The sequence below is a fragment of the Helianthus annuus genome, chromosome 15 (genome assembly GCF_002127325.2).
Source record: "Helianthus annuus cultivar XRQ/B chromosome 15, HanXRQr2.0-SUNRISE, whole genome shotgun sequence".
NCBI classification, from domain to species: domain Eukaryota; kingdom Viridiplantae; phylum Streptophyta; class Magnoliopsida; order Asterales; family Asteraceae; genus Helianthus; species Helianthus annuus.
The window spans coordinates 33,497,160-33,569,248 of NC_035447.2; the positions used below are offsets into that span (position 1 = coordinate 33,497,160).

A 72,089-nucleotide genomic window follows, 5' to 3' on the forward strand; every position below is an offset into this window, starting at 1 on the left:
CGACCAAACGAACCGACATCCGGCATGTTTTTGAGCATGTTTCATGTTCTCTATGTTTGGGTATCATTGTAGAGCCTTAAAAATGGTTTAACGGGCCTTAAACGTATCAGAAATGACATTTATCAAGTGCAGGGGCCAAAAGTGACAACAATCGAATGTTGCTGATATGACCTGGTCCTTACGGACCGTATGGCTGGACCCTTACAGTCCGTATGCCAATACCCAGCAACAGAAATTCAAAACCAGCTTTGGTTTTGCTTCATTGTCTCACACAATTGATTCTAGGGGCTGGTTTTAGTGTACCCATAGTTTTCTAAAACAGGGGGCACACTTGTAAGGCTGAGATCAAATCTCGTTTATCGAGGAACGATCCTAACGGTTCTCAAAAACCTATATATACCCCCTTGATCATGGCCCTCATTGCTCATCACTTCATTTCTTGCTCTCTAGACTCAAATCTAAGGATCCTAACCTTGGGGAACCTCCTTTTGAGTTATCTTCTGCCCTTGGACCTTTTGTAAGTGTCCTTCCTTGCTTTGTCCATTTTATTTGGCTCTTAAAGCCGAAAAGTCAAACGTTTCGATAAACACTTTTGACTATTAGTTAGACCTTGTATGGTCAAGCCATGGTTCGCAACGAACATGGCTACATGATCGTAATTAGGTAGGTGTTAAACCCTCAAAAGGGCACCTCCTAATTACCACGTTTACTTAGTTAATTGTCGGGTCAAAGTAATTAAAATAAAAGGCAAACAAGTCGTTTTAAACAAAATTCATAACTAACGTTGTAAAGGCAATAAAATCAGTTTTGTCACTTTAATAACTTGGTAATTATTAATTGAACATGTCTAGGCATGTTCAACCCGACGATTCTAAGTTAAAAATCGGTTCGGAACCGAAAGTCGCAAAAGTAGACTTTTGCTTTGACTTTCAGTTCTGACCCGAATTAGCTTAGTTTAATTATACCTTAGGGTTCCTTTGTGATCATAATATATGTTAGTATAACCCCCTGAAGTTATACTACATGATCCCTTAGAATTAAGTTCATATGCATGTTTCCGTTATATGCCTTAAAGTTGACTATTATGCCCTTTTGGCCTTAAAACGAGATTTTTGAAAATGTGAAAGGAAAATAACCTTTGTTACTGATTTATAAACTTTTCCTAAAAATTTGACATCAGTTTGAGGTCTAGAATAGGGGTTATGCGCAATAGCGTAAATTGAAAGCTTTTTATTAATTAAGCGGCATTTTCGGCATAAAGCCTATTTAAATCCAAATTTTAACATCAAACCTTTTACCTACTGATGTAATATAATATTTTGGGATTTTTGGAAATTTTTATTAAATTATAAGATGGTCATAACATAGGGTTCTCGCATAGGCTCGATAATTGACGATAACGCCCTTTTTGCTAATAAAATGAGTTTTACACATCCTTTACATACCAAACCTTTTTCTACTGATTTTATATATTAAATAAGTTATTTTAAACTGTAAAGGCTGGTCAAAATCTCAGATTTCCTTATTTAAACCGAATATCGTTAAATACCGACTTTTATGCGATTTAGGCGCATAGTATGGTTTAAAACCATATTAGGCACCTAAAGCTTGATACCTACTGATGTTATGAATAAGTTTTTATACTTTAACAGTAAATAAAAGTTTTGAACTCAGATTTCCAAAATTAACCCTTAAAGCATATGTAAAATGACCAAAATGCCCCTACGGTGCATAGTTTGGCCATAAATGATAAATTTCACTTATGTGAGATATTTTACTGATATAACTTATTAAAATAAATATTTTTATTGATCATTTTAGATCAGAACCTCAGATTGTCATTTAACCTCTTTTATAATCTTTAAAAATGACCAAAATGCCCTTTCGGGGCTTAAATTGATTTTAAATTCGTTTTGGGCATAATAGAAGGTATCTTACTGATATCACAATATATTTAAGGCATATCAACTTGTGAAACATGTTCATGACTCTTTTGGTTACCCGTTATGCATCTTTCGTGTTCGGTACGGTTTGTGTAACTAGTTTGCATAAATTAACCGAAACGGGTCAAACCTTATCATTTTCACTTCAAAATCCAGAATGTGTTTAGTTTACCCATATTATACAAGTCTTCTTACTTGTCGGGCCTAAATCACATTCTAATCCAGTCTGCGCTTAATCTTGCGTTTTGAACCATAAACCTTTCCTTAAAACTAACCGGTCTAAGTTTCAACTTAAATAAGACTCGTTAGGAATCTAATAGGTTAATAAAACCTTCGTTCCAGATTAAGAGCCCCAGTAGAGGTACTTGTGCTTGCTGATTAGGATATACGGCTGAGTATAAATTGCATTTTAAGCTCAGGTAAATACTCTTAACTTATTTTCCCTATACGGGCTTGGGATACGGTATTATAATAATACCGCTTGGTTGGGTATTGAATGTTTAATCATATTGTGATTAAATTATTGAGGTAACCCGTTTTAATCTGTATTGTTTGAAATAAAAGCCTTTAGGGGTTAATGATCATGTCCCGGATATCCTTGACATCATTATAATAAAATGGCCACGTCTTAAGCACGAGGTGTAGGCATACACCTGACAGTTGCATAACGGAAACGGTATCTCACTCTCTGGTGGCCCTATACTTGTGGCGTGTCTGTTAATCTTGACTCGGTTTCTACATCGGGCCCTGAATGTATAACGAACATGTAAATCTGTATACATGTTTTTTATATAATTGTCCCAAGTTATAAAAAGATATTTGTGCCTTGTGCATTCAAATCAATTTTCTAAAACATTTTCAAAATGAGTCAGTTAATTGTATTTACCAGTGTAAACTGACGTATTTTCCAAAAAGATTAAGTGACAGGTACTGTACGTAATTGGCTGGGAGCTCAGGGCGTTAATAGGGAATCTTGCAAGTTCTAGATGCCTAAAGTCTGTTGAACAGTGTTATCTTTCTATTTTAGATCCGCCTGTGGATCCATCTTATATTCCGTTGTAATATTTGATATTACTTTTGAATCAGTTTGTAATATATTTATCTTTTGCTTCCGCTGTGCATTAAATTGTGTTGTTTAACTATGACGATATCAACTACGTCACGATACTCCCCACCGGGCTCACCGTAATACGTGGAAATATCGGGGTGTGACAGCCGGTTACCCGATATCGCTTATATGCGTACGGTTAGGCTTACGTAACTAGTTTACATAAGTTTACCGAAACGGGTTTAACCTTATCGTTTTCACTTCAAAATCCAGAATGTGCTTTGTTTACCCATATAATACAAGTCCTAGTACTTGTTGGGTTTAAACTACATTCTATTCGGTATACGCTTAATCTAGCGAACCTATTCTTAAGTATCGGGTCATATCTAAAGGAACTACCTTTGGCCCGTATACATTCTAACAGATAATAAATCTATTCATTCCAGACTATAGTACCCCCCAGATAATCGAACTTGGGTCAATAATACTTAGACTTGCGGTTTTTGCCAAATATAGTCTTATGGATTGGAAGCTAGCAAAAAGGTAAATACTCTTGACTTATTTTAGTGTAAACTTGGGATGGAAAATAAGCCTCTTGGGACGGTTATTACATAAGTAAGTCGCCTATGATTGCGCAAAAGTGTAAGAATACGGTTTAATCCGTTTACTTGATAATTGATATAATTGGGGGTTAATGATACCATGTCCGGACAACCCAATGGGATAATCAAGTATATAATCTCGTAACAAGATTAATCCCAAGATATATTTAAAAGATCACCTACGGGTTATCTATATGTATAAAACTCTTTTCGAAAAACTATTTTTCCAAAGAGTCAGTTAATTGTATTTACCAGCTTTGGCTGTCGTATTTTTAAAAGATTGAACAACAGGTACCGCACCTTATAATAGGCTGGGAATACGGGTCGGCTAGAATGAAGGCTAAGGAATTTGCACTCCTGATGCTTAAGGCCTATGATGTCTAAAGCTCTGTTTATTTGGATCCTGTCTGTGGGCTTGTATCGAACGCTTGTAATACTTTTATACATTCAAGCTTTATTTTAATAATTTTAATCCAATACTTCCACTGCATATTATTATATTGTGATAACTGTTCTCCAACTGTATCCTTCCGGGCCCACCGGAACTCGGGGTGTGACAGTAATGCATGTAGACTCGTCCTTTACAACAAAGAAAGAGGAATGAAGTTCAAAGAAAACATTGTTACCAAGACAATTTTTTTGCAAAGATAGAATATTATTTTTAATTTCATGAACATGAAGAATGTCAGAAATATTAAAATATTTGTGTAAGGACTAAGGAGTGAAATTTTGAGAAACCAGTGTGAAGGATACGAAGACCAACATGAAGGAAGTCATTACCATGATATGCCTTAAAATTGTAACCATGTAGTCATGATCTGCGAGTAGACCAAATAACTCATTGAACGAGCAAGAACAATTGTTTTAAAACCATTACATTCTTCACACAAGCTAGATATCACATACAAGACTAGATCTCTGTCTTTTACCAGTTCACCAATGTTAGTAAGCGCATATCCATACTCTTGGTGTTGATTGTAGCAAGCTCATTGTTTGTATTGATTGTTGTGTGGGGTAGGGTTACATAAGGTGGTTTATATATACCACCAAATTATAAGATAAGTCCCTACACTATAACCTCATAACAGTCCGTCTAATAATGACAAGCCAAATGTCACAATGAATGACTAGCGGAGGTATAATACAAAGATTGGTAAATGGGAAATCACGTATATTTAAAGTGCTACAAGTGTTGCAATTTGACTATAGATTTGAGAGAAACACAAATGGAAAAAGATGAGAAAAGACATAATCAAGCGAATGGCCAATCTACATAGTATATGATGGAGGATCTGACCTGTCAGAGACTCAAAGTCTAAATAGAAAGACCACAATGTAAGGATACAACGACAATGGGACGACCAAGAGCTAATTGAGTGGTTAATAAGTGATTTTTGGTTAAACAGAGAGAACGAATACTTGTTTAAGTGTGAAATGATAAAGAAAGTAAATCATAACTTATATGTAAAATGTTATACGTCATACAATTGCCAATTACCACTCTTTCCAAACAAAAATACAACATCACATCATTAATGATACAAACATGCAAGACCATGTGAATGAGGGCCGATTTTAAAGAAGGGGCAAAGTGAATTACCACCCAGGGTTTACTCTCCCTTAAAGCCTAAAATATTAAAAATATTTTTTTATGGAAATCAATTGGAAACAACACTCCGACCTCTAATTATTATTATTATTGTTGTCGTTGTTGTCGTCGTCGTCGTCGTCGTCGTCGTCGTCGTCGTCGTCGTCGTCGTCGTCGTCGTCGTCGTCGTCGTCGTCGTCGTCGTCGTCGTCGTTGTTAGAAGAAGAAGAAAAAAAAAAGGATTTCAAGTGGAGGATAAAACATAGAATTTCTATTTTCCACAAAGTATTTTATTTATAGTAGAATACCATTTTAGACTTTAGTGCTTGAAATAATGCTATATCCTAATGTAGCATCTAGTCTTTCAAGAATTTTTAATACCTTATTATTCTTATAGAATTGGTTCCTTAGCATCTAGTCCTTCAAGAATTTTAACACCTTATTAGTCTTATAGAATTGTTCCTATTAAAAACAATTTTTTTATTAAATGATTAAAATGTAGAAATTGGTCAAAGCTCTCTCACTCAATGTTTTAAAAACCGGTTTTTAAATCAAACCGGATTAGGCTAAAAAATGGTTCAACCGGTTGAACCGGGTTGAACCGAGCGGTTCAACCGGGTTGACTAGCTACCTCAATAATTTCATAAATTACAACATCAACTCAAAAGTTAATCCAAAAATACATGATTACATATTAAAAGATGATCCAAAAGTAAGTCTATAATAAAAAATAATTCAAAAGAAAATCGAAAATCATTCAATTTTACAACAAGCTCTTTTAAATGAAAGTGTACGATATCTTTAAGCCATTTGAATGTTGAATACATCAACTATTTTCGTTTCATACAATATTAAATAAGAACTTTTAGTTACGAATAATCATAATATATAAAAATTACGTTAGATAAGTAACATATATAATAAAAATAAGTAACAACCCAAATTAAAATAACCCTGGGCCCATACCGGTATTACGTTTTAAACTGGTATACCGGATTTTACCGCCGGTACAAACCTTATGCCGTTTCACTTATTTACCGGGGTGTTTCGTACCGGATTTACATCTGGAAACGGTATTACCGGTATAACCGGCCGGTATTTACCGGTTTTTAAAACATTGCTCTCACTTATGACAGGAGAGACAAGTCTTTAAAATTAATTTTTATGGAATTTGACTTTTCAATCACATGTTGTTACGTAGTTATAACTACAATCAATTTAAAAACCTATTTTTTAAAACCTATTAGCTTTTGATTTAGTTTTGGTCCATTAAACAATTATACATACATACAATTAGCAACTTAAGTTGCCCTTAACTAAACCATTGCATCTCTTCACCATAGGTACCGTTTCATCAAGTTTATTTTCAAAGTTTATCATTGAAAATATTAACTAAACTAAATAATAACATTGCAAATCGTCCCATATTCCCTAATATCCCTTTCTTCAATGAGCCCTTTCCTTAATATCTCCATTCGCAAATCACCCTACTAAATAGCCAGAATTTTCTTTAACATCCCCACATCCCTTTCTTTGTTAACAGATTTATAAATCAAAACCAACCCACCAGTTAGTTATTATCTCATCTACGTCTTACGTGATAGTTTAACTTCTGTTCACTCGATTCAATATCTAAGGTAATAATTTAAATTCTATTCACTCGATTACAATCGATGCAAGAATCTATCTTTTCATGGTTACATCTTCAATCGCTCGCGATTATCATATCTATCATTATCATTGTTGTTATTACTTTGAATCTTCATATATTAGGGAATGATGATGATTACTAATACAATTTCAAATTTCGCCTTACCATGTGTTATCCTTATTTTTTTGATTTTGAATCTAATTATACAGAGGATGTTTATCATTATTTTTTATTTTGAATTTTCATATGTAGAGGGATATTGGTTTTAGTGATTGATTATAAATATAATTTCAAATTCTTTACACTAGGTACGCTTTATGATTCGGCCTTTAAGATAAAAATATTGATGCATGAATTAAAATAATATATGACACTTAGACATATGATCTTACATGTGAGATTCCAGCATGAGTAAATTTCTTCGAATAATGTCATGGAATCATTCCTCATAACACATTTTCAATGAAGTTGATTCGAAGAAAAAATTATCATTCAACATAATCCCTCCATACCCCAAAAATATAACACAGAATTTGATTATGATCAATTTGTGTCTTCACCATAAAAAGTATAGAAAGTAAGGAAAATAAAGAATTTGATTCATGTTATGTTATTATAACATGAGATAATTTGTTATTTACATAGTTTGCGTTGGAAGTTAGATATTTAAACCTTTATATTCTGAATAATGAACATAAACCAGTCTGAACATTGATTCTAAAGGATGCTATTATTAGTAATTGCTTAAAAATTGACGCTCATTATATTTAAGACCCAATTTAATGTCCGGGATTATATGCAATTACATTAAACGGATGATTTTGTTCACAATTGATTTCTCTTTTATGTGACATGACACACAAATGGATTATATGTGTGTAGTGGGCTCTTTATTGAATATTGCATGCTTTTGTTTTTCTTGAATTTGGAAGGAATTATATTATAGTTTGTGTATTTATGCTTCTACTTTTTTTATTTGCACTTTGATTTTCGCATTAATAATGGTTATTATTGTGTTTATTTTTGGTAGGCATACGTATATAATCACTCGAAAGCATAAAGGACTTGATCTACATTTTACTTACTATATTACTTAAAGTGAGTGTTTTATTAAGAGTTTCATTTTATGATTTATTAATGAATAGCATGCTAAAATAGTTATATTTTAGAACAATATCCTTTTCTTTTGAATTAACAATCATTTGTCGATTGATGAGAAGAACGACTCACCAGCCGATGTGATTGTTACAAAGGTGAGTTTATTTTCAATTTTGGTGTTAGATCATGATGTCAGTTTGATAATTTGTAGATTGATTGATTGAGTCACAAAAAGAATAAGATGAACCAAAAGATAATAACCTTGAAGAGTGAAGATTTGATCAAGACGAGTGGGGGTTTTAGATTTAGTTCTTTTGGTTTTTTTACTAGGAATTCAAGGTGGAGGTCGAAGCCGATCAAGACGAAAAAAGATTGGCCGAAGAAGTCTAAATACATGGAGTTTGGGTAAAAACGGGGTTCTAATGCAACAATGTCTATTACTTTAATGAAAATGTAATAACCAAGTAGAAGTCCCATGTCAAAGGTAACAACAAGATTTTAATTTTTTTGTTATGGCCATTTGTATGATTATCTACAGTAGTCTAATCCGAAATTGAAAGATTCATAGCAACTACATTGGTTATGAAACACCAGAACAATTGATAGCCCTAAAAAAAGTTTAGTATGTTCAATGTGCAACACGAGGAATGTAAATGTAACTTCATTGTAGATATGATAAACAAACCAACTTTGATGGAGTTGTGTGGATCTTGCTAATTTTTTTGATTTAGTGGCTGATTCATTTGTATGTAATGTTGGTTCATTTGGTTGTGCCCAAGTGTCTAAATTGCATTGGTTTTTGTAATCAGGTCATTTCTTTAAACACTTTTCATGTGTTGTTGTATAGTGAGGAAAAAGCAAAATGAAAAAAATAATGTTTTACAAAAAATAAAGATTTTTTGCATCTCAAGTAGTAAAACTAAAGACATTCATAATTAACATCCCGCCGCAACGCGCGGGTTGACGTCAACTTGTTAAATACATTTACCTAACTAAACTCGTTAGCCCAATATTAATGTTTAAGATCACACTTTTATACCCAATTAAATAAACGGGTGAATGACGGAAACAAAAAAAGAGAGTGACAACCGGGTTTATATTTTTTAGGGGTCTATTTCTCATACTCGCCCATTATTAGAATTTTGAATGATTATCAAAGACGGCCCTAATGTGATTCATGGTACTCGAATAAGGAAAGTGTGTGTCTACTATCATACGAGCATCTGAAAAGGAAGCAGATGCACCAGTCAATCTAAAAATATAAACCATTAAGTTTACCATTAAATCTAAAAATATAAACCATTAAGTTTACCGTTAAATGTTAGGCTTAAAATGTGAGGAACCAAGCCCAAAATAATCTTGGACTGTTGAAACCAGGGCCGAACGAACGTGTATAGCAGACCCAAAATCACTAGCTGGAAAGTGGGCTTAGCCGAAAACATAATCCAATGAACCTAAATCTTCTGATTCATACTAAAAAAATCTCTATGCAATTCCATCCTCTTGGTTTGAATGTCCATTTCAACACTAGAGGTTTTTAAATTATTTTATGCATATATAATAACGCATGCCAGAAAAACATATAAGCCACCCGGGCCACATACCAATCTGCAAGCGGGTAGCGACTACCCGCTCGGGTACACTGCCGCCGGTCCGATGGGTAGTGGCCGGTGGATGGTGATGGTGGTGGTGGTGGTGGTGGGGTGTGGGTGTGTGTGTTGGGGGGGGGGAGGTGTTAGAACCCGATGGCTGATGAATAAATGCTTTCAATTTAATTTATTTCTTAAAAAAAGAGGGGAGGGTAGTTTCCAAACTCAATCTCAAACACCCGCTAAATTGAATAGTTTAAAGTAGTGGATGGAGAGACTGACGATAGGGCCCTTCCCCCCTAACATAAATATAACATGATTTGACTTGAAGGGCAAATAATCACAAAAAAGTATTTGTCACCCTAATTCGGTTGCTAAAATCCTTTTGCAACCAGAACACACGGTCACAAAAATCTTTATTGCTAATCCGTTTTGCGACCAAAGTCATATTGTTGACATGAGTGGCACTTCCCGACACACATAAAACATAATCAGGTTTTCAAGTTAACTTGTTTAATAGGCAGGTTGTGTTTGGTTGACGCATTTAGAAAACAGGGTGACCATTAACTTGTTTAGGGTTTTTTTTTTTTTTTTTTTTCCAAAATAATTGTCTTTCCAAAGATGACTTCACTAACTTTTTGATTTACCATAGAGGAATTGTTTTATTACGAAAACTTTTCATTGGGCTGTCAAATCGTGTCTTATCGGGTTTAATAGGTCTCTGATGACTCGTATAACACAAGTATTAAATATGAGGGTATAAGGAGTGGTTAAACACTTTAAAGTGGCAAACCAAAAAACCGACCAATCAGAGCGCGCCATGTCAATTAGACAAAAGTGTTTAAACTTTGCTGAAAATTGTTGGCAGTGGTTTAAACACTTGCTGAGTGGCAAACTTTTTTTTTTATTTTATGTTTTTTTATATTTAAGATAAAATGGAAAAAACATAAACTTTTTAAAAATAAAAATAAAGCATTACATTTTAATTAAAAATAAAGCATTACATCTTAGATAAAAATAAAACATTACATTTTTAATAAAATCTAACTTAAAAAAAAAAACTAAAAATCACAAGGCCATCCATATTTTTTTGCGATCTCACGTTTTCTAGCGAGTGCGATTTCCAACATCTTCGGGTGAACATTGTCGGTAGGCCGATTATACGTCTCAAAGTCCTTGTCGAACATTGTTTGTCGCAACGCCTCTCGTTGCTCATCCGCCAAGGTCAAATATTTTTCTTCTCGTACACGTTTAATTTCCATTATCTCTTTTTTCATGGCCTTGTACTCTTCGAATTTGTGTGTTATATCTCTTGGATCTTCGTTTTTTGAAGACGGCCCTTTGTCCTTTTTCTCCTTTCTCGTTTGTCGTCTTGGTGGTGGTGGTGAAGGATCCTCGTTTATGTCGGGAATATCGAATCCGCTCGAGATTTCGACATTCGGTGATCCTCGAGTATAATTTCCCGAATCCGAAGACTTTCTTTTTAGACCCGAACCGGAGCTTTCTTCATTCAACAAAGGTACCGGCGACCACTTTTGATTTGTTCTAACAACCTCCCAAGCCGCAACATGAGCGAACTCAATTTTTTCTTTGCTTTTGTACTCCTTTAACGCTTGTTTCATTAATATGCGTCGTCACTCCCGCTAGGACGTAAACGATCCTATATTTCGTTAAAAAATAAACCGTATAAAAATATATTATCATCAACTAAATCCAAATATTTCGTTAAAAAATAAACCGTATAAAAAAATTACCGCTTGATGATATAGACCGTTGAATGTGTTAATTTTTGTTTGCATCGTCATCCATTTTGAGCGAACTTGGTGGTGGGTTCGATTACTTCCTCCGACCGTTTCGTTAAAGTGGTTTAGAACTTTCTTCCAAAAGTCATCCTTCTTTTGTTGATTGCCTTTCCTTTTATTCAAAGTGCAATGAACAAAAGCCTTTGCCGACGCCTCTTCTTGTCTTGGCGACCAACTTTCCCGTTTGGCTTTTCCTTTTCTTTCCGGTTCATCCGCAACATCTTCATCATCATCATCATCATCTAACTCTTGTTCTTGGGTTTCCGGCACGAACTCCTCATCGGCGTCATCTTGTTCGTCTCTCGATGATTGTGACATTGGGTTTTGAAAAGCGAACGGGTCAAAAGCATTTTGCGCTTCTTGGGAGTAATCATAATAACCGGCTTGAGTCATCCTCGGACCGTATTGCATCCAAGTTTGGGTGGGTTGGGTATCATAACCGAAAGGTTGATGCATGGGTTGGTTAAAATAAAATGGAGGTTGGGTTTGATTCGCAAACCCAAGTTGCGGATTAAACGGGACACTAGTACCACCCGAACCACGTTTATCTTGAGGCCTCGACTTTGAACCGGACCCTACCATTTTCTTCTTGCCTTCACCCTTCTTTGAGCCTTCCATATTTTTCAAAATGTTTAACAATATGTAGAGTAGATTGAGAGAGTATGGTGTATTTTTTTTAAAATGTGTGAGTAGTATTTATAGGGTAATATTTAAAAAACAATTTTTTTTTTACATTTAACGGTAATATTACCGTTGGAAAGGGGTGAAAAAAAGGCAACACGCGTGCATTTTCAATCGGCAAACCTTTACCGAATTTTTTGCTTTGCCGCGTACCGACATAGTCGGCGGCGGTGTTTGCCGATCGGCAAACAGGTTTGCCGACCTTCCCCGCATCCCACACCGTATACCCTGAATACAACTCGTTTAACTACTTGATATCTCATGTCTATAACACAGTCTTATTTTTATGTATCAAGAAAAAGAAATGATGGATCCTAACCTTATAATTTTATTTATTTTTAAAAAGTAAAAAATCACATTGTATATTTTTTTTTTTAAACAAGCCTAACCGTATCTTATACAAATATCTATTCTGAGCTCTACTTTTCAATTACTTTTTCGTCACAACTTTTGTTTTTTCCTTTTCAAAGTTTTCCATACATTTGTCTTTCGAAAAATGACTTCAGTAACTTTTTGATTTACTATAGAGGAATTGTTTTATTACCAAAACTTTTCAATTACTTTATCATCACAACTTTTATTTTTTTCCTTTTCAAAGTTTTCCATACATTTTTTTTGGGTTAAGATAAAAACATTATAACTCTGGTAATATATCAATTCATTTAAGCGTAAATATCTATTTGAGTAAATTACTATTTTGGCCCCTATAGTTCAGTCAACTTAATCTTTTTGGCCCAAAAAAAATCCTTTAACATATCAGGCCCGATGTTGCATTATATAACGATTTTGGCCCCTTACACTAACTTTGTTAGTTTTTGTGAAGTTAAATCTAAGGATAATTAGGTAATTATATACATTAGGGGCTGTTTCTGATAATTACAAAGTTCTTTTAATACTTAAGAGATTATTAATGTAATTACTCAAGTTTTTTTTTTATTTCGTTATTTTCACGATTATTATTCAACAAAATATATTTTATATATACAAATAAATATGTATTTTCATTAAACATTTGTTTTTCAACCTTTTTCTAAACCGTCTATCGTTTTTAAAATTATTAATTTTTAAACCGCTTGTTTATTAAAATCGTTCTTTCTAAAGCTGTTTGTCTTTTAAAGTTTTTTTTTTAAACAATTCATTCTATATGGTTCTATTTAAAATCATTTTTTAACATTTTTAAACAATTCATTTTTTTCAATCATTAATTTTAAAACGTTTCTTTTTAAACCGTTCATTTTAGAACCGTTTTTGAAATCGTTCATTTTTTAAACTTTATATTCAATTTACTTATAGCTGTTAGGGAAAAAACACTTCATAAAATGAATGATTTCAAAAACGAAGGAATTTAAAAACGATTGATTTTAAACGAACGAATAGTTTATAAAATGAAGATTAATGACAAACACCTGCTTACATGTGCTTGAGTTACAACTTAGAAAATGAGCTAAAGGACTGCTTTTAGACGAAAGGGGTTTGAAATAATATTGAGTATGTAATATGAATATATGATTATGTATACATATGATTGTTGAAGTTAAAATTGAGTTACAACATATCTAGATCTCCCGCTTATTGCCATGACCGACAGGAAAGGATGTGAGATAATTGATGAGAGTGTAGAGATTGAAAACATGGGTTGACTAATAATAACGATACCACTATAATGTTGTTTTTCATGGTATTGGAATGAGTATGTAGATCATTCGTTTGTATGTCGTAGCAAAAAAGATACAAGTTTCGCCCACTTCAAACATTTTTAACACCATGGTGTGTATTTTGCAGCTTGGTGTTCAGCAGTTAAAAGACTATCATCCGACCTTTTGGTTGGAGGGGACTCAATTTACCTAAGGAAAGCTTTTGGTAACTCAAGGATATGCAACTTTAAAGAGACTTGACTATCTTCAAATTTTATATCCATTGTCACTAATTTATATAATATGCCACTTTGTTTGTATTTTATTTTATTGATACACTTATTATTATGATTTATCTAAATAATTAGTACGGGAAGCAATCCCGGGTGATCACGGGCGGACCTAGCATATAAGAAGGGGCAACCTCCGCTACGGCTTGGCGCTCCAGCGGTAGTGTAAAATTAGTGTAAATTTTGGAAAAATTTGACGTTTTTACGATTTCGTTACGGCTTTTTTATAAAACGTTACGGCTTGGCGGATTTTCTAGATCCACCACTGCGGGTGATAACCTAGTATATTAATAAATGACATAATTTGTAATTTACTCTTTGAGCTTTTATACTTAAGTGTGATTTTAAGCAGATGTTTGTTATTTGTAGATACAAAAGTTGAACAAAATCATCGAGGAATTGGTGTAAGAAAAAGAAGATAAAGAAAGGTTGAATGGAGTCTTTAACGAGTTGGAGAAAGAAAAAGTAGATATGAAATAGTTGAAAGGAGTCATTCAAGATTTGGTGAAAAACGACCCTATGTTTGATACATGAGCTTTGAATCACTGTTAAAACTCGAGTCTTGGAACATCCAACCACCAAGTTAAAGCCATGAACACTTTTATATTCATGTTTAGATATTTATTAGAGTAAACTTCCGTTTTGCTCCCTATGGTTTGATCACTTTAATGGTTTTGCTCAAATACTTTAAAAATAACCAGTTTACTCCTTGATGTTTCGCCTTTGTCACCAGTTTACTCCACAACTCTAACTCAGTTAAAATTTTAAATTCAAAGTAAGGGTAGTTCGATCATATATATATATATATATATATATATATATATATATATATATATATATATATATATATATATATATATATATATATATATATATATATATATATATATATATTCAATTTTATTAAATCTTTAAACCTGTTTTTTCTTTTATTGATATTAAAAATAAAAATATATAACTTTAATTATAATACATATTACTTTTATTAATATACATACATATATTAGTACAAAAACCAACCATCACCATCCCTGACTTTCTCCATCTTCTAATCACACACCATCACCATCCTGCCGCGCCACCTGCCATCATCACCAGTTCACCACCATCCTCCATCACTGAACTTCCCAACCTATCTCTCTCTCCCTTCACCACCACCACCATCACCACCCATCAACCACCTCTGTCGCCATCACGACCCCACCACTAAACTTAATGTTAAACCCTTATCATCTACCAAAACTAACTCTAGAATCAAACCCCAACTTTTATAAACAAAATCCCCAAATTTAAAAAAAGAAAACATAAGAACAGGGAGAGAGAGACGAATTAGATGGCGTTAGGGTTCCAACGGCCGACCACCATCCATGGCAGAGCCTTGGTGGTCAGCGACGGCTGTCTTGGCTGGTGTTCGATTAGATGACGACGGCATTAGGGTTCCGGTTTTTAGGGTTCCGCTGTGACGATTCAGATCAATGTTGTAGTGGTGGTGGTTGGGTGGATTCGGTGGTCGTAGCAGGTGGTTGTGGTGGTAAGGGAAAGGGGAGGGGTGGTAGTTGTAGGATGTGGTTTCAGATTGTGGGTTGCCGACGACACAACTTGGGCTTCTGATTTCAGAATGTGGGTTGCAGAGGACGACGACCATGGTGGTTGGCTGGCGGCAGTGTCGAATTTAGTCATGAGAAGGTGGTGGTGAGGGGCTGATGGTGGCTGGGTAGGGTTGAGAGAGAAGAGAGTGCAGAGAGGGTAAAAAGAGATAGAAGGGATGAAGGTTTTGTTACTCATTTTATTGTTATATATAATATAATATTTTATTTGTAGTTTTACCAAAATACCCTTAGTTTTATATTTGAATTTACCAAAATACGCTTTCAGTTAACAAACAATTTGGATGGAGTTAGAGGCGTGGAGTGAAATCATGAAAGGCTTCATAGATCAAGGAGTAAACTGGCTATTTTTAAAGTATTGGGGCAAAACCATTAAAGTGACCAAACCACAGGAAGCAAAACAGAACTTTACTCTATTTATTATGCTCGGATAGTTTGGGTATTTGATGTTTCATTTTGTAACTTTAGTTAGAACGTTTTGCATGATTTAGAACTTTAGTTGAATGGTTTATGTAACTTTATTTCTATATTCTTTGACTTGGTGTGTTGGTTTGTTGTTCGTTTTCGAGCTGAGGGTCTTTCTGGAAGCAGCCTCTCTATCCCTATGGACAGAGGCAAGGTCTGTCTACATCCCACCCTCCCCAGACCCTATAAGTAGCTTGGCTATTTGTGGGATTTACTGGGTATGGTTGGGGTTTATGTAACTTCCAGTTAGGACGTTTTGTATGATTTAGAATTTTTTTTATTTACAGTGTTGTATTTGATTGATTATTTACTCGGTCTTCATGATATAATAACTTTGAATTTGATTATTTTTTGGAGTTGTATTAGACCCTGCGTAGTCGGAGGTGATATAACGCCGGAGGCCACCATAGCGTTGTATGACGCCTCCCCACACCGTCCCGATTGGCGCTATACCAGTTGAACCCGGATCCCTCGCGAAAATTATAACGGGATTAACACATTTGCCTCTCTCTCACACATATATATACATACATATATAACTCCATATCTACATAATCCCCCACTACACACACATGTTATATAACCCCCTATAACCTTTACATTTCAATTTTTTACCATTTCTTACATAACCCCCCATAAATAGAATTATATGGTGTGACCACTACACATGGCCTTAAAACGGTTGTCTAACCACTTTAAAAATATATGTATCTTTTATAACGTATACATACCTAGGTACTAAAAATGTAATTGTAATATCATAATAAAAGACAATAATTTTTTTGTTATAAAAACCTTGTATGATTATCAATGCTACATAAATTTTAGTGTTTTCATATTGTGCAGATAGTTTTACCTTAGAATTTAACAAAAGGTGTTAATTTTTTTTCCCAATATTTTGTAGATAGTTTTACTTTAAAATTTATCCATTATAATTTTGTTGGTTGGTTGCTATGTAGTTGATGAGGACACATTGCCAATCCACAAGAAAAGTATTGCCTCAAGGTGTTATATAAAACTGTGAGATTTATTTTATTTAACTAAAACAGGAAAAAAAAAAGAATTAATACGGTATGTAATATTAAAATATTGCATTAAATAAACCTTCAGAAATTGATTTAGTGGTTGAGAAGCTTACAAGCAGGACAATATTTGCGTGGTGGCTAGATTGCAGTGAGGTCGTAATCAAAAAAGGACGGAACAAAATAAATACAGATAGCACGTTTTTAAATTACAAAATTGTCTAGTTATAAAATGGTAAGAACTAATATTGATTAAGATAGTTTTTCTAGATTTGTGTAATTATTTTTTACAAATTATAATGATGTACTAGTAAGAACGAATTTTATTTTAAGAATTAATTTTATATATACCCTTTATTTTAAAGTTATTTAACACGATCCTTTATTTAAAAGTTCATTCTTTTTTCTTTTATTACACAACATGGACTATGCTTATCACAATTACACAAAGATGGTTGAAACACCCTATCAGAAATATTTGGATCATTGTTAGGAGATTTCTTCATCTAACCATGCCGCCAGTCTCCATCATTAAAGCATGTATTTGTATATGAGAGTGATAGACAGAGTAAGCCGAGAAGTTATAGTAGATTTTATATGATGAATATTTGTGCTCACGTCTAGTTTGGACCATTAAGCCACATGGTGTGTTGTAGGGGCATGCCATTGGCTTAGAGCCTCTCCACATGAATCAGGCGCACCACATATTTAGCGGTGCAACTATCGACAGCGAGACACCTTCTGTCCGCAACATTGCATTTTTGTCGTTTGGTATTCGTGAGACACTTGTGCTCCATAGAGTAGTTTGGTATTAGAATTGTGTCATTATGTATATAAGTGCTTATCAAGACTTGCAGCTCAATAAGTTTAGACTTTAGAGCATGAGCCCTGGAGGAATAGATCATTCAGAGCAGAAGCTCTAAAGAAAGTAAGTTTCTTGAGCGTTAGAAAGGGATAAGTCATCTAACATCGGAGCTCCGAAGAGAGATGTGCTGAATATGTTTTTTTTTTAGAGTAAAGACCTAACTTAAAGCATGAGCACCAGGGGTGAAAACATAGGTCATAGTCGGGGCATGACCCCTTCATAACATAAAAATATTATTTTATGGCAATCAAGTAGCTAAATTTCATAGGATAGAGGCCCCATGTGCCGCCCTTGATTTCCCGAGGGGCAACCATTCCCTCTTATAGACATGGGTCACTGGTTCGTTATGTCATGAACTCATAAGAAGATCGAGTGGCGACAACTCCCAACCGTTGGTACACTGGAAGTGCAAACACTTTCTTTGCACAACTTTCCGTAATCATTGAGGCTCTCACCAAATGGGAACGCAAGAGTAGATCGTAAACCCAAAGCATAACTAGACAAATGGAGTACATGTGATCCTCAAAATTTTGGCATTTCACATTCTACCACCACCAAAACAGAATTTTTTGCAATAATAGGTGGTTTGAACCACAAAAGAGTGGCATTAGGTGTTCTGGCATATTGTTTACACTTTTAGGTAAGTTGCAAGATCATACAGCGACCTTCTATGGCATTTTCTGCAAAAAACAGAAGTCCCTGCAAAAGCTGCAGCAAGTTCTGAATGATATTAAAGGTCGCTGTTTCATATATCAACTTTGATAAAGGTCGCTGTTTGATCTTGCAACCTTTGAAAAGTCGCTGTTTCATCTGACAAGCTTATTAAAGGTCGCTGTTTGATCTTGCAAGCTTGATAAAGGTCGCTGTTTCATCTGTTAACCTTGTTAAAAGTCGTTGTTTCATAGCACAAGCTTATTTAAGGTCGTTGTTTCATATTACAAGCTTGTTTAAAGTCGCTTTATGGTTCTGCTTTGTTGTTTAAGGTCGCCGATTGATAGTGCTTTCTTGCATAAAGTCGCAGAATGATATAGTGTTCTTAATAAAATAACTTTCATGTTTGCAGAATTTACATGCAACTTTCGTTTGCTAGTAATAGGTCACTGTTTCACCTTGTTGTCTTTTTGCAGCAAGAAATGTGAGTGGTGAATGTAAAGATGATATGACTAAACCCTAGGCTCTCACATGATATGGAATCAAACCTGCAAACTTTAATAGGTTTGTCTAAGAATTCAACTGTAGTGTAAGAAAAATATTGTCTTTCAATATGAATTCGAAAACTGATGCACAGAATGAAGTCTTTAGATATGAACATAAAGCAAAGCACTCGAGATACATTTTCAAGGTCTATACTTAGCACATTCCTCTTCAAGGTCTCCATTAACGTTCACTGGCTCGTCATTAACTAGGTTTGCGATTAACATACAAACTAAACCCCTGAATTAGCTCCCGGGTTTTCTTTAGCATGTTGGCAAACTTCAGTATGTGTGACCATTATTTTATCTACAAATGGCCGTCCCGAATGTTCCCAGTAAGAAATTTTGTCCAAAAACGATTTGAATAATGATTCAAATTTTACTAGGGTTGGGTAAACCCTAACTTGAATAAAATAGGTGCAAAATAAAATAGGTTTTTGTGTCCGTATTTATAGTGGTGGTATTAGGTGTTAACAATAAATGTCTTAAAACCAATTTGTGAATGGAGTGTGTATTGAATGGAGTTTGTACCAGATAGGGTCAGGATGTAAAAACTTTAAAATAACTCATAATAACACCATAAATATCCCCCATCACACCCATAGATTTGCATACCTTCACTTCACAAGTGTTTTTGCACATCATCTTATTCTCCAACATTGTGCTGATGGCAAACCGTGATAATGAACTCCACATTCACTTTCATGTGCACATACACGAATCGGAAGCAAACCCCGCTAATGTTAACCCACAACCTAACCGTAACTCTGTTGTACCACAACCCAACAATAACTCACTCCCCCCACAATCCCTCCGTTACTCCGGTGATCCTCTTCCCAATGACAATAGTGCTTTGCTCTTCGCTGGACACCAGGCGAACCGTCCTGGCGCTTCACCCCTCGACCAACATCCTCACCCACCACCATATGTTGAACATCAAAATCGAAATCCTACCTCCTTTATGCAACGACCTCAACGTCCTTGGATTGTGCAGAACCCTAACCCTGCATCGTCAAGTGTTTTACAACCATACCCCCCGATATGTAGGTTTGGATGCATCTACCATAGCTTGTGCTACCACCAATACGACAGTGATCGTGACTCTAATGCGTTATCAGATGATGCCGTCGTTAGTGATGATCCATGGGAACAATATCACAAGATTGACAGCGACTCTGATTATTCGTTTTGATTCCAGAGCATGACTCGAATGCGTTATCAGATGATGCCGTCGTTAGTGACTTAGGGGTTCCTGTATTGGTAGATGTATTTTGTGTTCGTGAATTCTTCTAAATTAAAATAAACCGCGTAATGTTCTTTGATGTTTATATTATTGTGATGGTCAATGTAAAAAAAACTCATTTTTTTGTCTTGTCAAAAAAGTCCAACGTGGCCTTTTCCGTGGCCGTTTCCTCACCCGTGTGGCTCCCACCACCGGGTTCGTTTGTTTCTAACTTATAAGGAGGGGTAAATTTGTCCGGGGACCAGGGGCTTCTGGTCGGCGGAATGCATTTCGGGTCATTCAGGGGGGCCCGAAAGTCGTAAAAACTCATTTTTTTTGTCTGGTTCATATCACAACCTTGTTTAAGGTCGCTGTTTCATGTTACAAGCTTGAAGAAAGTTGCTGTTTCATGTTACAAAGTTGCTGAAAGTTGCTGAATGGTGTCACAACCTTGTTTAAGGTCGCTGAATGGTGTCACAAAGTTGCTGAAAGTTGCAGAATGATATTACAAAGTTGCTGAAAGTCGCTATATTATCAAACAATGTTGTTTAAAGTCGCAATTTGATAGTGCTTTCTTGCATAAAGTTGCAGAATGATAGTTTTGTTAATAAAGGTTGCAAATTGATATAACTTTCATGTTTAATGGGGCATGGTAGTGTCACATGTGATAATGAGATTGTAGTAAGTGTTGAGTTGCATAGTGTCAGTACTTACAATGTTGATTACATAACAGATGCACACAACAATTCGTATGTTGTGAACAACAAACTACTACTGTCTTTGTTAAAAAAATATAATGTTGAAATTTCAATTGTGTCTGTATGATCTTCTTTATAAAAAATGTTCATTGGTTGATATTTCTGCCGATAGGAAAATTTGGTCAATGTATGATGATTCTCTTGGATCATTCGGGACCTCATTCATCATGATGTTTTTCTCAGTTTTAATTTTCGTATATCAAGTGGGAAGATCTTGTGTGGAGGAGAAAGATTATTCTCATCTACCATCTCATCCCGTAAGGTGTACGAAGATAATGAAATCTGCTGCTGTGGATGCGTCAACGTCTGCTATTGAGTCTTATGAAAGATCTAGCAGACGCTGAGGTATTTCTCATCTACCACCTCCTCCCGTAAATTATTCTGCAACTTTTGGTGGGGGAATCAGCCCCATGCAGGATTTTCAGCATCCTTAACCTTCGACCTCTCATTTCCTTCGCATAAAAAGTTGCATCAGGAAGCTCGATATACGAAGAAATGGGACGGGATTCACTGTATTTTACTTCTAATTGGAAGCCCGACAAACAGTCTTGCAATTAGAAATGATTTGTTAAAATAGTACGAAGTGAACATTGTATTTCTGCCTGTATGTAATTAAAATAGTACTACATTTATGTAATTTGCGAGTTTGATAGATCCTATTGTAATGTTGTAATATTGTTGAATTACCAAATAAATAACCTTTTTAAATTTTGTGTTGTATCATGCCTTGTCATAAACCTAATTTCAATGATGGTTCAAAAAAAAAAAAAATTAGAACCACTTCAAACGAATAATAAAATCCGACTAACTGATTAGTTGAAACAAATAACCATTTCAATGTATTTAAAGTTGTTTTAAGAGAACTACCAGTTTTACTTTTTAGAATATTAAAAAAATATTATTATATGTATATTCATCCATGAAGGGGTAAGGTCCCAAAAACCTTATAAAAAGTGCTTGGGACCATACCACAACTTTAATTTTCAAGCCTGGAACCTTGCGCGGCCGCGCACTGGTCTCATAAAAGAGAGGTTTAAAAGGCCCACAACAGCCAACACTTGCGCCCAAAGGGAACCATAAAACCTTGCGCCTTTCCTACACAAAACAAAGGATAAAAATCCGGAGTTAGATACTTCCACTTAATATTCAGACTTGGATATTATTTGCCCAGACTTGGGATTTATTCACCTGTTTCCACACGATAAGGTGTCACACCAGATTACAGCAGTAATCTTCTCGAATAATGCAATCGTGCACTACCAAGACGGTTACAACCGTCTGGACACGTGTCGCTATATCAGTCGTCCCCAAATTCACAACGAATGCATGCAAAAGAAGAATAACCTTCACTTAAGTCACTTTACACGTGGCAAACCCCTAGCCTTTGATCTAAACCACGATCCGTGTGCTATCACATCGGATCAAGGAGTATTAACGGAAGGAAACATAACCGCTTACGGAGTTAGCATCTTCCGTCTTCGTTTCACTAACGGGTTTTCCCGCCTTTTGAACGACTCCCGACTATAAATAAGAGAAAAATCAGGTATGAACACAAGTTACACACACTTCTCAAATACTTCTTCTTCTTCTTCATTACTAATACTTATTCTCACACCGGAGTCGGGTCAAGGAGAGAACCCTCTTCTCCCTTGGCGAGGCTAACGGTGCTCTTTTTTGCAGAATTACCGGAGAAGAAGGTCTGTTAGACCTAAATCGATCGAGTGGGAACTAACCTTTTTATGCGGATTCAAACCCTCTAGATATCTCGGTTCCGACCATTTATCTAGTGTTTCTTCATTGGCGCCCACCGATTCCTCTGTTTTTTCCAGTTTTCATCTCGTTTCGATTTAGTTCTTTTCAATCTCTGTTTTACACATGGCAGAAAATTCGTCATCTCACCGGCAACATGGTCCTCGACCAAACAATTTACAAGTAGAAGGAATTCCGGAGGATACCTCGGACGATAACGAGGTTCAATCCAATCGAGCAAATGATCCTATCACTACAGGGATGTTACCAGCAAACCCTGCTCAATCAATTTTACCACCAGAAGAAACTCCGATATCCTGGTATGTCCGGTCTCAAGGGGCATTAAACGCAGTATACACACAGCTGTGTGCTCAAACTGCTCCCCTGACTCAATCACGGAGACCGGGATCTCGTGCTCATGCCTCTCAGCGGGAAGAATCAACTTATGAAGGTACAGAAGTTTATGCCAGATCTACGTCACAAAACGTTCAGACAGGAAGTCACCAGAGAGAGAACCATGGCAGAACACACCGAAGACAATCAGTGCATGATAGGTTGGGTTCTCAGAGAGATACCTACACTGATGAATCCGATCCAACATACCGTTTAAGTGCAAATACCAGTGTGTTCAATCGGTTGCAACCAAACTATAACAAGTACAGGCCTCGAGCGGTTTATAACCCTGAGGCAGAACACAACTATGACTTGGTTTATCGCCCTACAGAAGTAGCGGAAAACTCAAAATTCATACTAGAAATAGCTTTAGCTCCTTTGGAAAAGGCTAAATTACCATCCAACATATGGAAATTTAATGGGTTAACAGACCCTGACAATCACCTAAGGGTATTTACCAGCGCAGATCTGGTTGGGGGTTGGACTCTTCCACTATGGTGTCATCTGTTCGTACAAACCCTGACCGACCCAACACAAATTTGGTTCGATAACCTACCAACCGGGCAGATCGAATCATGGAAAGATCTGCGAGAGAAGTTTTTGACACACTTTAGCCAGCAGCGGCGTTCCATCCGTGATACATCTGACGTCATGAACATCTGGCGTCGAGATGATGAAAATCTGGAAGATTTCATCACCAGACACAATAAAGAAGTGTTAGAAATTGGCGGTGTTCATGAACAATTGATCCGTGCTCAATTCAAATACGCGGTTCGATGTGACGACATGGTTAAAGTTTTATCTGGAACAGAAGGCCTTCCAACAAGTTGGGAAAAGATAATGGCGGCAGCCAAAGTTTATGCGCAAATTGAGAAAAACCTTACAACAAACAGGCCACCACCACCACACAATAGGCCCGCAGATTTAAGCCTAACCGGCGAAAGAAGGTTTAAAAAATCATGGCGTGAGTCTGGAACAGGAAGACGTTCGTCCGAAGACGCCCGCACAACAATCAACAAACTCTCCGCACAGCGGGAGAGCAAACAGGAAAATAGGGAGAGACAGTGGACTCCCCTAACAAAAACCCCGGCGGAGGTCTTAAGTACTGAAGACTATCAATTCAAGCCTCCGATTCCGATGAAAAGTAAACGTGGACAAGACCCGGCGCAGTACTGCGAGTATCACAAAGACAACTGGCATACCACTAACAACTGCATCTCTCTGCGTACAGAAATAGAGAAAGCTCTCAAGAGCGGCGAACTAACGCATTTACTCCAAAATTTACGAAAAGAGGTTAAGCAGATAACCCGAGGGGAGGAGGGCCCAAGTAAACGGGCGAAAACCTAAGTAACGGCTCTGTAAGTTCCCCGTGGAAAAACATGATCCATCAGATACGGTGGAAATACCAGAGAGTAAGTTAAGTTCCACATAATTATTACAGAAACTTTGTAAAGCCTCTTTGCTCTATCCATGAATAAAATTACAAAGTTTCTATTATTTTTGTGTTTACAAAGTGCATGCAATTTCTTGTAGTAAGCGCAAAAACATTATGGTAGTTACAAAACAAGCTCCATGCGCGGTCAGTGATCACGTCACAAACGACCATAAATCCACACATGAGCTTTATACCAACTTCATTCGCCTTACTCGATAAAAGCAATGGTACTCATGCAAAACATTGTAAAATCATTAAACAAAACAAATAGAAACATGTTGTTCTCAAACGTACGGATACGTCCTGAACATTCCCAAAACACGGCAGTGTTTAAGATACTTGCGCAACAACGCACCATCAAAACAGGGATTTACATCCCGCATATTACATGAAAAATTGTTCAAATACAATTTTAAAACTACTATAAATCTTCACCCTCATCCGGAAAGATTTCCTTTAATCGCGCTACATGGTCATCCGACTGCAGCGCTGCGTTTATCAAGTCCATAACCGGAAGTTGCAAATTATTAAACTGTGTCTTCATGGAAGCAAGCGCGGCACCAGTATTTACGCCAAAAGTTGCAGATTTGCTATCATCCCAGTTAACTTTTAATGCACTGTTCACATGTTGGGAACATTCAGCGTATCCTTGCGCATACCCATCACGTCGTGCAGCAACCATTAAGTTAGCAACGGTTTTATCCAACTCTTCAGAATTTAACACAGATTCCGCAACCTATGAAATCAAGCAAAAATAAGTATAAAAAAAGCGCTTTCCACAAACAAGAAAGAGAGAAAAAACTTACGCAAGCAATCCCGCGATCTTTCAACCAGGCCATATCATTCTTTAAAGGTTCAAGCTCTCTTTCCGCTGTAACCCGCGCCGTTTCTGAATTTTCCAATTTCTCCTCAACCTCGGTCAAACGGCGGGAGGTTTCAGTATTCTCGGAATGCGCAAGCTCCAGATCCTTCTTAAGTTGTTCCTGATCAGAAACCAAAGCAGTAAGTTCTTTCAACTCTTTATCTCTAAGGACAAGGGTGGCAAAAGCTTGTACCTCTCGTTGCTCACTACGCTCCCTATGAGAACGCGCCTCCGCCAGCGCAGCTTCTGCATCAGCTTTCTCCTTCTTCAATTTTTCTACCTCCGCATCCTGATTCTACAGTTTTTCAACCTCAGCCTTGAGGTTATTAATGATATTACGAAGGTTTGCTTTCTCAGCATTATCTTTTTCGCAAATCTTTCTCCAATTTTTACGTTCCTCGGAAAGGAGAGCAGCTTCAGCTTTCGCTTTTCTTTTCCAACCAGCAACAGACCATTCCTCAGTCTTACGCTCAGCCTCAAACTTGGCTTGATCATCTTTTAATTTAGCCATCAATTGAGCCAGACGTCTCTCATCTTTGGCAAATTTCTTCCGAGACACCATAAAGGATTCCTGCTCCTTATGCATACTATACCACTCACGTACTATGCGGTGAGTGGTAGAGACATGAGAAGCAGTTTTTGCACAATAAGACTGGTAGGTCTTCTCGTAAGATCGACTTTCCTGAAATTTAATCTCCCCAGGTGGAAGTATCCCCTGCAACCAATCTTGGCACGCATGCCAATCTGAGAAAGTATCACCTTTCTTTAAATTCCAAACGGGGACGTGAGGATCAGCAGCATCTTTATCCGTGTAAGTCCGATAATAGTAATCTCCCAAGGTTTCCTTTGGGCGGATTGGAGAATGTTTACTAATACCAGCAGACGAATCTTGCCCCTCAACTGTCACCTTCTTAACATGCTCCGGCATAGTATCAGAAGGTTTAGGGGAAGAAGTAGAAGTATTCTCAGTTGTCTCTTTCCCCAAATCTTGAACAGCAACCTCAGGGGTTGGGGGATTATCAGCATCATCCACCACACTTGGATCAACACTAACAGGCTTCTCAGCTTCAATAGTCTTATCTACACCATCGTCTGCAACCTCTGTAGGTTTCAGCTGGTCAGCTACAGAAGCATGTGGAGGGGTAGAGGGAAGTTCTTCATTTTCCACAGATTGCAGTTCTGTGGGAATAGAAGCAACAACAACTTCTGGAAAAAAATAAAAATCCGTAAGGAAAAAGTCCGCATAAAGAAAACAAGGAAAGATGCCACTTACCAGGAACAGATTCCGTAACAAAGGCATCAAGATTCCCCTTTCTAGTAATTTTCTTCCTCTGAACTTTTTTAGGAGGTTGACCCTCCGCGTCAGTATCAGCTTGTTTACTTTTGCTTGCCCCCCTTTGCACCAAATGCTCAGGACTGGATTCCAAATCAATTGGATCCTCTGGGTTGGATGGGGGAATGTCAGCAGAATCCTTTGGTTCTGGTTTCGGTCGCCTAATAGTAACTGCAGGCGCAAGACCCTCCAAAGTATCAGAAACCACCACATAATCACACCAGTTGTCAGAAGAATGGCGCATACCTTTCTTCTCCCCCAAATTTTTAGCTTTAGAAGATTGAGTCTTCTCAGCATCACTCTTTTTCGGCACAACATTACTAGTCGTCGCGCGTCTTTTCTTCTCAGGGCCTATGCCCAAATTTGACAACTCACCTATAAAGCGCAAAAGAACAATTCACTCAGACGCGCAATGGTGAGTAAACAACAAACAGTATGCGCAATCTTACCTATACCAGCAGCAGGCTGTGCAGACAAATCCGCATACCGCGGAAGAGCAAAATTCCTCACAATACGATGGTACCAAAGCTCTTCGTCAGGCTTTTTCTTAATGGTACCCATCCTTCCCCCTTCTCTCTTATATGCAACAACATACAACGAAACAACTGCAAAAGAAGGGAAACATGTTCAAAAAAAAAGGGGGGGGGAGAAAGGTAAGAAGGAGAAAACCTAATCATACCATGACCTTCCTCCGTATACACCGGCTTGTCGTCCCGGTCCATCTTCCAGTTTAAACTCATACTAGCTCCGACAAGGGCTTTCTCCGGCAGAACAATGTTAGGAATTTCCTTCAAATCTTGGTACCAATTCTCGTCAGAAGGGGTCCGAAGCGTTTCAACGGGAACATCTTCCTTTCCCCTTAAAACCATCCTCACCGGAATCACTCCGGCCTTAATAAAGAAAAATTTTTGCTTCCAATCGTGAAAAGACTTCGGAGGATGCTGCAAAATTTTCTTTGCAGATGCTCTCAGAACGAATGAGTAAAACCCCTGGGTACAATGCATTTGATGGAAAACCCTAAATCGGGGAACGGTCGGCTCAATATGCATGGTCCGACACACAAACTCAAAATAACGAACCCTAACCATGCCAATAGGATGCAGTTGAGAGAGATTAATGTTGTAAAAACCAAGAATTTCAAGAAAGAACTTTGTTACAGGCAAGCGAAAGTTGCCTTTGCAAAAGAAATCCCAAAACAGAGTAATATACCCAGCCGGAGCATCTGTTACCGTCTGACCCTCCTCAGGGTACCGGGCACCCCAGGTCTCCGGGAATCTAAAGTTCTGAACCAGGCCGTCAAAAGTTGCCCTAGGCCATTTCAGCGGTGGTAGTTCAGCAGACATTTCCTCCGATAAATCTTCGTGATATTCTCCAGTTGACATAAGAAGAAGAAAGATTGACAATCTCTTTCTCAAACAATTTAAAGAAGAAAGGAAGGGGAAAAGTTTTCAACAAAACAATGATTACACAAAAGAGGTTACCCAAACGTTATATACTTATCGCAATAAATAGCATCGGTAACCGTCACAACGACTTTTCCGGATGTCACAGTTCTCCAAACAGCAGGAAAAATACACACGCGTTTAAACGCGCGCGTGAAAAACACAGATAATAAAATATACCTAACAATGACAGCCTGTCACACAACCCTGACTGTACTATCCACTAAAGTCAAAGATTTTCAAAACCTTCAAAACAAAATTAAATCTTCTCATAGAAAATTCCTTATTTTTCGCGCCCAAAAGCATTTCCCTCTCATAAGTCCAGTGCTCCACTTATTTGCATAAGTACAACACTAGACTGGGGGGACTTGAAGGGGTAAGGTCCCAAAAACCTTATAAAAAGTGCTTGGGACCATACCACAACTTTAATTTTCAAGCCTGGCACCTCGCGCGACCGCGCTCTGGTCTCATAAAAGAGAGGTTTAAAAGGCCCACAACAGCCAACACTTGCGCCCAAAGGGAACCATAAAACCTTGCGCCTTTCCTACACAAAACAAAGGATAAAAATCCGGAGTTAGATACTTCCGCTTAATATTCAGACTTGGATATTATTTGCCCAGACTTGGGATTTATTCACCTATTTCCACACGATAAGGTGTCACACCAGATTACAGCAGTAATCTTCTAGAAATAATGCAATCGTGCACTACCAAGACGGTTACAACCGTCTGGACACGTGTCGCTATATCAGTCGTCCCCAAATTCACAACGAATGCATGCAAAGGAAGAATAACCTTCACTTAAGTCACTTTACATGTGGCAAACCCCTAGCCTTTGATCTAAACCACGATCCGTGTGCTATCACATCGGATCAAGGAGTATTAATGGAAGGAAACATAACCGCTTACGGAGTTAGCATCTTCCGTCTTCTTTTCACTAACGGGTTTTCCCGCCTTTTGAACGACTCCCGGCTATAAATAAGAGAAAAATCAGGTATGAACACAAGTTACACACACTTCTCAAATACTTCTTCTTCTTCTTCATTACCAATACTTATTCTCACACCGGAGTCGGGTCAAGGAGAGAACCCTCTTCTCCCCTTGGCGAGGCTAACGGTGCTCTTTTTTGCAGAATTACCGGAGAAGAAGGTCTGTTAGACCTAAATCGATCGAGTGGGAACTAACCTTTTTATGCGGATTCAAACCCTCTAGATATCTCGGTTCCGACCATTTATCTAGTGTTTCTTCAATCCAGAAGATGGTGGGCTCCACCAACTATCTTGTTACTCCAACACTATAAATACTAGTTGTATTAGGTTCTCAACCCACAATAACTTTCCTTAAAACAGATAGATACTAAACGAAATCCAGCTTACACAACCCACTCATCCTTAACATTTCTTAACATGTCACTTTCTTAGTTAATGGATTCTTTTCGGCCATACCTCGTAAGACTATATTGGGGCGGTGTGTTTTCCTTTGTTAACGGGGCTGTTCAGTTTGACCAATCCATGCTAACAACCTCTTTCCTTATGCGACATAAATCGTCGTATGACCAATTGGTGGATTCAATCTGTAATCATGTTCAACTACAGAAAGAATCGGTGCGCCTTTCATTGTTACTAGGGTACACGTTTCAGGGCATATCTTAGACAACAAAAATTTTCAACGATGATGGTATTGAAACAATGAACTATTTAGCCGAAGTATCGGATGGCAACTTCATTGCCGAGATCTATGTTCAGTGGGAGACAGTCAATCCTGTCCAACATATGAGCTTCACAAACCTTCTGCATGACATTACACAACGTAATGTTGTTGACACCCAAGATTCTGATGAAGATGACGAGGGATACGGGCAAACAACTCAAGAACACCACTTGATGCCTCCTGTTGATAACATAGTAGGTCCGTCCTCCCAGTTTCTGGTGGGTGACAACAATAATGACGGTTTTGATGATTCGGAAAGTTGCAGCACCGAAGAAAGTTCTGAAAGTGAAGAGGCACCACCATCCGACGATGGTACTTCTGACGACGAGGCTGCAGTCAACCAACACACTGAGTTGACCCTGGCTCAGCCGAGGCCTATCATTCCAGTGACACATGACGACCCAGACGAGGACGAGGAACTTAGGGATTACATGTGTCCGGATTATGAAGATAATCCAATGGACGTATGGAATCCAAAAGTAAAACAAATACGTCTCGGCATGTATTTCAAGTCAAAAAAGGAGGTGGACCTTGCTATCCGAGAATGGAACATTCGCCGTGGAAGGGAAATTTTTGTGATGGATAGCAAACCAACTTTATACAAAGTTAAATGCTACACTAGAAACAAAAATTTTAATAACCCTTTCCCTCATGCTCCTTTGTGTGAATGGCGTGCAACGACATCAAAACAGAAACACCAACACCTTTGGCAAATTACCAACTGGGCGCCTGCCCACAGTTGTTATTCCACGGTGGTACGCAACAACAACAGGTGCCTTAGATCTAAGGATATCGCTGCACACATCCTGCCACAAATTCGTACAGACATTGCGTTGAAGGTGAAACACATCAGGACGCATATAAAGCAAGCGATGTCTGTCGATGTTACGTATACGAAGGCGTGGCATGGATGAAGAAAGGCAATTGAGAGGATATATGGAACCTGGGAAAGCAACTTTCGGGAGTTGCCAAAGTACGTGTTACGGTTTCAGTCTCGAAACTGTGGTACGGTGGTTTCATGGTTTCATCACCCGCACTCGGCTCCAGGACATCCAACATTCAAATATGTTTTTTGGGCATTTGGTCCTTCTATTCGCGCGTTTCATCTTTGCCAGTCTGTCATCTCTGTGGACGGCACACACTTGAAAGGAGGGTACCGTGGTAAGTTGTTGGTTGCGGTAACCAAAAACGCCAACAACTACATAATGCCAGTGGCGTACGCTCTAGTTGACGAAGAGACGATTCATAGTTGGTGTTGGTTTTTCTAAAATTTGAGAGAATACGTCACCAAAGACTGTAACAGTAGAATTTGTGTTCTATCAGACCGTCATGCCGGGATAATTAATGCGATGGAGAACCTTCTGGATTCGAGGGAACCAAACGCCTACCACCGTTATTGTCTTCGGCATGTCAGAAGCAATTTTAGTGGTAGGTTCAAGACCAAATCTCTTAGGAAGCTGTGTTGGATGATCGGGAGCACAAGTCAACGAAGAAAGTATGTTTGGGCTGTGAGGGAAATGCAGATGTTAAATCGGGGTGCTTGGAACTACCTGAACGACATCGACAAAAGCAAGTGGACTATTGTTCGTGACCGCGGAAACCGTCGTTGGGGTAACCTTACGACGAACATATCTGAGTCTATGAATAATGTCTTACGGGAAGCAAGACTCCTGCCAGTAAAAGCCTTGATTCATTATACGTTCACCAAGGACGTATCAGAGTATGGTCGCCACGCGCAGATGGCCCAAAGCTGCAATACCCCTCTACCCCCTCGAATTTGGTCCAGGTTTAACAAGTTGCATTCCGTAGCCATGCAACATGAAGTGTCCGTCTACGATGTCAGAGAAGGTCATTACGCGGTAGTTTCAAGGGAAGAAACCAATGATGATGGTGGAAACGAGTACACCGTTGAATACAGACGCCACCGGTGCTCATGCGGGAAATGGCAAATGCTTAGATTCCCTTGTTCCCATGCTATCGTCGTTTGCGCTTGGAGGGGTGAGCAACCACATGACGTTACCAACTCCATATTCCACACCACCACCTATCAGGAACAGTAAAGCGGTCATTTTTTCACCCTGGGACACAAAGATGAGTGGGAAGAAGCGGACTGGACAATTCAAGGGGACCATTCGAGGGTCACAACACATCGAGGCAGGGTTCGTTCAAGAAGAATTCAAAACGAGATGGAAGTTAACTACCACGATGAACCCCAAGCACGTCGATGGAACAGATGCGGAGAAACCGGGCACAACAGGAAGACCTGTGGCCGACGTTAAGTTAGTATCTTTTTGTGGTTTTAATGTTAACTGTTAGGTGTATCCTCCTATGTTTTGTGTTTGGTATTTCTGTTTGAATTCTCAATTGGTGTAATTTAACAATTAAGACATGTGTTCCAAAATTCACTAAGAATCATTAAACACAACAACACACATATTATTGAATTGAAAATACATAAGACAGCAGCTAAGGTAGAATATGGTGGGGTTTAAAAAGATGAATCAGAATCGCTATCGTAAGTCTGATACTGCTCCCATGGATAGAAAACGAGCAACCCTATTTCCAATGGCAGTCACCTCTAGATGATAGTTCCGAGTCTGACACTCCTCCAGAATATGGGTTGTGCCAAACACAGGACCAATCTTCTTCTTCTTCCTCATAGTTCCAAACTTCCTTCAGGACTTCTGGGTCGTAATCCTCCTCCGGGTTAGGGTTGAAATCAAACTGTTGATTGTCATAGGTCCAAACTTTTTTAACAACGGGGATTTCTTCAACCTGTTTATTTCTTCCACAAACGTCCTTCTGTTTCGCCAGTTGCTGATTCACAACTGCACCGGAAGACGATCCTCCTTCCTCGACAGGTTCCGATTTTGTTGATTTCTTTCCTTCCTCCAGAACCGTAACCTTTGGGGGTAGTTCCCATTCTAAACAAGCTTTGATGTCTTCTTCAGTCATGCAATTGTTTTGAAAGTGGGAAAAAGGAGGTAACCGTTTCTTACCATTGCGCTTATCCATTACTACGAAATGGTATTGCAAAGAAGAGTGATGAGGTGGTACCAATGGAGGGGTGTTTTCCAAGGGCCTTTTTATAGATGAAAGAACGACCTACTAGAAGATCTCTGTATGAAACAACGACCTAGTATAACATCTCTGAATGAAACAGCGACCTAATATAACATCTCTGAATGAAACAGCGACCTAGTATAACATCTCTGAATGAAACAGCGACCTAGTATAACATCTCTGGATAAATAGTCACTCATACCCCCATCTCGAATTGCACCAATGACACACAACAAATGGGGGACCCGGAAGACTCGTTATTGGAGCTGGAGGAAGTTCCCGATACCCCCCCTGAAAAGATCCCCAGAAAGACACGCTGGTATTATTACCCAACAGAAGAGTCTAGATCGTGGTCAAAAAATGTAATGGCGTTCTATCATAACGGAGATTCTTCTTTCTGTTATAGCGGATTCCTTGGAAGGAGACAACTCGGGTCTGAGTTTTGGGGTGCCCTACTTGGATACGAGAACTACGGTTACTTGTCGCCACTGGTAAGGAGTATAAATTATTAAAACCCTCCGAAAATTTAGTTTTATTCTTATGTTATAAAACTTTCACCGTTGTAGCATGTGTGTGGGTGGGTGACGAGAATGATGAGGTTCAGATGGATTTTAATAAAAAAAATCCAAAAGACCAGAACAACTGTTTCCATGGACGATTCTCCCACCTCAATTTCTGGACCTTTTGGAAGAGAATCCTAACCATCGTGCGTTACCTTTTGCTATTGGATTAAAGGAACATTACCCCCCATTTTGGGACATCGATACGGTAACACTTACATCCCCCACTGTATATTTTAAACCAAATATGTTTAACTTATTTATTTTTGTCTCAGGTTTATATTCCAATCTGTGTTGACCTTCAAGACTGGTTCATGGTTCGTGTTGATATGCGGACACTTCACCTTACTTTGTATTTTACTGGCACGTGTACTTCAAGTGTTTCTGATGGGTCAAGCTTGATTCAAGTTAGGGTATACCCAACCCTAATAAAATTTGAATCGTTATTCAAAACATTTTTGGAACAAATTGCATACTGGGAACATTCTGGACGCCCACATGTGGAAAACACAATGGTGACACATACTGAAGTTTGCCAACATCAAAAGGAAAACCCAGGACCAGATTCAGGGGTGTTAGTTTGTATGTTGTTAAGTAAACTAGTTAATGACGAGGACGTCGGGATTGGGGGAGATCTTGTCGAGGCTTGCGCGAAATACAGACGAGAGGGCAGATGAGTTTTATGCAGCTCGTTTTTCACCCCCAAACATGTAATAAAACGTGCAATTGTTTATCGTACTTGTATTAAATTATTAAATATCAATTTCCACTTTTTTTGTCAAAAACCCAAAAATGGCTTTTAGGCCGTTTTGCCCCCCCCCCCCCCCCCAAAACGAGAGGAAAAGACCTCCGGCGAGACAACGCCAATGGCCCAAATCCTTATTCAGCCTAGCATACGACACGAAGAAACCCGGTGATGGCGAACTGCGACGCACCGGTGAGATAACAGACCCAGAAAACGCAAGGTTGGCCCTTTTTGACAAAAAGCCAAAAATGGCTTTTTGGCCATTTTGTCCCCCCCCCCAAAAAAAAAAACGAGAGGAAACGACCTCCGGCGAGACAACGCCAATGCCCCAAGTCCTTATTCACCCTTGCATACGACACGAAGAAACCCGGTGATGGCGAACTACGACGCACCGGTGAGATAACAGACCCAGAAAACGCAAGGTTGGCCCTTTTTGACAAAAAGCCAAAAATGGTTTTTTGTCCGTTTTGCCCCCCCCCCCAAAAAAAACGAGAGGAAACGACCTCCGGCGAGACAACGCCAATGCCCCAAGTCCTTATTCACCCTAGCATACGACACGAAGAAACCCGGTGATGGCAAACTGCGACGCACCGGTGAGATAACAGACCCAGAAAACGCAAGGTTGGCCCTTTTTGACAAAAAGCCAAAAATGGCTTTTTGGCCGTTTTGTCCCCCCCCCCCAAAACGAGAGGAAACGACCTCCGGCGAGACAACGCCAATGACCCAAGTCCTTATTCACCCTTGCGACACGAAGAAACCCGGTGATGGCGAACTGCGACGCACCGGTGAGATAACAGACCCAGAAAACGCAAGCTTGGCCCTTTTTGACAAAAAGCCAAAAATGGCTTTTTGGCTGTTTTGTCCCCCTCCCCCCCAAAACGAGAGGAAACGACCTCCGGCGAGACAACGCCAATGCCCCAAGTCCTTATTCACCCTAGCATACGACACGAAGAAACCCGGTGATGGCGAACTGCGACGCACCGGTGAGATAATAGACCCAGAAAACGCAAGGTTGGCCCTTTTTGACAAAAAGCCAAATATGTGGAAATATGAGGAAACATTAAATTTTTATTATAAAAAGTACGAAAGCACAATTCATAAACAAAAACAACATTCATCCTACATACAACGCCATCTATAAAGCTCGTTAGCCATGTGGCGACGGTAGTTGATACAAGTCTCTTCTACGTCAGTTTCATCAATGAGCGACTTGCCTCTTACAAGGTTCTCCATCATCATACAGACAAGCACCCCTGAATTAGCAATGTTACTATTGTCCTGAGGCACACCATCTTAAACAAAACCAAATGAAACTTTTTTCTTTGTGCAGTATCTCGAGTTTCGCCAATAGTGGATTTGGTCAAGAAAATGCTTGAAGAAAATTGGAAAAATGTCCATCACGTGTTCAACCAGCCATCTTTTTTCATTTCCCCATCTTTTATCAGTCGAATATTGTGTTATTTCCATGTTAAACATATCAACACGGAATAGTAACCAGTCCTCCTGCTTAATCCATATCGGAATATACAAATAATCAACCTCCCAAAATGGAGGGTACGGTTCCTTCCTTCCCGCCATGTCTACCGCTCTTAAACAATCCTTCGTATAACACACGTCTTCATAAAATTGCGGAGATAAAACCGTCCAACGCAATTTCCTTGACGGGTCTTTTAAAAGTTTAGACTGTCGAAGCCGCATCAGCCTTAACGTCCACGCTTAAACATGCTGCCATAAAAAATAATATATCTAATCAGTGATTTGTATAATCAAAATTAATACTGGTAGGATTGGGTTTACAATGTCATTTAGGCATGCACTAGATTCATAGCCTAGCAGGCTACCCCAAAAGCTTCTAGGTAGCTGTATTTCCCCTAAAAACGAGAATAACAAAAAGGGGAATCCCCGTTTAGGTAAAAATCAACAGCATCCCTTGACCAATTTTCAGAATTTTCGGTTGGAAATGCAAATTTTTTTCTTTCTGGAGGGCTGCCACCAGGTTTACTTGACTGAGCGGACGACCCAGGGTTATTTAGGACGACCTGGGTCGGCTTTGGAAAAGACGAAGTGCTAGAACGACCGGTTGGACGTCTTAACTTGTTTAGAATCGAAAATGAGTTTCTCTAGACCACATGCGAATTGTTTTGCTCATCAGCTACTTGATTGTCACCTTGGTTAGCCATAAAGGTGGTTGTGGTTTTTGTGGACTTCTCATTCCCTATGGTAGGGGTATTTATAGTGGGTGGAAATTGAATTAAAAATACTTTTTCTTTTTGAGAAAAATGCTTATTGGTTAAAAATTGTGAAATGTCCTTTATAGCCTTAATGATAAACAAATATAAATACCTCATGATTGTGGTGGTTTATGTGTATTTTTAGTTTAAGTTTTAGAAGTTCAGTATCAGTTTACTCTGAACCAGTTATTGATGTCTTTTTTTGGTTAATGTAATGAACTTTTTTATGTTATGAAATTTGTTCAGTATCAGTTTACTTTGAACAATAAAATAATAATAAAATATATTGCACAAATAACAACAACAAAAAACACAATATATTTATTTCACAATGTATTACACAATATATTTATTTCACGATGTATTACACTCTATGGGTCATTCGGTGGTGGAAACAGGTTCAAGTCGAGACGCCAGTCTAAGGGGTTTGGTTCAACATTTTCATAACGGTTTCGGTGATCTTCGTTGCTTTGGTTTGGGGCCCAGTACTGATAGTCTGTTTGGGTCTCTGGCATAAAGGTTATCATCTGTGATGCGGGGGTAACAAACCCTGCTAGACTTGTGTTGGGGTCCATCATATGTGACGAGGGGCTAAAAAACCCCGCCTGACTTATGTTTGGGTCTACAAACTGATTGTTGTTACCCATATCATTCTGTTGGGGGTCCAATAAGTCACCGACGTCAAAACCCTCGGAGCATGCCGTAGCCAACACTGACTGCCATGATCCACCCATATCAGTATTATCCTTATTTGGCGCTATATTAGCATCCGCAAACATAGTGCCAACGTTACGTGACCCACCAAAGTTTCCCGCAAAATTTTAATTTTCGTTAACATCGGATCCTGATCCCCCCTGTTTCGAAGTTTGTGCCCCAATTTGATGTCCCGGCCTCTTGAACGTTTCTACCACCACGACCACGACGTCGGGGCCTCCCTAACCTCTGTGTACGAGGATATGAAACAAGGTCCACCGGCTCCTGTGTCGGATGAGTCGGATATTGTGTGTATTGTGGAACATTAGACATCTCAAGGGCCCGATACGCCGCACCATGAATAACGTCCACATCTTCAGATCGGTGAATTAGACCCATCGTCTCCGACTGCAAAAAAATAATTAATAATTAATTTTTTTACTAACAATAATAAAGGTAACTTTCAATAATTTTAAACTTGTATATACCATCATTTGGGCCCTTGATCCTTCGTCTTGAAAACCGCTCATAGGGCCAGCTGGCAACTGTGGGTTAGACACATATAACACGGTATGTTCCATGTACCACGGCATGTAATCATTGGCAACGGAAACCGATGTGATGAGTTCCCCGGTGACCAAGTTTTGATGACGTGCCTCCCACTGACAAACATACGCTGCGTGACGACTTAACCAGTTCCAACCGGTTTTCCCGCTCCGGTTCATGGAATGAAGCCTGGCATGCTCAGTATTATCTATGGCAATTGGGTTAGGTATATACTGGAACATGCCAAACTGTCTCATCACTCGTTGAGGATAGTGATGCTCCACAACCGAGTAGTATAGTAGAGGGCAACAACTCCGCCAAATTCCCATACCACTCCGACATATATCGGGGAGTCTACCCACAATGTCGTCGTATGGTCTCCAATTAAACTGAAACAAAAAAAATTCAATCTTTAGAAACGTGTTCAAACAAACTTAAATTTTATATGTCAACAACTAACAACCATACCGTTGCCTCGGTCATAAATTGCAGCTGAGATCTATATGTTCTCAGGCAATGTGTGGAAACATCTGTACACATTAAGCTTCCCTTCCACCTAAAAAGATAAATAAAAAAAATAACATAGTGCTATATAGATACCAAATAATAAATTTAATTATTTCCAATTCACACTACCGAGCAGCTAACGGGGCATTGTACTGGAACCGGGCAACAGCAGGAGCAAAACAACGAAACATCTCCCAAACCCACACTTGTAGAAACGCAACTGGGCCAGTAATGGCTATAGCATTAGGTGCTGCAGCGTTACAAAGGTTTCTGTAAAGGTGAGCTAACACAACACTGCCCCCAACTATATCCCGAACATGCGGGCAAGTCTACGAGAAATTCTAAAAATTTGACATCAATCAGGTGGTTTGCATTATCAGGTAAGACTGTGCACCCTATCAAATAAAATATTATTTGACGTGCACGTAAAATGCAATCTTGATCTAATGCTTCGTTTTCAGAAAAATTGGACGTTATTTGTTGTAAAACTTGGGAGGACTTAACCCTTTTGCCCCTCACATCAGCTTCCTCAGGGGTAAACCCCAACACCTGTTGACACTTGTCTCTTACAGTATACATCGACATACCAGTGTCAGCCCCAGAAATAGGCAACCCATCTATTGGTAGCCCCCACAACACGTTGACATCCTGTAATGTCACAGTCGTTTCTCCAAAAGGAAGGTGAAACGTGTGAGTTTCTGGCCTCCACCTCTCAACCAACGCAGTTATTAAGGCGTGGTCTACATACTTGTACCCAATTTGCAGTATCCCGCTGAATCCTGCTGCATGTATTAAACCTTCTACCCTTCCACCAACCGGATTTTCTTTCATATGCTGCCAGAACGCTCGATCTGATCGTCTGATATTTATTGGGTTACTATACTCTGTTGGATTTTTGATTACCTCAAACGCACGGTGATTCTTGTCCAAGAACAACACCGATGCATTAAGAGGACCGGGATGACATTCAAAATTCATCTTCGGCTAATAAAAGTTGACTGAATATTTATCGGTAATGAAAGGATTGAAGCTTCGTTTGACCTTGAAAATGTATCTCGAGTGCTTTGCTTTATGTTCATATCTAAAGACTTCATTATGTGCATCAGTTTTCGAATTCATATTGAAAGACAATATTTTTCTTACACTACAGTTGAATTCTTACACAAACCTATTAAAGTTTGCAGGTTTGATTCCATATCATGTGAGAGCCTAGGGTTTAGTCATATCATCTTTACATTCACCGCTCACATTTCTTGCTGCAAAAAGACAACAAGGTGAAACAGTGACCTATTACTAGCAAACGAAAGTTGCATGTAAATTCTGCAAACATGAAAGTTATCTTATTAAGAACACTATATCATTCTGCGACTTTATACAAGAAAGCACTATCAATCAGCGACCTTAAACAACAAAGCAGAATCATAAAGCGACTTTAAACAAGCTTGTAATATGAAATAACGACCTTAAATAAGCTTGTGCTATGAAACAACGACTTTTAACAAGGTTAACAGATGAAACAGCGACCTTTATCAAGCTTGCAAGATCAAACAGCGACCTTTAATAAGCTTGTCAGATGAAACATCGACTTTTCAAAGGTTGCAAGATCAAACAGCGACCTTTATCAAAGTTGATATATGAAACAACGACCTTTAATATCATTCAGAACTTGCTGCAGCTTTTGCAGGGACTTCTGTTTTTTTGCAGAAAATGCCATAGAAGGTCGCTATATGATCTTGCAACTTACCTAAAAGTGTAAACAATATGCCAGAACACCTAATGCCACTCTTTTGTGGTTCAAACCACCTATTATTGCAAAAAATTCACCAAAACATGTATTTCCTCTTGTATCGAATCTCATCCACATCTTAATCTTAGAATATTAGCTTTGATTTGGCTTATTAGCTAAAGGCACTGTTGTAAAAAAGGCCTCCGAGGTCGAGTACTTCCCGAGTATTGTCACAAGGTAGGCTGCCGAGGCTCGAGTACTTCCCACCTAGGTCGAGTACTCCCCGAGCACTCTCAACCTCGACAAGGGAGTGCCTAATGACTTTTTGCGACTTCTAACAACCCCTATATCCTATTGACGTTAACAACCAATTTGAGCACGATCCTTCCTTTGGTGATGGTACATTACCCTTCTTTTAAGTAAAGTGGAGTTCGTGTTCCTATACGCGCAACTTGCAATAATAATCGTTCATATTTGACTCCCTGTCTTAAACACCCATTTTTTGTATTCTCCCTTTACTACTACTTAACTTCATTTAGGAACTTTTGAAAATAGTGACTTTGACTTGATCTTTGCGTGAAGGTCGTCACAGGGTCATATTTAAAGACTATGTGTGGTGTCGTCGGTTGATTGAGAGCCATGCATTCCATCCTGCTTATTAATATGGATCATTAGTTTAATCTTGCTGTAGATTCATCAGGGAAGTGGCTACAACTCCCGACTAGTAGTGCGTTAGTAGTATAACCATTTCCGTTGCCTGCCTTTCCTTAAATCTTTGAGGCTCTCCCATAAGAGAACATGTAAGTTGAGAGTAAAAACCAAAGAGATTACGCATGCTTAGATGCAATGATCAAAAAATTTGACCCCCACATTCTCCCACCACAAAAACATGCATGTCCTCGTGCATGGCTATGAATTTGTAGCAACACCCTAAAATACTAATTTTATTTTGGCCCAGAGGGACCCTGATATAAGCAAAAGTGTAACAATCCTCAAGAAAACCGACACCCTCGATTATTTTTCCGAGATCCTAAAAATATTTAAAATATCCCAAAATGTCTTTAAATGCACCCCGTATGTGAAAACCGAGCCCGAAATGTAACATAACATTAAAAATAAATTAAAAACAAGAAATATTAAGTTGAGGCGGGCCACGTAGACCCACCCCCAACATTTACGCGGGCGGTATTAGGGTCAAAACCTGATCCCGTTTATTTTCTTTAGTTCAGGCGGGCCGCGTAAGCTTAAGCTTACTTTTACGCGGGCCGCTAGAGTCTTAGAATGTGGCGCAGCCCGGTGACGACACGTGTCATCAACGTGTTGAATCTATGCGTGACCCGGATTAGCTACGCCTAGACCCCTAGGCCCCGCGGGCCGCGTAAGCCCGTGTTGTCTTTTACGCGGGCCGCGAGAAAGGCAGATTACAGCCCTATATATAGAGGGCCTCAGATCTTCAGTCTGCTCGTTCATTTTCTTTTCTATATCACGAATTTCTGAAGTGTAGACTTTACACTCGGGTATTATACCCCCCTAAATAGCGAGGTTCTGCTACGATGTAAGTATTATAACCCTGGAGACGTATTAGATACTCTGCCCAATTGATCTAGGGTTCCGTAACGGCTGTTGTGGTTCTGCCCGACGTAGTCGTTGGAATGCCGTCTCGGGGAGGGTATTACTAATGTTAAAATGGGTTATTATACTAACACACGTGCATTTGTGTAATTTATAGATTATTCCCAAGAAAATCCTTACTGATAACTCTAAGACAGCAATGTGAGTAATCCTCTTTTTGTTAACTATTTTTACAAAACCTTAAATACTTTTCCATGCGAATAGCAGTTATTGAGTATTTGTAAGAATACAATTACAGTCGGTAAATTTGTTGTTTTTGTATACAAAATTTGTTACCACCTGGTAAAGGAGTAACATGACCATAAGTCGGAACGACATTACCGTGTGGTGGTAATTGATATAACTTGCAAACAAATGTAACTGCGGATGCGCCCTCAATACTGTTCAATGCGACTTTTTATTTAAACTTGATTAAACCGGGATTCACTCACCAGTATTTCCCATTGACAAAATGTTTTTAAAACGCGTTTCAGGTAACAAAATGTGAAAGCCAAATAGAAGCCAGCTGGATAGCACTGAAGGCTTGGAAAAGTGGCAATAAAGTTACCTAAAAGAAATAGATGTTTTTTCTGAAATAAAAATAGGATTTATTCCTATGAAATTGTGTGTACTGAAAACTTGGGTTTTACCCATGTGTTTAATGTAATGGAAATGTGGTATTTTACTCTGATTAAATATTTCCTAACTACGGTCCTGATGAAAATTTCCGCTGCCAAATTTGATAATAACGAGATACCACCGAAACTGGCTCACAGCCGCCCGTTCCCGGGGACTATGGATCGGGGGCTGTGACAGAAGGTGGTATCAGAGCTATGCCACTGATTCAGCCACAGAAGTGTTCCGCTGACATCAAAATTCAAAGTGTTACGAAATAAATAACAGGAATACGTGCATAATTGTATTTTCTTGTTATCTGTTAGTTTACAGTATGAGCGACCAAGGACCATCTGACGCGTATCGTCAATTGTCTGGTTCGCCTAGAAGCGAAGGCACCTCCTCTTCTCAGCCTGCCCTCTTGGGGTACTTTGCTGATACGGAAGAAGGAATCTTTGTATTTAAGGCTCAATCTGAAGAGCCATTTCCTTAGAAAAAGAGGGGATGGTTCAGTAGGGGAGCACATGAGCGTAGAAAGCGTATGAAAAAGTTGCAGGAACAGCGAGATTAGCCGCAGCCAAAAGAGAAACCGATGCCTATGCCCAGGATATGCTTAATAGGGGTATAGACAATATCCATATTTTAGCAATCACTGTAGCTGACCCAAACCTGGAGCAAATGCTAGCACCCCAACCACAACCACCAATTCCTGATCAACCCATGGAAATAGAAAACCTTGGAAACCAAATAGAAATGCCTAATTTCAACCCGGAGGAGATACCTAGGGTACCTGCACCAAATCCCCTAGATCTAAATTATGACCCCTGGTGGGATGATGTTAGGGACTATGTGCAACGCTACCCGATACAGGAAAATGTGCCAATGCCCAACCTAGGAGCCTACCCAGGATTAGATCCTCAAGATCCCTATTTCAATAATGATGCATACATTAGGGAGATCTTAGAGAATCCCTACCCATACCAGGCCCCGTACCAGGAACCCGCACCCCAGATTCCGAACCCAGTCCTAGAAACTGCACCCCCAATGAGTGCAGAAAACGTACAAAAACTTAGGACTTTCGGTGAGGAAATCTTAGAAAGCAGTGAGAGAATGCGACAGGTGGGAGAGTGTCTCGTATGGAAATACGACGAACGCAATATGGATTTTTGGATGAATCCATATCCATGAATGTGATGGTGGAAACGGTAGTAATAATAATATAATATGATATAATAATAAAATATGTGTGTATGTGTTAGAAAAAAAAACTACGAATGCATATTACTAGTATTGTAGCTTTACATTTCAGTCGGTATTGTAATTTTTATTTCAGTACTGGTGTGTAATAGATGCATACTATATGAATAGAGTAAGTCGCAATGATCGACGCTTTTGACCAAAAGTGCGTGTCATGTTATTGGCTATATTCGAATATTATTTATGATATTCATATGTGGTAAATGTTTAAAATTCAGATGGACAACGAAGTGAATCAGGAAAACCAGAATGATAATATTCAGAACGACAACCACTCGAATAACGATAATCTGAATAATGAAAATCCGAACAACAATAACAATGGAAACCAAATAGATAATAGTGCCGTTCAGCATATAGTGGCACAAGGAATTATAGATGCAATGCCATTTATTATTCAAACGGTTCAAGAAGCGAATAATAAAAGTAAGCATAGCAGTAAGCGACCAACTGAACCAGAACACAGCGTAAACAATGGACCCGTACTTCAGGTGCCCATTCCTAAAAGAAGAAGAACCATGCCATATGGTTGTTCTTATAAAGAATTCTGGTCCTGCAAACTAATAGAATTCTCGGGCAATGAAGGACCCATTGCAGCTCTACGCTGGATAGAAAAGACTGAAGCTGTTCTGAAAATAAGCAAATGTGCTGAAGAGGATAAGATAATGTTTGCTTCGAATCTGTTTAAGAATTCAGCCCTAGAATGGTGGAACACTATCCTCCAGTCAAGAGGAAGTGATAGAGTTTATAGCATGGAATGGGAGGAGTTTAAGAATATGGTAGAAAGGAAATTCTACCCCCCCCCCAATGAAAAGGAACAGATAGCGAATAAGTTTCTGAACCTTAGGATGACCGGAGTAGATAGTAAGGGTTATACTACCACATTCTTTGAATATGCTAGAATAGTACCAACCCTTGCATCACCTGAACCGGTATTAATCTCCCGTTATATCTGGGGATTAATCGGGGAGATTAGACATGTAGTCAAGGCAGCTAGACCCCAAACCATAGAAGAAGCTGTAGAACTAGCCAATACCTTGACTGATGAACTAGTGCGAACTAGAGAAGAAGACCAGAGGAGAAACCTATCCCAAAGGCTTACTCAAGAATTCCGTTCTGGGAATTCCAACCGTAGGAATGTAGGTTCTACCTCTGCGCCATACTGCAAAGCCTGCAGAAAGAAGCATTCAGGAAGATGCTCTACTTACTGCAATTTCTGCAAAACACCAGGACATAAGGAGGAAACCTGCAGAAGGAAACCAACAAATGGATTGTGCTTCAACTGTGGAGAAAAAGGTCACATCAAGCCAAACTGTCCGAAATTAACTCCAGCTGAAAACAACAAGAATCCTAAAAATGCTAGAGCATTTGTTCTAACTGCAGGCGAAGCCAAGATGATCCCGGATGTCATAGCTGGTACGTTTTTAGTTAATGATATTTTTGCTAAAGTATTATTCGACTCTGGTGCAAACCAAAGTTTTATTAATACTTCGTTTTGCAAATTTCTGAATCAATCATTAACTAAACTACCGCAAGAATGTCTAGTAGAGACCGCAAATGGAGAAACCATTAGGATTTCTGAAATCTTGCAGGGAGCAAGAATAGAAATTTTTAATCAAAAATTTATTGCAAACCTTTACCCAATGAATCTGGCTGGATTCGATGTTATGTTAGGAATGGATTGGTTAATAGCCAATAAAGCCAGTATTTTGTGTTATCAAAAGTCAATTCAAGTAAATTCACCAAGGGGTGAAAAGATCACAATTAAAGGAGATAAGCCATCTAGATCCACTAAATTCATCTCTGTGATGAAAACTACATGTTATATAAGAAAAGGATCTATAGTATATTTGATTTCTATAATCACTAACACTAAAGGAAAAGAATTAAAAGACATTCCAGTAGTGTCTCAGTTTTCAGATGTCTTTCCAGAGGAATTGCCAGGGCTGCCGCCAGATAGGGAAGTTGAATTCAGAATCCACCTGCTACCAGGGACAACACCGATTGCCAAAGCACCTTACCATTTGGCACCTGCTGAAATGCAAGAATTGAAGAAACAATTAGACGAATTGTTAGAGAAAGGGTTCATACAGCCAAGCTCATCACCATGGGGAACGTCGATTTTGTTTGTTAAAAAGAAGGACGGATCAATGCGTATGTGCATTGATTACCATGAATTGAACAAAGTCACGATTAAAAATCGGTATCCATTACCGAGGATCGATGATCTGTTCGATCAACTGCAAGGAGCTCGATTTTTCTCTAAGATCGATTTAAGATCAGGATATCATCAATTAAAGGTACAGGAAGAGGACATTCCTAAAACCGCATTTAGAACAAGGTATGGTCATTATGAATTTACTGTCATGCCATTTGGTTTAACCAATGCCCCAGCCGCATTTATGGACATGATGAACCGAATATGTAAGCCATATTTGGATAAATTCATAATTGTCTTTATAGATAATATTCTAATTTACTCTAAAAGTAAAGAGGAACATGCAAAGCATTTGCACTTACTTTTAAGTCTGTTAAGAAAGGAAAAGCTTTATGCTAAGTTTTCAAAGTGCGAGTTTTGGCTAGAACAAGTACAATTTCTTGGACATTTAGTTAATCATGAAGGAATCCATGTGGATCCAACAAAGATTGAGGCGATTACGAAATGGAAAACTCCTGAGTCACCAATCGAGGTTAGAAGTTTCTTAGGATTGGCCGGTTATTATAGAAGATTTATTCGAGATTTCTCTAGAATAGCCATTCCCTTAACCAAGTTAACCTGTAAATCCATTAAGTTTGAATGGGGACCAAAACAAGAAGAAGCATTTAGAATCCTAAAGCAAAGATTGACCCATGCACCTATACTAGCGTTACCAGAAGGAACTCAAGACTTTGTAGTCTATTGTGACGCCTCTATTTAGGTTACGGATGTGTGTTGATGCAACATCAAAAGGTTATAGCTTACGCCTCTAGACAGCTTAAGAACCATGAAGAGAATTATTCAACCCATGATCTAGAACTAGGAGCCATAATTTTTGCTCTTAAGATTTGGAGACATTATCTTTATGGTAGTAAGTTTACCGTATTCACAGATCATAAGAGTTTAAGGTATGTTTTCGGGCAAAAGGAGTTGAATATGAGACAAAGACGCTGGATGGAATTGCTAAGTGATTATGATTGTGATATCCAGTATCATGCAGGAAAAGCCAATGTAGTGGCAGATGCTTTAAGTCGAAAATATCACGAAAAGCCAAAAAGGGTACATTCTCTTAAATTAAATCTACAAGTAGATTTAAACGATCAAATAAGAAAAGCACAAGAATCAGTAATCAAGGATGATACTGAAAAATTAAAAGGAATGATTAAAGAATTAGAACAAGGAACAGATGGAATTTAGAGATTCCATAAAAAGAGAATGTGGATACCTAAATTAGGAAATTTGCGTCACCGTATATTAGAAGAAGCTCATAAATCTAAATATACGATGCACCCAGGAAGTGATAAGATGTACCAGGATTTAAGGAAAAATTCCTGGTGGATAGGAATGAAGAAAGATATAGCAGCTTATGTTTCTAAATGTTTAACTTGCTCACAAGTTAAGGCTGAACATCAGAAACCCTCAGGTTTGTCACAGCAATTAGAAATGCCAGTTTGGAAATGGGAATTGATAACAATGGATTTTGTTACCAAATTACCCAAAACAAGAAAAGGTAATGATACCATCTGGGTGATTGTAGATAGGTTAACCAAGTCAGCTCATTTCCTACCATTGAAGGAAACTTTTAGTATGGAACAATTAGCCAAATTGTATGTAAATGAAATTGTTTCATTACATCGAATTCCTTTATCAATTGTTTCTGATAGGGATAGCCGTTTTACCTCTCATTTTTGGTCAAGTTTCCAAAAGGCAATGGGAACCAAGTTGAATCTAAGCACAACTTACCATCCTCAAACGGACGGACAAAGTGAAAGGACAATTCAGACAATGGAGGACATGCTTAGAGCTTGTGTAATTGATTTCGGAGGTAACTGGGATGATCACTTACCTTTAATAGAATTTTCTTATAATAACAGTTATCACACAAGTATCAATGCTGCACCATTCGAAGCACTTTATGGACGAAGGTGCAGAACCCCAGTTTGTTGGGCAGAAATTGGGGAAAAGCAACTATCTGGTCCTGAGATAGTACAGGAAACAACCGATAAAATCATTCAAGTCAAAGAACGACTGAAAGCGGCACGTGATCGACAGAAGAGCTACGCTGATAACAGACGTAAGTCGTTAGAATTTCAGGTAGGTGACAAGGTATTATTAAGAGTCTCTCCTTGGAAAGGAGTGGTAAGATTCATCAAAAGAGGAAAGCTAAGTCCCAGGTATATTGGACCTTTTGAAATTATTAGAAGAATAGGACCTGTAGCCTATCAGCTACAACTGCCAGTAGAAATGGCAGGGATACATGATGTATTTCATGTATCTAATCTCAAGAAATGCTTATCCGACGAATCACTGATAGTACCTCTTAAGGATATAGAGGTAAATGAACAACTTAAGTTTGTAGAAAGACCTCTACAAATTGAAGACAGGAAAATTAAGAATCTCAAGCATAAGAGATTAGTTCTGGTCAAAGTGAAATGGGACTCCAAAAGAGGACCTGAGTACACATGGGAGCTTGAATCAGAAATGCGAAAGAAATATCCGCACTTGTTCCAGTAGATCTCGAGGACGAGTTCTAAAACAAGGTGGGGAGGATGTAACAATCCTCAAGAAAATCGACACCCTCGATTATTTTTCCGACATCCTAAAAATATTTAAAATATCCCAAAATGTCTTTAATGCACCCCGTATGTGAAAAACGAGCCCGAAATGTAACATAACATTAAAAATAAATTAAAAACAAGAAATATTAAGTTGAGGTGGGCCGCGTAGACCCACCCCCAACATTTACGCGGGTGGTATTAGGGTCAGAACCTGATCCCGTTTGTTTTCTATAGTTCAGGCGGGCCGCGTAAGCTTAAGCTTACTTTTACGCGGGCCGCTAGAGTCTTAGAATGTGGCGCAGCCCGGTGACGACACGTGTCATCAACGTGTTGAATCTATGTGTGACCCAGATCAGCTACGCCTAGTCCCCTAGGCCACGCGGGCCGCGTAAGCCCGTGTTGTCTTTTACGCGGGTCGCGAGAAAGGCAGATTACAGCCCTATATATAGAGGGCCTCAGATCTTCAGTCTGCTCGTTCATTTTCTTTTCTGTATCACGAATTTCTGAAGTGTAGACTTTATACTCGGGTATTATACCCCCCTAAATAGCGAGGTTCTGCTACGATGTAAGTATTATAACCCCTGGATACGTATTAGATACTCTGCCCGATTGATCTAGGGTTCCGTAACGGCTGTCGTGGTTCTGCCCGACGTAGTCGTTGGAATGCCGTCTCGGGGAGGGTATTACTAATGTTAAAATGGGTTATTATACTAACACACGTGCATTTGTGTAATTTATAGATTATTCCCAGGAAAATCCTTACTGATAACTCTAAGACAGCAATGTGAGTAATCCTCTTTTTGTTAACTGTTTTTACAAAACCTTAAATACTTTTCCATGCGAATAGCAGTTATTGAGTATTTGTAAGAATACAATTACAGTCGGTAAATTTGTTGTTTTTGTATACAAAATTTGTTAGGAGTAACATGACCATAAGTCGGAACGACATTACCGTGTGGTGGTAATTGATATAACTTGGAAACAAATGTAATTGCGAATACGCCCTCAATACTGTTCAATGCGACTTTTTATTTAAACTTGATTAAACTGGGATTCACTCACCAGTATTTCCCACTGACAAAATGTTTTTAAAATGCGTTTCAGGTAACAAAATGTGAAAGCCAAATAGAAGCCAGCTGGATAGCACTGAAGACTTGGAAAAGTGGCAATAAAGTTACCTAAAAGAAATAGATGTTTTTTCCGAAATAAAAATAGGATTTATTCCTATGAAATTGTGTGTACTGAAAACTTGGGTTTTACCCATTTGTTTAATGTAATGGAAATGTGGTATTTTACTCTGATTAAATATTTCCTAACTAAGGTCCTGATGAAAATTTCCGCTGCCAAATTTGATAATAACGAGATACCACCGAAACTGGCTCACAGCCGCCTGTTCCCGGGGACTATGGATTGGGGGCTGTAACAAAAAGTGCACATGTTTTTATTTTAGTTCACACCTAATTTTTACCAAGTTTAATTAAAGATATTTAAAATAGACTTATTTTGGTTTATTTTTTATTTTTAAGACAAAATGAACCCAAGTTGAACAAAGGAAGGAAAACCAAGCAAAAATCTGGAGAAATAAAGAAAAGTTGTCCAGAAATGCCCCATGTTTTGCCAGACACGTCCTATGCCTCAAAACATAGACTACCAGCACTTCCAGAAGACCACTGAGCGAAGCCCAGACAAGAAAAGTCCAGATACGCCCCATTTTTCGACATATGACGACAAAAGTTGACTTTTAGAATATTTGGAAGATTCGGGGGACGAACAAGAGTTGACCACAATCGTGACTGGCAAACACGGGTCGTGCCTCGCTAGACTGGCTACAACAGGTCAACTGCCCAGACACACCCCGTGTCTGGCCCCCCAACAACCTATAAACAGAGGGATAAATCCATCTTTTTCAATTGTTCAATTCTTCCCTTTTCTCCACAACACACTTCTCTCCTGCCTACTATCTCTACTCATTGTAATCATTAAGAAAAACACAAGAATCATTAATGTAACCAAGCCTTTGATGATTAATATAATTTTTCAAGTTTGGTGAAAACTAGTTTCATGGCCATGCTTGACTAGATTTCTTGAGGATGTTTGGGGGAAACTTACCCCCTTGATGAGGAGCTAAAGCATACCATGGGTGGACAAGGTGTGTGTGTTAATGACTTTAGCTAATGAGGACCTTATTGAAAGTGAGTGAAATATTAGTGTCGCCATTAACTTGGGTCATTAGTCTTTCGGCTTAACCCTTAAAATCTACCACTAATCTTGCATCGCCATTAACTTAGATCGTTCATGTTTTCTATGTCTAGAGTCAAAACATGTTGATGCTTCGAAAGGAGGTTAGAGGTTTTGGAACAGGGCTTCAGGTTGGTAAGCTCTTGCTGATGCGTGGGCGCGTGGCGATAGGATCATAGTGCAAAAGACTTGGTTTTTATAAAAGTAACTACCTTAGGGAAATTCACGACTCACCAAGGGAACCATAGTCACAAATAATTTAAACCCTTTAACTAGCCAATTAACTAATACTAAATCATAGTGGTATATACTTTTCTTGCTGATTGGGCGGTACCATTATGGTTTCATCTGACCTTGAGTGGCATTTCCCTACTAATTCAAAGCGATATGGCCGAGTGTGCTAATGTCCCTAACAAAGAACTACACAGCTTTATGCACTAAGAGTCTAAGACACGCAGTTCCTTGTCTGACAATCGAGCCCTTGTTACCCTATGGTAAGGGTTAGTTAACAAAGCATCAAGAGGTGAGTATATCCTAAACACCCCATTTTTCTTATCATTGATCACTATCTTTTAATTTATCTCTTCATTGTATCTTGAGCCATTTTAACCCTTTACTTTTGGTTTGACTAGACGCTAACATAGATTCGGTTCTCAAATTCGTTGTATCCTTGGACGACCTCGGTATCTTACTATCACTATATTACGCAAACGATGGGTGCACTTGCCCAACATGAAGTGTAGTGTGATAGCATTTTATTGTGTTTTTATAAAGACTAAAACTTGAACTAGTGTGTAAAACGGCTAAAAATATAATACTTTTTACATACACATCGCACAACGTCAGACCCCCGACAGTTTAAGTGTGCCACTACCATATTGCAAATGGACTAGTTATATGAACCTATCTACTTATGGAAATTTCCAGTTCCACCAACCCATTGGACGTGCAGCTCTGATAGACCTGTCGATCTTACGGTGTTGACACACACGAACTTATCATGATCTACTAGTCTTCCACCTATGGATTCTTGCAACTGGGTTGAGCCGAGCATGCAAAATTTCCCACGACTTCATGTCCTCTTGACACTCCGGAAGAAAAAGATCCATGTTCTCTAATATCACAGCCTTCTTGAAGTATATTCACCTGATTCCTGAGTTGTTGCGAGTCCTCTCATACACCGCCACTACTAACTTAGGCACATAGCTCACAAACCACCGAATGGGCATCAATTATGATCATCTCTCTCGGCACCATTGTCTAGTCATCAATTTAAGAACTTTTGGGATAAGTGAACAAGTTAACTACCCGATTGTCAGACTTGCTCTAATCCTACTTGTCACGGGGTCGTCCTTAAAGGCTCCATGTGACACCCTAAGTTTCCCGAGGGCCATTTTCTTCCACTTATTGTTATGGGTTACTAGTTTCATTCTACCATAACCTTATCAAGGGAGTGACAAGCTATTTCTTTGCACGGCTTTCCTTAATTAATATATAGTAAACTCAAAGTGCTTCAACACAAAATGAGATGCAATCTTCAGACTTCAAACATTTAAAAGGTCACATAAAGCATCCCTCATAAGATATATAAAGTTTTTGATCGATAATAGATGACGTAAAATATGCACAAAAAAAAAATGTAACGCACTCTAGTCAACATCGAGTCACTATAAACATTACAAGAGGTGTAATCTAATTTTCTAAAAGATACACACATATATTAACTACTAGTAAACTTGCATTATTAGTTTCTTAATTGTTCCTAATGAGTTTATAACCTATAGTTATTGTCTATCCTATCATATAATTTGAAGTTCATTTTCAAGAATATTCAAATTGGGTAGAAAAAAACACGGTGTAAGATAGATACGGGAATGATCTCCTGTCCCACCCACACATGCATCCATATTATGCACATTAATTCCACAAGTTCCAACCAAATATTGATTCAAACCACTACTATTTGTCACTCACAAAAGGCAAAATATAATTAATGGACAAAAGAAAACCAACAAACTAACAAGTTGTTCACACAACAAACCAATCTAGAAAGCAATGCCCTTTTTAACCGAGCCTAAAAGGCGAAAATTAGCAAGAGTCCAAATGATCAAATCACCAATAAGATATATAGGCCCCTCCATTGTCTGGTTATAACAAGATAAGATGCTTAGGCTAGGCTGCTTGTTTATCGGGTCCAAACAGACTGGATATATCGGTTTACACGTCCATTTAGAATCCATCTACTTTAAACAAGTCGAATGTCAGGAGTAAATTGTAATTTGTGTGGTATAAAGGGTAGGAGTTTGAGCGATACCATACGTCTTAGTGAGTTAGTTAACTCGGTCAGATGACATTAACATGATCATCATCAAGGGCAACATGCCACTTTGCGATTGAGAAAAACCGAATGCAATGACTTTGTGAGTCAACTCAGTACACATGGGCGTAGCATAGTAGGGGCGGGGGGGGGGGGGGGACTTTTCGCTCAGTAGTGTCCGGTATGTTGTTTTCATATAGAACTTTTTAGGTATATACGTTTACGACCCCACCGGTTTTATAAATTTTTTATGTATAATTTTAGGTCCGGTGACTTCCGAAATCTCAAGCTTCGCCACTGTCAGTAGAGTAAGAAAACTAACATAAACCATGCTTTATGAGGACAGTGAAGCAAAGGATTGATGATAACAAAGCCAAATACAGTTTGGTTTTTTCTGCATTATTAAAAAAGTGTGACCTTTGTTCATGTCAAGACAGAAGTATAAGGTGTCCACTAGATATATATGAGTAATTGAGAAGTGAATCAGCAAAGCTATTAATAACCATATGTCTTACCTCTTGAATGGGCCCCATTGCATTTCCAGGCTTCTAAAGCTGAGTTTTCATTCATCTGGCAACTAAGAGATAGACTTTGAAAAAGTCTCAGGTGTTAAATAAATATATAAAATTATATAAACATATCAAGAACTGTCTTCTGTCTTGTTTATAGCAAAGCCACAACTTCTCTTTTGCTGCTTAAGTACTTGCACTAATAATGCTGATGACTTTAACTATGTCATCACTGGAGCTCTTCACTTTTATGACAGTGTGACAAAGACCACTCTATGTCATAAAAATCTTTGGTTGGGGGCTTTTAATCTAAACATAGGTTTGATGGTTTTATAAAGTAATCGTAAATGGAAAAGTTAATTAAGCAACTAATTACATTGAACCCCATATAAGAAAATTGGAGTACGATGGTGCGGGTTAATGCAAAATTATAGAACGATGGTACACAATACTTTCTATAGAATAATGAAAACTGCGTATTGATAGAATATTTGTAGGGGTACAATATAATGAACACACTTACAAAGGAAACATAATCAAATTATATCTTCTATCTATGACAATGATACAACAATAAACCCTAACTACTATATTCTCTCTAATATTTCCCCACAGTTGAAGCAGAGGAAATCGAACACCCAAACCAGAGCGGAAACCAAGAAATATGTAGGTCAAATCTAAGGTCATAGCCATGGTTGCAAAAGTCGTTAGGTGCTCCCCAGTCGGTCGACCGGGGAGTTGAGAGTACTCGGTCTACGCGGAGAGTACTCGGACATGTTAAATTATAAAGAATTTACTTTTTGGAGATTAAATATATGTCAAATAACACAAATTTACTAATATTTATAACAAAATACATGAAAATGATATTCCTTCTTTAATATGATAGGCACAGAAATTATGTTATATTATTATTTAAGTCAAACTCGGCCCGAGTTGACCTACTAGATCCAATTCTGGCCGAGGTTGATTGCGTTTGACCGACTCCGAGTAATTAGGCGGAGTCAAAGAAAGTCGTCTCGACAGCCTACCTTGTAGCGATTACTCGGGAAGTACTCGGCCTTGGAAACCTTGTTTTACAACCATGGTGATAGCAGTGGAGGCATGCATCAGGGTGATAGGAGTTACGACTGCAGTTGTAAGAGCTATTACTGTGGTGGCATGAAAGAATAAATGAAACCTACCTACATATATGTACAAATGTCCACGGGCAAGATGTAAGGGAGAGAAGAGAAAGAAAGTCGTCACACAAGAGAGGTGAGGGGTGACGACGGCCGATGATCAACCAACATCCCACGGCAAAAGCAATGGGGAGAGGTGTAAAGGGAGAGAAGAAGACAAAAACCCTAAAGGCTTTATACCATATAGAATATTGAAAATACTTTACTAGTGCGTATTAAACATAATTATAAAGTAAACTTATTTAAATCATATCTTCTAACTATGATATGGTCATGATATAACAAAAAACCCTAACTAATATATTCTCTCTAATACTTTGATAAAATTCAAAATTGGGTGTTATGAAATCCAAAAGTAGTTATAACCTTCTTCTGAATCATTATATATGTGTAACTCGGAGGAAATGTTTTTGAATGCACTTACACTTTCACTAAACTTTGTGTTCAAAAAGTTGGTCATTCTTTTTCACTAATTATCAAGTATGACATGGTTCATTAAAGGCTAAAACAGATGGTCGTAACCACCCATTTATCATAATCAATAAAAAAATGGTTAAGAATAAAATGTGTGTCTCTAGTTAACTAACTTATTTCCATGTGCATAATTAATCCTAGCCCCCACAAAAACCAAAGACATAAGCCTACTTTATGAGCAAAGAGACAACAGATAGAAAAAGAGTGGAAGTAATTTTGGGCCAATTAGAAAACGACAAAATACAGGTGGATAGCCAGTACAAACTCACATGAAAAGGAAGCCCTGTTGATGACATTACAGAAAAAAAATCAAAATAATGCAGGCATCCTCTTCATTTTTAGCCATTTATGATCATGTGACTTGGTGCTTTTTTCTCAAATGCACAGTGGGGTTCCTTCCCCACTTGCCACTCACCTCTAAAGTTACACAATTTATTATCATGCTTCTTTGTATATTTTCTGGTTATTTCACATTTCAAGAGCTATAAACTCTTTGAGCAAAATATATATTTTCTTGTTTACTCAAATGGAGTTCTCCAAATACCTTGGAGTTGCTGATGATGAGTGTAGCAGTAGTGAATCAGGTTGGACCATGTACATTGTTTCTTCCATGCATGATGAAACAACCAATCATCATCAACATGATCATGTTCATGTTTATGATCATGATGACAACACTCATGGTGGTTATTATAAAATGCATCACAATGAAGATAGTGATGATTCCATGGTATCGGATGCATCTTCTGCTCCTAGTCGTCAGCGTGGAATCTCCAAAAAACGAAGCGGGTTGCGCCGCGAATCCAAACATGCATTGAATCAAAAGCAAGAGGAAAAAAAGTTGTATGATAGAAGGCAAAGAGCAGTAAAAGAAGAACACAAGACAAGAATTGATGCTAAGACAAAGAAGACTTAACTAGTTAGTGTGTTTGAAGTTTGATTTGTTTGTGATTTATCTCTTTTTTTTTTTTTTTCTTTTTTGAAGATTTAAGGAGCCTGATATAAGGGTTGATCAATCCATGCACATAGTTTTGTTGTTTCAGTTACTTCAGATTTATGATTTCATCATATTATGCATTTTGGCTACAAGAGAAATGAACACATTTAGGATAAAAGGAAACTGTTAACCAAGACACCTTGCACAACTAGTCATTTACTTGCAAATCCTTACATATTGATTCTCTTGTTTCTTTGATTTCCAGATGGATTTTACTATGAAAAGTCCACTCAAAGAATTTAGTGAAGGAATTTGGAAGGATAATCTTTTAAGAAAAGTCATAAATAATGTTAAATTTAACTTTTTTTTTTCGGCAAGGTAAGATGACAACAATGCTTATTAGTCCCCACAAATGACTTGCCAACTTTGTCAGCTTTTGCCTGCTATTTTCATTTATCATAACTTACAAATTACAATAGACAAAACCTGACAAAACCTTCAATAACATTTAAAATAGTATCTTTGAATACATTCAACCCAAAAAACTCCAAACAAAGTTAAACCTAATTAAACAATCATAAGTCATAACCTTTAACATGACTGTCTAAAGTAAAATGATGTCATTGATCCCAAATTAAGTGATAGCTACCTAAAACAAATAATACATTTTAATAATCCCAGCTATTAGTTAATCATTAGAAGACAAGAGTCCTAACTAGTAACTACATAAGAATTTACTGATGGTTCTATCTTTTAACCTATGATTTCTCAACGAGCCTTTTTCTAACTGAGGTATAACTTAGTTATTTTTTGGTGACGTGCATCTCTCATCACCACCACACCTCCACCACCATCAGTCACCCACCACCACCGCCATCAACCATCCCACCATCACAACCACCTTCAGCATGTTGGATTTATTAAACTCAGTTATGTTTATTAGTTTTATTATTATTATTCGAACTTATAAGTAGAATTGCATATGATATGTATTAGGATTAGTTAATGATATGCTTATGTAATGATCGGTAGATAAGCGGGCAAACATTTCAAACAACTGTCATTGACAGTTACCCGCCAAATGGAACCGCCAAAAAAACTCATATGTATTTATTCAAGTTACCGGCAACAATGTCCGGCATCAAGACATTTCTTAATCTTTCTGAGATTTGTCCATTCCTCCCTCTGCACTTGTTCATCGATATCATCTTCATTATGCACATTCAATTTGGATCAATTGCTTATGACAACACAAACCCCACTCATAATTCCGCTGCACCATCACACTCTCATGCAAATTCATCTTCTGATCTCCAACAAAGTAGTATCAGAGCATCCACAGGAAAGAAGAAGATGACTGAAATTCGATCAACATCCACACTCTTACCGTGTCAACATTGTACAGACAAAATGAGGGGCAAGAATAAACAACGTTATCGGGAAAAGACTTGCTTTTACTGTCGGAAACCCGGGCACCAGATTTCTTCATGTCTGAAGAAAGAAACAGATGAGGCAACCTAACTTATCCGGCAGGCAGTGAACACGGGGGATACAGTACAGAACAAAGAAGGAGTCAAAGATCATCAGGAGATGATCGTTGTCGGTACCGAAGGAGGGCTATGGAACGACATATGGTACGTTAGTTCTGTGTTTAAACATCACATGGCCGGAAATCTAAATGTGTTTAAACGTATTAAACACATCACTGGGGTTGATACACAAACGGGAGAAAGCAATTTCTTGTTCACACGGGGGGTTGGTTCGGTAGAGATTAAAACAAGTAATGAGATTATGAGAATTCAAAGTGTTTTTTACTCTCCGGAATTAGACCGAAACATTTTAAGTATGGATCAATTGACTATGCAAGGTTTCACCGTCAATAAAGATGGTGATACTTGCAGAATCTTTCCCATGTTTTCTGTTCCGGTGAATAATTCTGTGAATGAAGCGAGTGGGTTGACGAGGGAAGAAGAGATTGGGTTAAAAGAAAAGCAAAATATAATCGAAGAAGGGGTATTCGATGAAGAGTTCAAACAACGTTACTTGAATTCCTAGTTCGAAGAACTCCATCTGTCTTCACAAGAGACAAATTGGAGTATTATGATCGTAATGGCCATGGAATTCAATGAATTTGAAGATTGTAGAGCATTTATGGATTAACTGGATGATCGAGAATTTGTGTTCAAGTATAAACATATACTCGAATCAAAATTTGAAGAACTGGTTAAATGGTTTCTATTCGAATATATGGGAATCACAACAAGGCCGGTTCCACCATTTACTCCAAACAAGAGGAAGATCGATTTACTGAGTCTGTACTTACTGGTGGCTGTGGACGGCGGTTACAGGAATATAACGACGGAGAACTTGTGGCCTGCAATAGCAAGGGATCTAGGATTCAATTATGAAGACGGAGACTACATGAGAGTCACATATGCCATGTATCTTGATATCCTAGAGTATTACTACAAATTTAAAATTGTTCAAAAGAAAGTGCAGGACAAGGAGACAGTATTAGAAGAAGGAAGGTCCACAGGTGGCTGCCATGAAAGATCAAAGAGTGCAGGAGAGGCTCAACAAGAACCTGCAGGGGCTGCACAAGTTGCATTATTTGCAGGTATTGATGATGAAGACTGGAACCAAGGAAAAAGAAGGAAACGCTTCAATTTCAACTATGTAAGATGGGCTGTAGATGAAGCGAATCAAAGCGTTTTAGATCAAGCTCGGAAACATAACCAAGTTTAAGGGGGGTTATGTTGGATTTATTAAACTCAGTTATGTTTATTAGTTTTATTATTATTATTCGAACTTATAAGTAGAATTGCATATGATATGTATTAGGATTAGTTAATGATATGCTTATGTAATGATCGGTAGATAAGCGGGCAAACATTTCAAACAACTGTCATTGACAGTTACCCGCCAAATCGAACCGCCAAAAAAACTCATATGTATTTATTCAAGTTACCGGCAACAATGTCCGGCATCAAGACATTTCTTAATCTTTCTGAGATTTGTCCATTCCTCCCTCTGCACTTGTTCATCGATATCATCTTTATTATGCACATTCAACTTGGATCAATTGCTTATGACAACACAAACCCCACTCATAATTCAGCTGCACCATCACACTCTCATGCAAATTCATCTTCTGATCTCCAACACAGCAACCGCCACCGCCATCATCCACCCTCAAAACCCCCAACCTTTCTGGAAAATTGCGAAATATCACCACCACTGTGATTTTCCAGCAAGGACGCAATGGTGGTGGTGGTATTTCGCGATTTTCTGGCAAGACAGATAGGAACTCTGGTGAGGGTGGCGACATGGGTTGTAGACACGAAGGGTGGAGGTGTGTGACGGCCGAAGATAATTCTGATGTCTAATGGCATGGTGTTATACGCTGACATCACGTGAAAAAAAAAAGATAATTCTGACACCATGCTTAAAAAAACCACATTGACATTATGTGTTAATTTGCTTTTTCCACTTTTTAGGCAACTCTTCTCTTTAGCATAAGGCAAGACTTGTACCATAAGTTCAAAATGAAAAACTATTTTCAGTTCTAACCAATCTAATCTAGAAAAAAACTGCAATTGATCGAATTCAACTACCCAATTCAGTTAGATATTGAACATCCAAACTTAAAATAGAGCGAGTAATTTATAGACAATGCAATTCGTTGATATCACATCAATAATGTTTACAGAATGATGAATATATTTTATTATTATTCATATATACAATAGTATTAATTAGCATATAAACTAAATTTAATATAAAAACCAAAGTGAAGTAAACAATTATTTCGTAATTTTATAGGTATAGAAAATAAATTGTAGTGATAAATAAACTGTAGTTATAGTTTATATGGCTAGCATTTAGTATTGGTATCTATAATTTTTATATAAAAATGTTTTGTTAATTGGATTAGAACAGGAAAACCACAACGAATCTAACACTTGTCATCCTGATTCCTATGATGTCGAAGTGTCGTACATTAACATTAACATTGATCTTAAGCCATTCACAAGATATCCTTTTTGAAGGGGAAGCTATAATATCGTGTTGACGTGACGTTATTTTTAATAAACGACAAATTGCAATAAAACGATGAAACTGGATCATACCTTTTATCTTAATTGGACCCTCTACAATTAGGTAAAACGATTCGATTGAAAATTATATTTAGGGTAGGTTTGAATGTATTTTATTTATAAGTTACTAAGATGTAAATTTGTGTGTTATTTGAGTACCTTTGAAAACTGATAGAATAACTATGGGTTTTGTAATTCGAATAATCAAAGTTTGGGTGAAACTAAATTTTTATTTTGGTGATTTGTTTGATTTTAGGTTCGAGTGTTTTTATGGACCAAATTATTTCAAACGACAAAAAACTACGCAAATCATTCATATTTTAGAACATTACTATCTTGGGTTATTAGATTTTAATAATTCTAACTTTTATCTATTGGTCATGATTAATCTTAATTAAGAAAATGTTTAAAGACAGCTTTAACCTTGAAAATATTTTCCTCCATCAATCCCAAACTAACTGATTGTTAACACTGTTAGTTTTTTATGACATGTCATGCTTATGTGGAAAAAAAACTTTATTTTTTAGATGATGTGGCATGCTTATATGGCAAAACTTTAATTTTTTTTGTTGGCATAGCATGCCATGTCATCAAATATAACTAGGCTCATAAGTTGAGGATCGTTGAAGGATAATACATTCAAAGTTACACATTCTTTAGATGAAATTAATATTGATCAACAATAAAAGTTAAAATTATTAAATTCCAATAACTACTACTATTAGTATTACTCTTATCATAAAAGTTGACAAAATAAGGAGTTGAATATAAGAATAATCCATTAATATGTATGGGAATGTATATATTAGATTAAGCGTTTTAGTAATGAGCCTATAGATAAACGTTCGGCAAGTTTTTGGTTTGAATGAAGTTTGCATTGGCTATTCAAAAAAAAAAAAAAAAAAAAAAAGCAATGAGCCTATAGATCAATTAAGTTTTATTAGAGTTTCCTTGTAATGTCTACAAATTGTAAGCTAATTTAGGGGTTGTTTGTTTACTTTTTAATAAGACTTTTAATAGTTTAGACCTCTTATCAGTGGTGGACCCAGGAATTTTTTCCTGGGGGTGCGGAATATTTTCAAAGATTTTAGGCCCCTATCTGTATAAAAATATCGATTCATAGCAGGTCGGGTCGGATCATGTAAGACAAAAGAACATCATTCTAAAATTTATAAATCATCAAAAACACGACAAACGTCATTACAAATTACAAACGTATTTAAAATTGTGCCCTACAGGTTTTTTTTGACATATATCCAAAATATCATCTAAAGATACTAAACACGCCATAAGTTCATTACATTCTTACTCGTTGTTCCTAACACATATAGTTTGCTTCATAAGTTCATAAAACAACACTAAACACTTAAACAAAATAAACAATCATGTTCAACCATAGCCCGTAACTTTCAATTATATTTTTAAACATTCAAGCCCTAATATTAAAAGTTGATTACTTGTAACTAATCATTTAATCAAAAAAAAAGCTATAAATAAAACAACAAGATCATTTAACTACAAGTCTAGAACAACAAAAAAACCAAAAAAATATAAAAAGATTAAACCCTTACACATCTATATTTTCTCCTAATCATCACATAAAACAAAATAAATAAATAAATAAATAAATAAATAAATAAACCATACTAGTTCTATATTGGAATTCTAACGTAATATGGGTCGGTCGAACTGGAATTTTGGTTTTTCCGGTAAAAAAAACCACCAGGTCGTGAGCAGTGGCGTCAAGTCACTGGGAGTTTTTTTGGGGGCGGGATTTGAAAATGGAATGGTGGATGAGTTTGGGTTATTTTATTTAGTCCAAATTTCTTTAGGTTGGGTTTGGGCTTGTGTTAATAAAAATTGATTGAAGATTGGGCTTTGTTTGGATTAAATAATTAAGTGAATAAGTGGTTAATAATTATTCTTTTCTAAGTGGAGCGGTTGAAAATTTTCAAGTGGTGCGGGTGAAAAATTCCAAGGGGTGCGGTCGGAATTTCCGGCGAAAAATAACACTAAAAATATTTTTTCATGGGGTGCGCCCGCCCACCCTGGGCTTAGGGTGGGTACGCCCCTGCCTCTTACTGGTTCAACATTTAATGGTTTAGACTATTTGTTTCGTGAGCAGATGTCTGAATGGTTCAGACATTTGCCTCTGAATAGTTAAGCATTATACTGAGTCTCAATGGTTAAGTCCTCTAATCTGAATTGGTCAAACATTTGCCTATCAATGGTTAAGCATTATATTATCTCTTAATGGTTCAGACCTCTTACTGATTCAGCACTTAATGGTTCAGACCTCTCCTCTTACTGGTTCAGCACTTAACCATTCAGAAATTGCCAAACGGCCCGTTATTTAGTAATGGAATTTGCCTATGAATGGTTAAGCATTATATTATCTCTTAATGGTTCAGACCTCTTACTGATTCAGCACTTAATGGTTCAGACCTCTTACTCTTACTGGTTCGGCACTTAACCATTCAGAAGTTGCCAAACGGCCCGTTATTTAGTAATGGAATTCAGTCTTTTATTTATAATCTAAGCCAACGTAGGTTCTCTATCATTATTGTTGAGTCATACACAAACAACAAACCCTAGTTGTCTCTAGGGTTGTCCATTTTATTCAAAACCCGAAACCTGACCCGAATCTGAAGCCACCTGAACCCGAATTCGAGAATACCCGAAAAACTTGAACTCGACCAACTCGAAACTTATATTGGTTGGTTATCGGGGAACTTTTACCCAGCCAAGAACCCGGACAACCCGACATGAAAAACCCGAAACATGAAACCCAAAAAAAAAACCCGTAACCTTAACTGTCTTTTTTTATGAATGTGTTTTGGTTTGAAGTCTTTGGTATTTAGAACATTAAGTTTTGGGACTTTTGAAAATTATAATATCATAATGTCAAATATTTGAATTTTGATGGTATATTGTAAAAAAATATTTTTCATCTTACATCTAAAACCGAAAATTGAATTACCCGACCCAAACTAACGTGAACCCATACAACTCGAACCCATCCAAACCGAACTTTAAATGGGTCGGTTATCAAGTCATTTTTTCAAAGCCAAAACCCAAACAACCCAACCTAAAAAAAATCAAAGCCTAAAAAATACCCCTATGGTTCAAACCCAGAAAGGGCGGCATACCGCCGCCGCTCTATCCCAATTTCATTATCTTGTTTTTGCCAGCCAAACAAAACCTTCCACTCAAAAAAGAAACAAGGAACCTTAGCAAGAAGCTAAGGAACCCACAAAACAGAAACAGAAGCAAAGCAAAACAAAAAGGAACATACAATAGCAGTTAGCCAAAGTTACAGTACTGAAGTTATTCCAGCCATCAAAAGTGAGCCCAGCTCTTTTGGCCCTTCTTGTCATCCACCAAAAAGTGCTAACTTTAATTTCTTCCGCCACCATGTTGACCGAACTGTTTTTTTGATTAAAAACCTTATTATTTCGGTGCAGCCAGATGAACCAGGCTGTCATCAGACAAACAGCATGGGTAACATGTTCTCTTTTCTTATCAAAGCCTTGACTAAGACAGTGCACAATCAGTTGTTTGAGAGTATTGAACAAGGTCGGAATAGGAAGTTGCATCCACACGAAGACCTGCCACCAAACTGCCTTGGCGAAGACGCATGAGGCCAGCAGATGGTCAGTGGTTTCACTAGCTAGGCCGCAAATGTAACACCTCGAAATTTTGTGTTCAATAAATAAATGACACGTGTCAAATACGACAAAATATTATAAACCCGGAATTAAATTAAGATATGCGGTAGGATTTTCGAATATGTCGACATGTTAATTTTATACCTCTGAGCGACTTCGACTCTATAAATCCCGAGACCCCAAGCGAATTTATAAGCACCTAATCTTAATCGGGTCATTATTAATAATCAAAAGCATCCAAGTTGTTAAATTGGGTCTTAAGAGAAATGCAACACAAATAATTAATTATGCAAAAATCCATCTTTATGCAAACCCATGACCCATTATAAAATCTGATCAAGCATGGCTAAATAGGGCCTCATACTGACATTTCCCATACCCAAAACACAATGATGTAAGTTGACCGTTCAATGCATGAAAGGTTAATTTTTTGCCACTGATGATCGCTTACGGACCGTAAGGGCCAAGCCTTACGGACCGTAAGGGGGTGAAGGGGTAAAAGTTTTTCCGCCATAGGCTTACGGACCGCAAGGACCAAGCCATACGGTCCGTAAGCAACGTCCAGCGACAGCAGCTTGGCTGTTGGCTGTTGTAAACGGTAAAACATTAATGGGAGGATCTTTCCAAAGATATGGGCGACCCCTAATCATATTTTAGCACCAGGGAACACATGTAAGTGATCTAGAACCCATCTTAGGCCTTGTTGTCATGATCACAATGGATCAAAATGGCTATAAAAGGCCACATTGTGCAAGTAAGTTCTTCACACTTCTTCTCTTGCACTACTGATCATTTCTGGAGCTCCCAAGCATCCTCCTAACACCCATAATCGTGCATCTAGCTTCTGTAAGTTTGTTCAACCCTTTGTGGTTTAGTTTTTGCTTAGTTTTAGCTTAAAAGTCAATCCGTCGTAACTAACGGTTGACTTAACGGTTAATCAGAAATGGTCCAGTGATTTACCGAATCAAAGATAGTTATGTGTTGGTATTTATGTGGGTAATAAACCCCTAAAAGGGTTCCCTCTGGTCACCACTCTAACTAGTTCAAATAACGAGTCAAACATGCTTAGAAAAAGTCAACAGAAAGCTATTTTGCAATTTTACATATAATCTGTAATGTAGATGGTATGCAACCTGTTTGAACACTGATAAAACATGATAATAAGTATATTAACACGTCTAAGCTTGTTTGATCCGGCCATTTGCTATATTGACCCGGTTCGGAGCCGAATATCGCAAAAGTTTGACTTTTGCTTTGACTTCAGTTCTGACCCGTTAAAGTTCGTTTTAGATATGCCTTAGGACTCTCTTAGGACCAGGTTACATGATGGTATAACCCTCTGTGACCGGTTCGTTGTTTGTCCGAGTCTTTTACGCGTTTCCGTTAATTGCTTAAAAGTTGACCGTAACGCCTTTTTTAAATTAAAACGAGAATTTCGGGCATGTGAAGGAATCATAACCTTAGTTACTGATTTCTAAACATGTCCCTAAAATTTCATGTCAATCCGAGGTCCAGAATAAGAGTTATGCAAAATAGCGCAAATTACGGAACTTTAGTAATTTAATAGCGCAATTAGCATAACGCCTATCTAAACCCAGATTTCGACACCAAACCTTTTACTCACTGTTGTAAAATAATATTTTGGGATTTTTAAAGATTTTTAATTATTTTTAACCTGCTCATAACCTGCGGTTATGGCTACGGTTCGGTAAATACCGAATATGCCCTTTTTGGCCATAACTTGAGTTCTACAAAGTCGTTTGACCCGATTCCAGTTGCTACTGATTTTAAATAATAAATAAAGTATTTTAGACTTTATAAACTGATCAGGAAACTCAGATTTCCTGTAGAACTCTAAAAACCTCTTTTTAATCTTTAAAAAGACCGAAATACCCCTACGGGGCATAATATCAACTTAAACTCGTTACGGGCATTATGGAAGGTATCCTACTGATACCACAACCTCTTTAAAGTATACTGACTTAGGAAAACAATGTAGGACTCTTACGGTTACCCGTTGCGCCTTTTGCGCGCACGGTTCGGCTTATGTAACTAGTTTACATAAATTAGCCGATACGGGCCAAACCATATTGTTCTGACCCCAAAATCCAGAGTGTGAATATTAAACCCATATAAAACAAGACTTCAAACTTGTTGGGTCAGAATCACATTCCATTCCCGGTTTTCGTCTTTCACGCGATTAAACTGTATCTATCCTTTGAAACTGACCGGTCTAGGCTACGGCTAATATAAAGACCCGTTAGGATTCTAATAGGTTATTTTAAAACCTTCGTTCCAGAATAGGAGCCCAGTAAAAGATATCTGTGATCTAATCAATTAAGGACTATACTTGCAAAGGTAAATACTTTTATCTTATTTTCCGTTATACGGGCTTGGGGTACGGTATCTAAAATACCGCTTGGTCGGGCAATTGACCCCAACTCATTTGTAGTTGGGTATTATCAATGTGACCCGTTTAAAAACTTGTTTTGTTGGCTTAACGCCTTTGGGGGCTTAATGACCATGTCCCGGATATCCTTGGCATCATTTTACGAAATGGCCACGACCTCGACATCCGGGTGTAGGCGTACACTTGGCATTGTGTCTATATTAATTAAAGGTGTAACCGTTGGTTTACCCACCTCGGTTTTACGCTATGTGGTGAGTCTATTAAACTTTAACCCGGCACGACCCGGGCGACCGAACGCATAGCAAGCATGTAATTCTTTACAAGATTTAAATATAAATTATCCCAGGTTATAAAAGAGTTTGTGCCTTGTGCATTCAAATCAATTTTAATAAACATTTTACAAAAAGTGTCGGTTGAATGTATTTACCAGTGTAAACTGACGTATTTTCCCAAAAAGATTAAATGCAGGTACTAAACGAAATCGGCTGGCTATAGCTCCTTAGCGTCTTAAGGAGTCTCGCAAGCTCTTGATGCCTTGTCTGTTGAACAATGTTTTTTTTATGTATTATTTTGATCCCCGGTGGATTGTTATTTCAACAATGGTGATACATTGATATACACTTAAATGTTGAAATACATTATCTTATTGCTTCCGCTGTACATTCATATAATTGTGTGGTTTGACTATATTGTTGCCAACTACGTCACGGTAATCGCCCACCGGGCCCACCGGTGATACACGTGGAAACCAGGGTGTGACAGGTTGGTATCAGAGCCAACATTGAGTGAATTAAACACTATCCTTATGTGTTTAATCTCAGTGACACAATTGCACATACTTGAGTCTAGACAAGAACCTAGGACAAATTCGAATTGTTATTCCAAGTTGTCTTTTTATTATTATTGTTATTTAAAGTTTTGAAAGCAGGAATATGCCACCTGCAATCAGACGAGGAAGAGGAGGAAGAGGCAGAGGAACGATCATTACTCACAATGATCACGAAGCTGGACCATCAATCACTCGAGCTCCTTCCAGCACAAGGAGTGAAGAACCCCAGAGACGGAGAAACCTTTTTGAACCTGCTCGACATTCTACCTCGCATAGCTCGACGCCATCGTACCGTTACTCGTTCGGGCCAGATTCCGAAAATGATCCCAATAACCCTCAACCATCCTTTTTACAGCGATCTGCATCGCACCGTGCTTTTGATGATCCCACTCCTTACTTCAAGGTCAGTTTAACCCAGCAGATTACATTCAGGAACCTGCAGGCTTTGTCCCGTTAGGACCACAGGATCACTTCTCAGAAGACCATATGGATGAGGACACAGATCCCATAGAACCTGCTCGTGGTACGCCCACACATCCTATCGAGATCTCTGATGTATCTTCTTTTCATGGCACACCTTATCAAGGGCCAGATAGCTTTCAAGCGTTGTTCAACCAGCACGAGTGGTACTTCACACCCTCCCATCAGACATCGCAACACGAGCAGCAACAACAACAAGATCCTTCCGAGGATCCACGCTTCGTGGCAGTTACGCCACCACCACCGCCACCGGTTCAACCAGTAGTTCCAGATCCGCCAAGGCGTAGAAGATCAGGCGCACGGATGTCTACCCGAGGAGGGGAATTTCATTTCAGCACCCCTCGCCACTCGAGTGCTAGTCACTATCCGTCAGTACCTGAAGAAGGACCTTCAAGTCCAGTACAGGAGGCGAACTCCGCACCAGTTGCACCATCTTCGCCACCATTTGGGTATGACCACCCAATACCTGCGTACACGGGTCCAACGGCATACAACCCGTTCAAACCGTCGTCGCACGCACATTACAATTACAACTATGATCGCGACCCATATGTGATAGCGGCTAGGTATAATGCCCGCTATCCCGACAGAGCTTTTGGAAACATGGGGATACCGGACTACTCAGCTCATGGGTATCCAGCACCTCCTAGACCTCCAGTTCCGCAACCGGCGCCACAACCACGTTTCTCTCCTCCTGAGCAAGAAGAGATCCTCCACCGATTAAGTCGGGTGGAACAAGATTTTGAGGAAGAACGAAAGAACAACAGGGGATTCCTTAAGGGTCTAGCGAACCTGTTGAAGGGCACGAAGAAGAAACGTGACCATTAGTTTATATATGTTCTAATGTAATGCCTATTTTAAATAAGTCCCTACGTGGACATTTATCGTATTTCAGTCCCTACGTGGACTTATCCTTTAGTCCCTGCGTCGACACTTATCTTGTAATGGTCCCTGCGTGGACTTGTGTAACACCCCGAAAACAGGTTTGGTAATCAAACCCCGTTAATACTAAAATACGGGTAAAGTACCGTTAGAGGTAAAAGCGAGCTGGTGAGTATTAGGATTTTAAATAAATAAACCTAATATTAAATAAAATTAGTATAAAGGCTTTGAGGAAATAAAGTTTATACAAGGCCCGGTCTAACGGGACTTAAAATAAACTTAGTTATAAATTCCCCCGAACCCACTAATTTAACTAGGAATGTTTAACCTAGTTAATAGATGGGAATATTGTTAGGAATAAGTAGGTTATGGCCTACTTAATAACGAACCAAACACGAGGGGTTAAAATGGGATAACTTAACAAAGTTATTTAATAAAAGAAAATCAAAATAAAACACACACTTCAAGTGTGTGTTCTTGATCGACCAGGAGGGTGCTCCCAAGAGCTCAACCCCTAGAACCCAACAAATCATCAAATTGAAGCCTGATTCAAGGTCAAAATCGATGCATGAATACGTAGAAACGATCACCTAGTCGTGGGGATCGTAAGGTATGTCAAATTTTTGATGTTTATGAAGTTGAGATTTTTGATGAACTTGTGAAAATTGAAACTGAAGCTTGAATGATTGGTGTTTGGGTGAAACTAGGATGAAATTCATGCTTAGAAACGAACCCTAGTTGAAAACTTGAAGAATTAGTACTAAAACTAGGAATTTGATAATTACCCTCTTATGTGCTAAGTGGGTTTTGATTGTATAGTGAAGATGATGATATGTTTATGCTAGAAATCATCATAGTTGATAGTTGATGCAAGATACTTGAACAACTTGCAAGTTCGAGTAATTGATCATAAGTGATAGTGGTGAATTTTGGATGTTAATCTTGGTAAAAAAAATATAGCTAGTTAGGAACTAGTTAGTAAATATGTAAAATCATGCACATTAGGTGTTTGTTAAAATGCCTAAATGAGAACTAAGTGTTGATAATGTGCCTAATTGAGTCTTGTGAACTTAATAGTGCAATCATATGTGTTAATTGGTGATTTGACTTTTAAATAGTCAAACCGACCATTAATAAGATCGAATGGTGATTGTGATAGAAAACATGTAAGATGGAATAGTCATAATTAATGATGACTAATATAACCGTCTTACGAATTATGATGATAGTTTGACGCTTGACAAGCTAGGTAGAGGCTTGAAAAGGAAGCGGGTCAAATGAATCAAGCACGAGAAGAAAGGCGTATGCGGGATGCGAGGTAAGTATAGCTTACACTAGTCTTAGATTGTGTAATATTCCCTTAGCGTATAAATAACGAATGGAATAACTAAACAATTAAAATATGATGTTCTGTCGTGTAGGCGTACGGAACTAGATAATCAAAGATGAAAGAAACCATAATAATGGTTAAAAAGGAAGTAAATTGATAATCCGGTCATATTATGACGAAAGTGGTAATAAAAGGTTTATAAGTAAAAATGACCGTACCGTGTTAAACGGAGCGGGTCATGTAGTTGAGATGATAATGAATATCATCTCGAAAAGACAAACGGTCAATTCGGCCAAACGGGTCAAAAGGTGTAGACATCACCTTTTGACAATATTGACTAATGATCTTTTGCCGAGTTATATGCTTACAGGAATAGAAATCCAATGGATACTCGCATCGCTCTTACTTAGCGATTAAAAAGCAAGGTATTTATAAATCGGGTCTACTTGTTGATCCGAGCCAGGTATGCATATTCATGTCGTAGTTTAAAAATGCTATTTTGGTCGAATAAATGGGAAAGAGAGTCTTTCGTAGTAAAAAGAACATAATCGACCAAAACGCCCTTGTTGGCTAATTCGAGCAAACAACCTTTAAAAGTTGTTTGGAAACGAGTTCTATGATTAGGTAAATACTTAGAATAAATATAGAAGCATTCGAAAGCGTTTTTAGGCTTGAAAATGCTTAAATACCCGTAACGGGTCAAAATAAGTATCCGAGTAAAAATGGGTTTAATTTGAGTAATTAAACCGGCGATTAAAATCTAATATGATAGGCAACATTAAGTCGAAGAAGTATATGTGACATAAGGGTCAAATAAACATGTTTGATGGTGAAATCACAAACGGGTCAAAATTGGCAAAAAAGGGAAATAAGCCGAAGACTTAGAAGTCTTAAATTTTTTTAAGTCGAATGTCGGATTTTAACCTCATAAGATGGAGGATTAAATTACGGACGCGTAGGAAAAGGAATCGGGTAAAACGGATCAATAACGAAGAAGTTATGGCCGTTTCCGTAAAAACTGGCATAGCTGAACTAAGCTGCAGACCTGCTGATGCAGGGGCCACCGTAAATTACGGTGTCCACCGTAATTTACGGTGGAGTCGAAAAGTGTTACGATGGACTTCTTCTGATTTACGGTGGAAGAAGAAAGTTTCAGGGGCTACCGTAAATTACGGTACCCACCGTAATTTACGGTGGACCCTATACAAAATTGTATTTTGATCAGTTTTGTTTCCCGGACTCGTGTAGATACGTTTTAAATCCCGTATGACTAAAGCATTTCATGTTTTTACGAAATGTAGGTACATTTTGGATGCCGGAAGACGATCAAGCTCAATGAAGAACCGAACACGATAAAGACTCATGCTTCCGCACATTGCCTCGTTGTAAATTTTAACGACGAACCCAATCACGTTTGTAGAATAGCTTATGAATTGTAAAAGTTTAAATTTACTCGGAATTTCCTAAGGATACTTAACACTAAATACGTGTCTGTATTCGTAAATTATACGAAAACCTTTAATATAATAACTAGAGTGTTACAAGTTGATATCAGAGCTCATGGTTAAAGAGTAAGGTGTGTTCGGTTCGAGGTTTGATCGCAAATCCGGTAAGTGTATGTATGTTAATCGTTAGCGTATTAAAGTGTTGTAAACAACACATAGGGTTATCGTGAAATACACGTTACCCCAAATTAAATGATAGATATGGTTAACAACATTTCGTGCGTTGACACATATAGTACAAAAGCCTTGTACTATGATACGGGCATTTAGTAAAGTTGACATTACTAACTTTGTGAATGTCTTGATTGAAGGACACTTACATTTAAAGATGGCAAAGGTTAAACAAATGCAAGATGTGATAGAGGAACAGTCAGAGGCATGACAAGAGGAACATGCCCATCAAGGACTAAATCGCGTAACGACCGCGAACAAGGCTAATGGCAAGAGAAGCCCGTTAGGGCAAGCATTATCAGGTGCACGTTTTAAATCATTGCATAAATAGTAATATGCAACAGATATGTAGAGATTGAAAGTTGCATATGTAGATTGAAAACTTGGAAAGACCTAAATAGAAAACCTATCCGGGATATTGTTTCCAAGAAAAACAGATAGAGGTATTACTTACATAGGGCGTGATGTGAAAACTGTAAAAAGGTCATGCGTGTCATGTGTTAATCGCTTACTCTGGCCAAGTAAGTAGCGGCATATGATACCATGAACTTCTTATGGCGGACACGTTTACATCCGATGTAGTAAGGGCAGGGTGAATGGGACTAATTAAAAAGTACCCAAATGAATCAGATAAGCAAAATATTTGGTAATAATGTAAACGCACAACCAAGTGACGGGAGCGTATTACATTAGGATAATGAGCCCGGGTGAAGGGACAAACAAGCATGTAAAATGATTTAGACAAGTATTGGGAGGGAGTGTACTTACACT

The 72,089-nt window shown here is 38.1% G+C and overlaps 2 protein-coding genes and 1 long non-coding RNA gene across 3 annotated transcripts; all 3 read left to right on the forward strand.

Moving 5' to 3' along the window:
- Positions 1-6,637: 6,637 nt before the first annotated feature.
- Positions 6,638-8,681, forward strand: LOC110909573. Its single transcript, XR_002575459.2, has 3 exons — positions 6,638-6,818; positions 7,863-7,930; positions 8,142-8,681. It is a non-coding gene; the product is annotated as an uncharacterized LOC110909573 (long non-coding RNA).
- A 22,649-nt stretch (positions 8,682-31,330) lies between these two features.
- On the forward strand, positions 31,331-32,041 carry LOC110913555. Its single transcript, XM_022158375.1, has one exon. It carries the CDS (start codon positions 31,331-31,333, stop codon positions 32,039-32,041), a length of 711 nt encoding a protein of 236 aa, XP_022014067.1.
- Positions 32,042-55,325: 23,284 nt separating this feature from the next.
- LOC110909572 (protein SOB FIVE-LIKE 3-like) lies at positions 55,326-56,089 on the forward strand. The gene has a single exon (XM_022154457.2). It carries the CDS (start codon positions 55,536-55,538, stop codon positions 55,923-55,925), a length of 390 nt encoding a protein of 129 aa, XP_022010149.1. The 5' UTR covers positions 55,326-55,535; the 3' UTR covers positions 55,926-56,089.
- Positions 56,090-72,089: the final 16,000 nt, after the last annotated feature.

Excerpts from the sequence above, each read along its gene's own strand:
- LOC110913555 (XM_022158375.1), top strand. The coding sequence starts at position 31,331 with ATGGAGAACCTTCTGGATTCGAGGGAACCAAACGCCTACCACCGTTAT.
- LOC110909572 (XM_022154457.2), top strand. The coding sequence starts at position 55,536 with ATGGAGTTCTCCAAATACCTTGGAGTTGCTGATGATGAGTGTAGCAGT.